General features: G+C 42.7%; 2 protein-coding genes across 8 annotated transcripts in view; both read left to right on the top strand.

Annotated features, from left to right (window-relative positions):
- Positions 1–638, top strand: part of LOC139536239 (bridging integrator 2-like) — a 13,384-nt gene extending 12,746 nt beyond the window's left edge. For 4 of the 6 annotated variants that reach the window (XM_071336588.1, XM_071336587.1, XM_071336586.1 and 1 more), the window contains one exon: positions 49–638. In XM_071336588.1, coding sequence (XP_071192689.1) covers positions 49–114 — 66 coding nt within the window. In that variant the 3' untranslated portion in view covers positions 115–638. The remainder of the gene's footprint in view (positions 1–48) is intronic. The other 2 variants (XM_071336590.1, XM_071336589.1) reach the window with 1 other exon arrangement.
- Positions 639–11,845: 11,207 nt separating this feature from the next.
- Positions 11,846–70,892, top strand: LOC139536238 (integrin alpha-5-like). Of its 2 annotated transcripts, none has more exons than XM_071336585.1 (30): positions 11,846–12,219; positions 18,684–18,814; positions 28,791–28,891; positions 29,302–29,425; positions 30,619–30,680; positions 31,279–31,324; positions 31,706–31,831; positions 32,167–32,211; positions 33,254–33,297; positions 34,056–34,112; positions 41,261–41,313; positions 42,068–42,279; positions 42,555–42,746; positions 42,842–42,887; positions 43,117–43,230; positions 44,719–44,774; positions 45,789–45,949; positions 47,049–47,186; positions 49,686–49,753; positions 55,889–56,039; positions 56,334–56,426; positions 56,715–56,794; positions 57,105–57,185; positions 57,716–57,821; positions 58,046–58,204; positions 58,413–58,523; positions 68,223–68,336; positions 68,703–68,804; positions 69,032–69,154; positions 69,585–70,892. In XM_071336585.1, the coding sequence occupies exons 1-30, from the start codon at positions 12,011–12,013 to the stop codon at positions 69,666–69,668; spliced, it is 3,189 nt and encodes a 1,062-aa protein (XP_071192686.1). In that variant the 5' UTR covers positions 11,846–12,010; the 3' UTR covers positions 69,669–70,892. The 2 variants fall into 2 exon arrangements, with proteins under 2 accessions (XP_071192686.1, XP_071192684.1); XM_071336583.1 differs by having other exon boundaries at positions 56,331–56,426.
- The last annotated feature ends 1,197 nt before the right edge of the window (positions 70,893–72,089 follow it).

Genomic DNA, 72,089 nt, shown 5'->3' with positions numbered 1-72,089 from the left:
AAAGGTGAGTAACATGGTGTGTGTTTGTTAACCTTTACTCCACTACAGCAGGAAGGCATGGCCAAGGTGGTGAGGGAGAAGACGTGTATTGAGCAGGGAGATCTGTCAGAATGAGACAATTTGTACCTGTCATTTCCTGTCTTCCCCTCGAGCTGTGGTGATCCATTCAGTGTTCATGTGCTAGTCAGAACATTTTTCCGACTTGCTAACTGGTTGTCGTTATACATGCGCCACGTTCAACCAGTTAGCAAGTCGGACATTTTCAGAGTTCTCATTAGCACAGCGGCACACACAATGGACGGAGATGGTATTGGTGTGGAGGACTACGAAGAAAAGAGAGAGGAAAAACAGGAACACAAGCCCTATTAATCACACGCTTCCATGTCTCAACTTGTTGGAAGATACCGATGAGTGTCATACTTACCGAGAGAATGTTCTTTTGTTCACACATGTTTTTGATATACAGTATTTTGGCCTTGTTTGTGTTATCATTGTGTAAGCCTCGAAACTGTGAAACTTATAGAAACCTTTTTTTTTATATCGATGCCATTGAAAGAGTTGTAGTTTAATAAAGTTATATGTGAGAGACGAGTGGTGTTGTTGAAGTAGCAAAAATAAAATAATTCTTACTGTTCTAATAGGTTGCATGGGTCTGCTTTAGCTTGGCTACTTAAGCAATAAGGCCCGAGGAGGTGTGGTATATGGACAATATACCACGGATAAGGGCTGTCCTGATGCAACGAGGAGTGCCTGGCCACAGCCCTGAGGTGTGGTATATTGGCCAAATATATGACAAACCCCCTGAGGTGCCTTATTGCTATTATAAACTGGTTACCAACGTAATTAGAGCAGTAAAAACATTTTTTGTCATACCCCTTGTATATGGTCTGCTATACCACTGCTGTAAGCCAATGAACATTCAGGGCTTGAACCACCCAGTTTCTAATATTCCATATGCCCATGAGTAGTCAAGCCCCCGTGTATCACATGTTACAACACAAGGTGGCGCTAGTGGTCTAACAAACTACAGAGATGACTCATTTTCACTTGAGGTGGTGCTTTCCCATAATTTTTTTGTTGTTGCAGTGATTGTGAATAATAGTGTCAACTTCATGGCCGACCTTGAAACTTGGTGGGATAACTTCATTTTGTACCAGATGCAACCTATGTCGAGAGAGAAAAGGACGATACACTGTCAATTCAGTTAGGATAATTCCAAAGAATCTGACAAAATAGTTACTCTAAATGGGTTATTTATTCATTAATATATAGTTTCCATTTATTTGACGATTTTTCTAAACCGGTGCATTCAATATTTTCAAATGAACAACATTTTCCTAAGTGTAATACATTGTGGAATATCAAAAAGTATTGAGACAACTGTAAAATCCAGACAAAAAAAAGTTAAAGGTTATTGTACTATTTACTTAATATACAGTATCAGTCAAAAGTTTGGACATACCTACTCATACCAGAGTTTTCATTTATTTGTACTATTTTCTACATTGTAGAATTATAGTAAAGACAACTATGAAATAACACACATGGAATCATGTAGTAACCAAAAAAGTGTTAAACAAATCAAAAGGTTTTATATTTGAGATTCTTCAAAGTAGCCAACCTTTGACAGCTTTGCACACCCTTGGCATTCTCCACCAGCTTCATGAGGTAGTCACCTGGAATGCATTTCAATTAACAGATGTGCCTTGTTTAAAAGTGAATTTGTGGAATTTCTTTCCTTAATGCGTTTGAGCTAATCAGTTGTGTTGTGTTAAGGTAGGGTGGTAGACAGAAGATAGCCCTATTTGGTGAAAGACCAAGTCCATATTATGGCAAGAACAGCTCAAATAAGTGAAGCGTCCAGCGTTACTTTAAGACATCAATCTGGAAAATTGTAAGAACTTTGAAAGTTTCTTCAAGTGCAGTCGCAAAACCATCAAGCGCTATGATGAAACTGGCTCTCATGAGGACCGCCACAGGAAAGGAAGACCCAGAGTTACCTCTGCTGCAGAGGTTAACTGCACCTCAGATTGCGGCCCAAATAAATGCTTCATCAATTGTTCAGAGGCGACTGCTTGCATCAGGCCTTTATGGGCGAATTGCTGCAAAGAAACCACTACTAAAGGACACCAATAATAAGAAGAGACTTGCTTGGGCCAAAAAACACGAGCAATGGACATTAGACTGGAAATTTGTCCTATGGCCCGAGTCCAAATTTGAGATTTTGGGTTCCAACCGCCGTGTCTTTGTGAGACGCATTGTAGGTGAACGGATGATCTCTGCATGTGTGGTTCCCACTGTGAAGCATGGAACTAAATGACTATCACCCCGTTGCACTCACTTTTGTCATCATGAAGTGCTTTGAGAGACTAGTAAAGGATCATATCACCTCCACCCTACCTGATACTCTAGACCCACTCCAATTTGCTTACCGCCCCAATAGGTTCACTGACGATGCAATCGCCATCACACTGCCTTATCCCATCTGGACAAGAGGAATAGCTATGTAAGAATGCTGTTCGCTGACTACAGCTCAGCATTTAACACCATAGTGCCCTCCGAACTCGCCATTAAGCTCGAGACCCTGGGACTCGACCCCGCCCTGTGCAACTGGGTCCTGGACTTTCTGACTGGCCACCCCTAGGTGTTGAAGGTAGGAAACAACCTCTCCACCCCACTGATCCTCAACACTGGGGCCCCACAAGGGTGCGTTCTCAGCCCTCTCCTGTACTCCCTGTTTACCCATGACTGCGTGGCCATGCATGCTTCCAACTCAATCATCAAGTTTGTAGATGACACTACGGTGGTAGGCTTGATTACCAAAAATGGCGTGACGGCCTACAGGGAGGAGGTGCGGGCCCTCGGAGTGTGGTGTCAGGAAAATAACCTCTCACTCAACATCAACAAAACACAGGAGATGATCGTGGACTTCAGGAAACAGCACGAGGGAGCACCCCCCCTCCACATCGACGGGACAGTAGTGGAGAAGGTGGGAAGTTTTAAGTTCCTCGGCGTACACATCACGGACAAACTGAAATGGTCCACCCACACAGATAGTGTGGTGAAGAAGGTGCAACAGTGCCTCTTCAACCTCAGGAGGCTGAAGAAATTTGGCTTGTCATCTAAAACACTCACAAACTTTTACAGATGCACAATCGAGAGCATCCTGTCGGGCTGTATCACCGCCTGGTACAGCAACTGCACCGCCCTCAACCGCAAGGCTCTCCAGAGGGTGGTGCGATCTGCACAATGCATCACCGGGGGCAAACTACCTACCCTCAGGACACCTACAGCACCCGATGTCACAGGAAGGCCAAAAAGATCATGAAGGACAAAAACCACCCGAGCCACTGCCTGTTCACCCCGCTATCATCCAGATGGCGAGGTCAGTACTGGTGCATCAAAGCTGGGACCGAGAGACTGAAAAACAGCTTCTATCTCAAGGCCATCCGAGTGTTATATAGCCATCACTAACATATTGAGGCTGCTGCCAACATACAGACTCAAATCTCTGGCCACTTTAATAAATGGACTTAATAAAGGTATCACTAGTCACTTTAAATATCGCCACTTTAATAATGTTTACATATCCTACATTACTCATCTTTTATGTATATGCTGTATTTGTAACGGTCGTTCTCCTCCTCTTCGTCTGAAGAGGAGGAGTAGGGATTGGACCAAAACGCAGCGGTAGATGAAGACATGATGAATTTATTAAACAAACGACGAAACACGAAATAACACTTGAATAATACAAAATAACAAAACGACGTAGACTGACCTAAAACATGAGAACTTACATATACACGAAGAACGCACGAACAGGTACAGACTACAAACAAACGCTACAGTCCCGTGTGGTACGAACATACATACAGACACGGAAGACAACCACCCACAAACAAACAGTGAGAACACCGTACCTTAATATGGTTCTCAATCAGAGGAAACGTCAAACACCTGCCTCTAATTGAGAACCATATCAGGCAACACATTAACCCCAACATAGAAACACAAAACATAGACTACCCACCCAGCTCACGTCCTGACCAACTAAACAAAGTTAAACAAAGGAAAAATAAGGTCAGGAACGTGACAGTATTCTATTCCATCTACTGCATCTTGCCTATGCCGCACGGTCATCGCTCATCCATATACTTATATGTACATATTCTTATTCATCCCTTTACGTTTCTGTGTATAAGAAAGTTGTTGTGAATTTGTTAGATTGCATTTTAGATATTACTGCGTTGTCGGAACTAGAAGCACAAGCATTTCGCTACACTCCCATTAACATCTGCTAACCTTGCGTATGTGACCAATAAATGTTGATTTGAGTTGGAGGTGTGGAGGTGCTTTGCTGGTGACACTGTCTGATTTGAAAAATTTCATAAACTGTACTGGTTAATCTAATTTCAACCAGCTTTGTAAAAATTGAAATTAGGGTAACACTTCAACTTAAATACATTGACTTAAACTGGCTAAAAGGTTGTTGTTACGTCAATCTTATTTCAGCATAATTACATTTACATTTACATTTAAGTCATTTAGCAGACGCTCTTATCCAGAGCGACTTACAAATTGGTGCATTCACCTTATGATATCCAGTGGAACAACCACTTTACAATAGTGCATCTAACTCTTTTAAGGGGGGGGGGGGGTTAGAAGGATTACTTTATCCTATCCTAGGTATTCCTTAAAGAGGTGGGGTTTCAGGTGTCTCCGGAAGGTACAGCAACAGATAATTAATTATAATTCCCATAATCAGAACTATGTACATGTTGAAATTGCATTGAAAATTCCTCTAAGAAATGTAAAAAATATTTTCCATCCTATATTTTGGGTGGTTTGAAATTGTTGAATTTCATATTTGATTAGACATATTTTATTTGAGATGATTAGATTCTATTAGTCACATGCACATGGTTGCAGATGTAAATGCAGGGTAAAGTGAAATTCTTACGCTCTGAGCTCCAACAGTGCAGGTCAAAGGGAAGCGAATGAAACAAAAATAAGAATATATAAATATTTACAACTGTAGCAATGATAAATGTCCATTGGGGTGGGGGCAGGGTAAATGTCTGTTGAGGGGAGGGGGGTGCACCGTTTTGTGTCAAGAATTGCAACGCTGCTGAGTTTTTCACACTCAACAGTTTCCCGTGTGTCTCAAGAATGGTCCACCATCCAAAGGACATCCAGCCAACTTGACAACGGGTAGATGCGTTGGAGTCAACATGGGCCAGCATCCCTGTGTAATGCTTTCGACACTTTGTAGAGTCCATGCCCAGACGAATTGAGGCTGTTCTGATGGCAAACACAATATTAGGAAGGTGTTCCTAATGTTTGGTATTCTCGGTGTATATACTGTATTTTATGAATAACTTATATCCAACGGTAATGTTTATTTACAGGTCTAATGGTGACTACTTCTAAACTTCCAAAGATCCAATCAACCTTGAATGAATGATTGTATACCTAGCTACACATTGAAAGGATGGTGTCCTTTTGTTGGGCAAATTAGTCAATCAATCAAATGTATTTATAAAGCCCTTTTTACATCAGCCGAGTCACGAAGTGCTATAGAGAAACCCAGCCTAAAAGCCCGAACAGCAAGCAATGCAGATGTAGAAGCACGGTGGCTAGGAAAAACTCCCTAGAAAGGCAGGAACCTAGGAAGAAACGTAGAGAGGAACCAGGCTTTGAGGGCTCGCCAGTATTCTTCTGGCTGTGACTTTCAACTATTCAATGATATTTAGGTAGTCTACGCAAATGAGTGTGGAAGCTGATCAGGGTCTAATTGTGTTTACATGATAGCTCATTTGAAACAAACACAGCTTTTCCAAAGCTAAGCAGGGTACATACAGTAGAGGTAGGCATCTTTTTTCTGAATTCCCAGTTGTCTTGAAAGCACCATTATGCACAGATACTGGGGCAGTTTTGCACTTGCTTTCCAGGAAGGTGACTGGGTTGTCTTCCTCAGTAGAAATCCCCCTGTGACAGCTGTTCCAAGGTAATGGTGGAAAACATTTTGCTCATCGGTTTTTTTTTGTGACGTGGTAATGACAGCCTATAAATTACAGAAGTGATTTGAAATATGGTTTGACACAGTTGGAATGCTGTGTTGAAGGAGACAACAGGAGTAGGCAACACCAGCTTTACCAGAATCCAATCTCTTCCCAAATGGTAACATTTTAGTCTCGTATTGCTAATTAAGTAGCCTACAACAACCATCAATAAATTAGTCAGTCTAAACTGCAGGAAGCCATTCGAGGCCAGAGTACATGTTGATAACAGCGACAGGCGCCTTATCAATTTCCTCGCAAATTCCGCCCTATGGTTTAAGCACATTTCCTTCAGTTAAAGAGCAACGAGGCAATCTATGTCGCTACATCTATGCAGCAGTTCCTCTTTCATAAGGGAAAAACAGGAAACATTTTGTTCAAGTAAAATCTGCTCCATTCACTGTTGCACAGGTTTTCCATTGGCTGACAAACTGGTGGAATACAGTATTTCAGACGTAGACTGGTTGAGAGTAAAGAAGTCTGAGGGCACCAAGCCTTCCCCTCCGGTCACTATCAGCCAGAAGACATTGGTTGGGAGACTTAGAATGATGTTGGTTACTAAAGGATTAAATTGGATGCTGCAACTGCAGCCTTCAAAAGGACAGTGGCAGTAGTTGTGAAGTTATTTGCTGTCAAAGTATTATTTTATTGAAATCGCATTGTGATGGTTATAGTGGACACTGCAAAAAAATAATATACACTGCTCAAAAAAATAAAGGGAACACTTAAACAACACAATGTAACTCCAAGTCAATCACACTTCTGTGAAATCAAACTGTCCACTTAGGAAGCAACACTGATCGACAATAAATTGCACATGCTGTTGTGCAAATGGAATAGACAAAAGGTGGAAATTATAGGCAGTTAGCAAGACACCCCCAATAAAGGAGCGGTTCTGCAGGTGGTGACCACAGACCACTTCTCAGTTCCTATGCTTCCTGGCTGATGTTTTGGTCACTTTTGAATGCTGGCGGTGCTCTCACTCTAGTGGTAACATGAGACGGAGTCTACAACCCACACAAGTGGCTCAGGTAGTGCAGCTCATCCAGGATGGCACATCAATGCGAGCTGTGGCAAGAAGGTTTGCTGTGTCTGTCAGCGTAGTGTCCAGAGCATGGAGGCGCTACCAGGAGACAGGCCAGTACATCAGGAGATGTGGAGGAGGGAGTAGGAGGGCAACAACCCAGCAGCAGGACCGCTACCTCCGCCTTTGTGCAAGGAGTAGCACTGCCAGAGCCCTGCAAAATGACCTCCAGCAGGCCACAGGTTTGTAGCCGATCGAATATACAGTGGGATATTGGTCATATTGCACTTCCTAAGGCTTCCACTAGATGTCAACAGTCTTTAGAACCTTGTTTGATGCTTCTACTGTGAAGGAGGGAGGAATGAGGGCTCTTTGAGTCATGGGTCTGGCAGAGTACCATGAGCTGACCACGCGCGTTCACGTGAGAGAGTTAGCTTGCGTTCCATTGCATTTCTGAAGACAAAGGAATTCTCCGGTTGGAACATTATTGAAGATTTATGTTAAAAACATCCTAAAGATTGATTCTATATTTCGATTGACATGTTTCTACGAACTGTAATATGACTTTTCGTTTGAACTTTCGCATGGATTTGCCCGCGCGTTGTGAGTTTGGATTGTGTACTGAACGCTCGAACAAAAAGGAGGTATTTGGACATAAATGATGGACTTCATGGAAGAAATCAAACATTTATTGTGGAACTGGGATTCCTGGGAGTGCATTCTGATGAAGATCATCAAAGGTAAGTGAATATTTATAATGCTATTCTGACATATGTTGACTCCACAACATGACGGATATCTTCATGGCTTGTTTGGGCTCTGAGCGCTGTACTCAGATTATAGCATGGTGTGCTTTTTCCGTAAAGTTTTTTTGAAATCTGGCACAGCGGTTGCATTAAGGAGAGGTTTATCTAAAGTTCCATGTATAATACTTGTATCTTTTATCAATGTTTATTATGAGTATTTCTGTAAATTGATGTGGCTCTGCAAAATCACCGGATGTTTTGGAGGCAAAACATTACTGAACATAACACGCCAATGTAAACTAAGATTTTTGGATATAAATATGAACTTTATCGAACAAAACATACATGTATTGTGTAACATGAAGTCCTATGAGTGTCATCTGATGAAGATCATCAAAGGTTAGTGATTCATTTTATCTCTGTCTGCTTTTTGTGACTCCTCTCTTTGGCTGGAAAAATGGCTGTGTTTTTCTGTGAATAGGTGCTGACCTAACATAATGATTTGTTGTGCTTTCGTCGTAAAGTCTTTTTGAAATCGGACACTGTGGTGAGATTAACAACAAGTTTTATCTTTAAAATGGTGTAAAATACTTGTATGTCTGAGGAATTGTAATTATGAGATTTCTGTTGTTTTGAATTTGGCGCCCTGCACTTTCACTGGCTGTTGTCATATCGATCCCGTTAATGGGATCCCAGCCATAAACCCACTGTTCCTAGGCTGTCATTGAAAATAAGAATTTGCTCTTAACTGACTTGCCTAGTTAAATAAAGGTAAAATAAAAATAAATAAAACTCTTGAGGTAGTTAGCAAACCAGGCCAAAGATCTCTCAGAGACACCAATACTCCAATAGCTGGTCCACAAGAATGGAATGGTCTACCGTATCAAAATCTTTGGCCAAGTCAATAAAAATAGCAGCACAACATTGCTTAGAATTAAGAGCAATGCCCAATGCCCATCATTGAGGACCTTTAAGGTTGCAGTGACACATCCATAACCTGAGTGTAAACCAGATTGCAAACCCAAGAGAATACTATAGCCACCAAGAAAGCCAGTCAGTTGATTATTGACAAGTTTTTCCAACACTTTTGATAAACAGGGCAAAATAGAAATAGGCCTATAACAGTTAGGATCAGCTTGATATCCCTCTTTCAATAAAGGACGAACCGTGGCTGCCTTCCAAGCAATTGGAACCTCCCCAGAGAGGAGAGACAGGTTAAAAAGGTCAGAGATAGGCTTGGCGATGATAGAGGCAGCAACCTTAAAGAAGAAAGGGTCTAAATCATCTGACCCAGATGTTTTTTGGGGGTCAAGTTTAAGGAGCTCCTTTAGCACCTCTGACTCAGTGACTGCCTGCAGGGAGAAACTTTGTAGCGGGGCAGGGGAAAAAGAGGGAGGGGCGTCGGGGCTAGTCGCATTAGAAGGGGAGGGAGATTAGGAAATGTTGGATGGGCAAGGAGACATGGCTGAGTCAAATAGAAATCCTGACATAATGAAGTGGTGATTAAAGAGCTCAGCCATGCTTCTTGTCAGTAACAACCACATCATCAACATTAAGGGACATGGGCAGCTGTGAGTTCTGTTTGCATTCATGGAATGGAGGTTTTGTTTAAGTGTGAAGAATCAGTTCTTGATAAATCTAAACCTCTGTTCTACCTCAACACCTGTGTGTCCATAGACCAGGGGCAGGCAACCCTGTTCCTGGAGTGACGCCGGTACTACAGGATTGTCTTCCAACCAGGCACCACGCCTGACCAACTGAGCTAATTGATCAGTTCAGTGATTGCCTAAATTCAACACACCTGGTCTTCCAGGTGGGTTAAGTCAAAAACATGAAGTGCCTGTGGCACTCCAAGACCAGGGTTGCCTACCCCTGCCATAGACTTTGTAGGTCCGTGCATACATCTATAAACAAATACAGCCCCATCACCTGACGTATGGTATGCAAAAGCAGATCAACACTCATTAGTTCATTATGAGCTTTTACACTATAAACACTCAGGCTGTACATTATTGTCTAGCCTATCAAACATTTTCGTGCAAAATATCTTGAGAAATCTGTAAGCCAAATGTTGATGAAAACATTTGTAATGCTAAATGAAAGTCTCATATTCAATGCCTGCCCTTCTTGGACCGATGGCCTCTCTTCTTGGTAGAGACATGCGAGGTCATCTGTACATCATTCAGCAAACTAATACAGCCCATCACCTGATGTATTGTATGCAAAATCAGAGGAAAACAGCCTCCATGACTGTTGTCATTAGTCCATTAGGAGCTTTTTAAGTTCTGTACACTAAAAAAAAAGGGTTCCAAAAGGGTTCTTTGGCTGTCCCATAGGAGAACCTGTTTGGGTTCCAGGTAGAACCCTCTGTGAAAAGAGTTTTACCTGGAACTTAAAAGGGTTCTCCAAAAGGTTGTCCTATGGGGACAGCCGAATAACCCTTTTAGATTCTAGATAGCAGATTGTTGATGTATGTATAATGCATTTGATACAACTACTAGTTTTGCCAAAACATGTAACACAATATTGGGTGGTATCTAACTAAATGTGTTTTTATTTTTCTGTACAAAGGTCTCAAAAGAAGGAATTCACCAGTTAACCTGATTCAAGATGTGATATTATTACCAGTCTGGGTGGAGGAGGACACCACCATCAACTCTAAAATATCTCTTAAAAGTTTGCCTCTACTCCAGTAATAGGGATAATTCTTTAAGTAAACATGTATGGGTGGTTTCCTGGACACAGATTAAGCCTAGTCCTGGAATAAAAAACATTTTCAATGGAGATTCTTTATTGGGCATGTTTATTAGTCTAGGACTCTGCCCAGGAAACCGTCCCGTAGTGTATTGGTGAATGGATGATGATTGTGTAATGGTAATGTACATGAAGATGTCTTAGTCTCTAGTCTCAAACAAAAGTAAACAAACTTCAATTAAACTTGCCTCCATCTTGATCTATGCAATAATCCCCTCACTTACAGGTATCTAAATAGGAGTTTTACTTTTACTGCAGAATGTTAACAAGAAAACACGTTGGGAACTGTTGTATTTTTCTTCTCCCCCAAACATCTCTAGGCAAGTCATGTCAGGATCTGTGAATACCTAGACAGTGACTTCAGCTAACAGAACAGATGTTGAAACTTGGTGTCACACGCTTGCATGTTGTTCTTTTAATAGCCCCTAATCCTGTGGTTTCCTCTGTGTGTGTGTGTGTGTGTGTGCTAGTGTGTGTGTGTGTTTGTGTGTTAGTGTGTGTGTGTTAGTGTGTGTGTGTGTGTGTGTATGTGTGGGGGCAAGTGGGTGGGGGGGCATGCCATCTTTCACTACTCACAAGGCAAGAGACAGCCATGTGTCTGTGTCATGCCTCCTATCACTTTGTTCTGATAAAACACAGACATGAGCCTGTCATGCTGGTGTGAGTATAAAACGGGGGATGCAGGAGAGCACGGATTAAGACATAACAAAGTTGGGTCATACAGCCATTTGACTGCTCAAATATCTATTTTTATTGCTGACAATGTAGACAACTTTTCAAATCCTTCTATTTGTGTGTAATCTCTGTAACAATGATTTATAAGGCATGTACTGCAGAGGAAACAAGGGGATGGTCCGAGGTGGTGTGTGTGTTAGCACTTTTGACTGTAAAAACAGGAACCAATAATATCCTCTAGGTATTTTGAGGTTCACAAAACTAGCCAGAGTAAAATAAGATCCCATATACTTAATAGGTTACATTACAAAATAATGAGTAATTGCAGTGAAAGCTCAGTTTAGATTGAATCACTGTAACCTGGGCCTATAAGTCAAAAACTACATACAAAATTAGGCTAGCCTTTTTTTCTCAATTTTTGATAGGCCTACATCTCAGTAGCACACACACACACACACACACACACACTAACACACACACACACACACATACACTAAATCTGGTTTGGAGTGCGCCCACCTCCCCAGTTTTTTATATCCAAAGCTCCACCCCAAAATAAGTTTGCCATGAACTCCCTCTATTAGTCTTACACTGCTAGTATGAGAGGGAGATGCAGAGTGAAACGGGATCCTATTCCATTCACAATTAATTCATTTATATGTTGGAATATGCATTACCAAAATATCAGGCAGGCGTTTCACACCTCATAGCAGGTTAATTATTGTCTTGCGATTCGACGCACAAAAGAGATGGGCACTGGACGGCGACTTTCAGCAATTTCAGTCAACTCAATCCTGCGTAATCCAGTTTATTGCGCCCGGTTCGTTGTAATTGCAGTTGTTTTTATCCAGCTGTGCGCAACGTTTAATTTAGAAACAGAAAACCGGATCGTCTACTCTGGACCTAAGGGATCTTTTTTCGGTTATTCCGTGGATTTTTTCTACAATAACGCATCTAGGTGAGTGCGCATTAATCTTACCACTCAGTAGTGTTTTAGGAAAATGTCACCACAATATACACTATTCCTTTTACTTCAAAAGTGATTTAAATTATTCCGTACTTTTTGATATTCTTGTCATTCAATATAGTCTAATTTCACCCATGGTCTACACGGCATTGTATCATGTTATTGGCCTATATGTTACCACTGCAGCCTAGCCTACTAATTCGATTTGAATAACGGTTAATAGGGAACCCGCAATGGACAAGCGCATGTTGATGCTTATTGTCATGAATCTTGCCCTGGAGGCAGAACTGAGCGATTTATGCTAGATAGAACATTTCTACTTTGCAGCTGGCCTATGTCGTAAAAATTTATGAAAGCAAAAATTAGATTTTTGGTCTTTAATTTAAGGTTAGGCATCAGGGTTAGCAGTGTGGTTAAGTTTACGGTTAAAGTTAGGTTTAAAATCAGATTTTATGACTTTGTGGCTGTGTCAGCTAGTGACTACTCTGCAGAGCTGCCTCCAGAGCAAAATTCATGACAATAAATGCCAACTGCTTACTCTCATGGGGTGATATCTTCTTCAATGGAAGCTCCACTCGAAAAAAGGCTCGTTTTTATTAGTCCACTCCAAAATGTTTTGCATGTCAGCAGTCAAGTTTTCAGGATATCGGACTTTCAAGAAGCAAATTGTCATCGACCACATCATCATGCTAAGTGGGCTATTTTCCATTTGATTATTTTGTGGTATATTCCAGACAGACATATTCAGCATTTTTGCAGATTTGGATCAAATAAAGTGAAAATGTAAATCATTGGATGAATAGGGATTCCATGTACTTTGAATAGCCCCCCGCCCTTTTCTAGAATTGTATTATATACAAAAATAGAAATGCAACAATTTCAAAGATTTTACTGAGTTACAGTTGGCATAAGGAAATCAGTGAATTGAAATAAATAAATTAGGCCCTAATCTATGGATTTCACATGACTGGGAATACAGATATGCACCTGTTGGTCACAGATACCTTAAAAAAAGGTAGGGGCGTGGATCAGAAAACCAGTCAATATCTGGTGTGACCAGTATTTGCCTCATGCACCACAACACATCTCCTTGGCATAGAGTTGATCAGGCTGTTGATTGTGGCCTGTGGAATGTTGTCCCACTCCTCTTCAATGGCTGTGTGAAGTTGCTGGATATGGGCGGGAACTGGAACATGCTGTTGTTCACATTGATCCAGAGCATTCCAAACATGCTCAATGGGTGACATGTCTGGTGAGTATACAGGCCATGGGAAGAACTGGGCCATTTTCAGTTTCGAGGAATTGTGTACAGATCCTTGCGACATGGAGCCGTGCGTTATCACGCTGAAACATGAGTTGATGGCAGCGGATGTATGGCAAGACAATGGGCCCCAGGATCCCGTCACAGTATCTCTATGCATTCAAATTGCCCTAGATAAAATGCAATTGTGTTCGTTGTCCGTAGCTTATGCCTGCCCATACCATAACCCCACCGCCACCATGGGGCACTCTGTTTACAACCTTGACATCAGCAAACCACTCGCCATACACGTGGTCTGCGGTTGTGAGGATGGTTGGATGTACTGCCAAATTCTCTAAAATGACATTGGAGGCGGCTTATGGTAGAGAAATGAACATTCAATTCTCTGGCAACAGCTCTGGTGGACATTCCTGCAGTCAGCATGCCAATTGAACGATCCTTAAAAAATCTGTGGCATTGTGGTGTGTGACAACACTGCACATTTTAGAGTGGCCTTTTCTTGACCCCAGCACAAGGTGCACCTGTGTAATGCACCTTTTTGTGCATATGGAAAATGTTTGGGATCCTTTTCTGAGCTCATGGGATATGGGACCAACACTTTACACTATTCACTTTTCTGAAATGTACGGATTCATGAGTGCTATTAGCCTACAGTAGAAGGGCAATTCTCATGCAGGCCTAGTTTACAATGGGATGTATCTTTGACATAATCGTTAGGCCTATAATGTCAGGGGTTAGGTCACAATGCTCATTTGGCTAATTAATAGATAATAAGGATGACCCATTTACTCAACTCTGAGGGTCACCATTGACATCCTAGAGCATTAAACACATTTTTAGAGGCTAGGCCTATATCAACTCCCGTCACAGCTTTCCTTCTACTGTCCTCAGAGGCAGAGTCGGTTTGATGCCATTGACTTAATAAATGTCCCCGTTTTCTGACACCAGCAGCAAGGAAATTGTTTTGTCTTACTCCGTTGGGGGGAGGGACAGATGTGTGTTGTGGAGTCATTACCAAGATGTTGATTTAGTCCAATTGTATGAGTCTGCTCTTTTTCCCTTGTGCTTTATTTATCTTGTCAGGACAGGACAACGGTAGCCTTTGTGCTGAAATAAACTAAATCATTGAATAGCTATCTATTTTTATTGTTTTGATTTCACTAACTTGATCATATGACTGTTGATTGCTCCTGCCTTGTTCTGGGTCATATTAGTCAAGTTGGAGTAGCTGGAAAACAGTTGATGTCACAGGGAGACAAATAGAGTGACATGCCTTTTTTTCTCACTTGCCTGAAAAGGCTCTCCTCAATTTCATGCCGCAAGTTAGATTGTGTTGTCCCATACAGGCGGTTGCCAGAGTTTGCTGTTTTTCAGCATGCCAAAGTTGTTTATGTGTCTCAGCGACATCCACAGTGTGAGTCAATGACCCTAGTTAACACAGAACCCCAGTGTTTTGGTAGAGGGTGTCTGGCAATAATATGTGATCAGCAGCAGCTTTAGAATGGTTCTGTTGAATAAGCTGCGATGTTAATACAGTGTTTCCCCTATGTTAAAGTGTGGTGTTCGTTCTCCTCATTTATTCCATTTCCACAGATTGTTGCCATTTGACCCTTAAATAGCCCAATACTCCACTGAAATGTGTTCCGTGTTTAGCCTCCTTGGTGGAATAATATCGGATTCATTAAATGTAGGACATGTAGCCTGCACTGCTTCTTTTGGATTGGGGAGAGATGTTTGAGCCCACTGGAGGTAGACCAGACCAGAATGTACCATTATATATATATATATCTCCCCTAACCATAAACCCCTTCCACCCTCTATCAGTCCAGTAGAGCTGATGAAGCCAAGAACTAGCCTTAGCTATGATCTGTTTACTGAGACAGGACAGAGCTATTGGGGAACGTTATGTCAGACTGGTGGTGATGATGAGGATGATAAGGTACCTGTAAAATGAAGGATCCTGAAGATCCTTTCAGGGCCTGTATTTATAAAGCATATCGTAGTAGGTGTGCTGATCTAGGATCAGTTTAGCCTTAAATCATAGATAGATCATAGTTAATGAAGTAATTCCATACATCAGCCGATATCACAAAGTGCTGTACAGAAACCTAGCCTAAAACCCCGAACAGCAAGCAATGTAGATGTAGAAGCACAGTGGCTAGGGAAAACTCCCTAGAAAGGCCAGAACCTAGGAAGAAACATAGAGAGTAACCAGGCTCTGAGGGGTGGCCAGTCCTCTTCTGGCTGTGCCGGGTGGAGATTATAACAGTACATGGCCAAGATGTTCAACCGTTCATAGATGACCAGCAGGGTCAGATAATAATAATCACAGTGGTTGTAGAGCAGCACCTCAGGAGTAAATGTCAGTTGCCTTTTCATAGCCGATCCCTCAGAGTTAGAGACTGGAGGTGCGGTAGAGAGAGAGTCCAAAACACCAGGTCCGGGACAAGGTAGCACATCCGGTGAACAGGTCAGGGTTCCATTGCCGCAGGCAGAACAGTTGAAACTGGGGACAGCAAGGAGTCATCAGGCCAGGTAATCCTGGGGCATGGTCCTAGGGCTTAGGTCCTCTGAGAGAAAGAGAGAAAAAGAGAGAGAGAATTAAAAGGAGCATACTTAAATTCACGCAGGACACCGGATAAGACTGACCCTAGCCCCCGACACAGACTATTGCAGCATAAATACTCGAGGTTGAGACAGGAGTGGTCGGAGACTCTGTGGCCCCGTCCGACGATACCCCCGGACAGGGCCAAACAGGCAGGATATAACCCCACCCACTTTGCCAAAGCACAGCTCCCACACCACTAGAGGGATATCTTCAACCACCAATTTACTACCGTGAGACAAGGCCGAGTATAGCCCACGAAGATCTCCCCCACGGCACGAACCCGAGGGGGGCGCCAACCCAGACAGGAAGATCACGTCAGTGAGTCAACCCACTCAAGTGACTCACCCCTCCTAGGGATGGCACGGAAGAGCACCAATAAGCCAGTAACTCAGCCCCCGTGATAGGGTTAGAGGCAGAGAATCCCAGTGGAGAGAGGGGAACCAGTCAGGCAGAGACAGCAAGGGCGGTTCGTCATTCCAGTGCCTTTCCATTCACCTTCACACCCCTGGGCCAGACTACACTCAATCATAGGACCTACTGAAGAGATGAGTCTTCAATAAAGACTTAAAGGTTGAGACCGAGTCTGCATCTCTCACACGGATAGGCAGACCATTCCAAGCCTGTGTCTTGTGACCGTAGCGTACGTGTAGGTATGTACGGCAGGACCAAATCGGAAAGATAGGTAGGAGCAAGTCCATGTAATGCTTTGTAGGTTAGCAGTAAAACCTTGAAATCAGCCCTAGCCTTAACAGGAAGCCAGTGTAGATAGGCTAGCACTGGAGAAATATGATCACATGTTTTGGTTCTAGTCAAGATTCTAGCAGCCGTGTTTAGCACTAACTGAAGTTTATTTAGTGCTTTATCCGGGTAGCTGGAAAGTAGAGCATTGCAGTAGTCTAATCTAGAAGTGATAAAAGCATGGATTAACTTTTCTGCATAATTTTTAGACAGAAAGTTTCTGATTTTTGCAATGTTACGAAAATTTAAAAAAAGCTGTCCTTGAAATATTCTTGATATGTTCGTCAAAAGAGAGATCAGGGTCCAGAGTAATGCCGAGATCCTTCACAGTTTTATTTGAGATGACTGTACAAACAACAGAAGATCTCTTTGTTTCTTGGGGCCTAGAACTAGCATCCCTGTTTTGTCCGTGTTTAAAATATAAAAAATTGACTCGATCCACTTCCTTATGTCTGAAACACAGGCTTCCAGGGAGGGCTATTTTGGGGCTTCACCATGTTTCATCGAAATGTACATCTGTGTATTGCCCGCATAGCAGTGAAAGTTAACATTATGTTTCCGAATGACATCACCAAGAGGTAAAATATATAGTGAAAACAATAGTGGTCCTAAAATTAAACCTTGAGGAACACCGAAATGTACAGTTGATTTGTCAGAGGACAAACCATCCACAGAAACAAACTGATATATCTAAGACAGGCCAGATCTTGTCCGTGTAGACCAATTTGGGTTTCCAATCTCTCCAAAAGAATGTGGTGATCGATGGTATCAAAAGCAGCACTAAGGTCTAGGAGCACGAGGACAGATGCAGAGCCTTGGTCTGACGCCATTAAAAGGTCATTTACCACTTTCACGAGTGCAGTCTCAATGCTATGATGTGGTCTAAAACCAGACTGAAGCGTTTCGTATACATTGTTTGTCTTCAGGAAGGCAGTGAGTTGCTGCGCAACAGCTTTTTCAAAATGTTTTGAGAGGAATGTGAGATTCGATACAGGCCGATTCGTTTTTTATATCTTTGTATCGGGGACATGATCCTAGATTAGCTTTCCTAAAAATAAATACTTTGTGAATGCAGCCCTGAACTGCCTTTTGAGTGAGACAAGATCACTGACCTATATGGTAAAGGATCCATGAAGGGAGTATATGTGTGGAACGCCCTGAACGTAGAGAGCTTTTTATGTCTCTATTTTGGTTTGGTCAGGGTGTGATTTGGGTGGGCATTCTATGTTCATTTTCTATGTTTTGTATTTCTTTGTGTTTTACCGGGTGTGGTTCTCAATCAGAGGTAGGAATCCAGGGATATGGAGAATAAGAAGTCCTATACGCTCTGGGTTGAATCGCGTTGTGTAGACTGGCAGGAGTTGTCTGGGCTGAAGGTTAGCTGTCTATGTTTGCCTGTCTATCGTTGTTCCACTGGATATCATAAGGTGAATGCACCAATTTGTAAGTCGCTCTGGATAAGAGCGTCTGCTAAATGACTTAAATGTAAATGTTGTCTCTGATTGAGAATCATACTTAGGCAGCTTTTTCCCACCTGTGTTTTGTGGGTAGTTGTTTTCTGTTTTGTGTCTGCACCAGACAGAACTGTTTCGTGTTTTTCCATTTTGTTATTTTGTCTCAGTGTTCAGTTTAAATAAATAATCATGAACACTTACCACGCTGCGCTTTGGTCCGATCCTTCTCATTCCGACGACGAACGTTACAATGTGGCCAAATCATTGCTCAAATCAGTTAAAAACAACAACCGAAGATGAATTGATCAAAAGTACTCATTGCTTCGTGTACTCCCACTATTTTTTGCTGACCGTGTACTAATACTGTGTTTTGTCTTCTGTTTTTATTCTACAGTTTCAGTATTCTGATTGGTGCTCCCAAAGCTAACACCAGCCAAACGAACATCATCGAAGGTGGATCTGTGTACTTGTGTCCTTGGAGCCAGGACCAATCGGATTGCAGTGTTGTCATTTTTGACAATGAAGGTAAGGTACCTGGCTGAATAACCTGGTGGAATGAGTTGGTGTGAATGTGTGGAAAAGCAGATCATCAATATTTCTTCCTGTTGTAAAGTATGATGAGTTTCCCCATTCCCCTTTTTGAAATCCAAGATGGCGCAGCAGTCAGGCGTCTTTTGTCTTCGTCTTGTCGTGTCCCGTGTATATATCTTTTAAAATATTTTTTCTTCGCATATATTACATTTTATTTAAAAAATATATATAATTCTTAACCCCAACTTCAACATACTCTCCTGCAACCCAACTCACCCAATGTAGCTATTTTCTTTACTTCAGAACAGGAACCCCCAACAGAAAGCTAGCCAGCTAACTAGCTACTTGCTAGCTGTCAGCTAGCCACTGCTAGCGGTCATCAGCTAACCTTCAGCCCAGACAACTCCTGCCAGTCTACACAACGCGATTCAACCCAGAGCGTATAGGACTTCTTATTCTCCATATCCCTGGATTCCTACTGCAAGCTCTGAACCTTTTCACCTGGATCATCGCAGCTGCTATCCGATTGGCTTCTCCTGGCTAACGTCTCTGTCCCGAAGCAAGCACCAATTAGGCTGGAGCTAGCCTATGCTAAGCCCATCTCCTGGCTAGCTGAAGAGGTCCATCAGCCACTCCTTGGGCTACTATACCTATTTTGCCAATTGACCTGGACCCTTTTACTACACGGAGCCCTGCTGATCCATCACGACTGATCTGCCGACGTAACCGCACGAAGGGGCTACAACTGACTTCTTCCGTCGCGACGTCCCTCTAAGGCCCTCCTGCTAGCCTGCTAGCCCCGGCCTGCTAGCTGTCTGAATCGCCGTGTCTCCAGCTCACCCAGCTACTCACTGGACCCAATGATCACTCGGCTACGCATGCCTCTCCCTAATGTCAATATGCCTTGTCCATTGCTGTTTTGGTTAGTAATTATTGCCTTATTTCACTGTAGAGCCTCTAGCCCTGCTCAATACGCCTTAGCTAACCCTTTAGTTCCACCTCCCACACATGCGGTAACCTCATCTGGTTTAAATTATGTTTCTAGAGACAATATCTCTTTTATCATCACTCAATGCATAGGTTTACCTCCACTGTATTCACATCCTACCATATCTTTGTCTGTACATTATGCCTTGAATCTATTATACCGTGCCCAGAAACCTGTTCCTTTTACTCGCTGTTCTGAACGTACTAGACGACCAGTTCTTATAGCCTTTAGCCGTACCCTTATCCTCCTCTTTTCCCTGGTGATGTTGAGGTTAATCCAGGCCCTGCAGTGCCTAGCTCCACTCCCATTCCCCAGGCGCTCTCATTTGTTGACTTCTGTAACCGTAAAAGCCTTGGTTTCATGCATGTTAACATAAGAAGCCTCCTCCCTAAGTTTGTTTTATTCACTGCTTTAGCACACCCTGCCAACCCGGATGTCCTAGCCGTGTCTGAATCCTGGCTTAGGAAGACCACCAAAAACCCTGAAATTTCCATCCCTAACTATAACACTTTCCGACAAGATAGAACTGCCAAAGGGGGCGGAGTTAGCCTGCAGAGTTCTGTCTTACTATCCAGGTCTGTGCCCAAACAATTTGAGCTTCTACTTTTAAAAATCTACCTTTCCAGAAACAAGTCTCTCACCGTTGACGCTTGCTATAGACCACCTTCTGCCCCCAGCTGTGCCCTGGACACCATATGTGAATTGATTGCCCCCCATCTATCTTCAGAGCTCGTGCTGTTAGGTGACCTAAACTGGGACATGCTTAACACCCCGGCCAACCTACAATCTAAACTTGATGCCCTCAATCTCACACAAATGATCAATGAACCTACCAGGTACAACCCCAAATCCGTAAACACTGGCACCCTCATAGATATCATTCTAACCAACCTGCCCTCCAAATACACCTCTGCTGTCTTCAACCTGCCTCATTGCCTGCGTCCGTAATGGGTCTGTGGTCAAACGACCACCCCTCATCACTGTCAAATGCTCCCTAAAACACTTCAGTGAGCATGCCCTTCTAATGCACCTGGTCCGGGTATCCTGGAAGGATATTGACCTCATTCCGACAGTAGAGGATGCCTGGTTATTCTTTAAAAGTGCTTTCCTCACCATCTTAAATAAGCATGCCCCATTCAAAAAATGTAGAACCAGGAACAGATATAGCCCTTGGTTCACTCCAGACCTGACTGCCCTTGACCAGCACAAAAACATCCTGCGGCATACTTCATTAGCATCGAATAGCCCCCGTGATATGCAACTTTTCAGTGAAGTTAGCTACCAATATACACAGGCAGTTAGGAAAGCAAAGGCTAGCTTTTTCAAACAGAAATTTGCATCCTGTAGCACAAACCCCCAAAAGTTCTGGGACACTATAAAGTCCATGGAGAATAAGAGCACCTCCTCCCAGCTGCCCACTGCACTGAGGCTAGGAAACACTGTCACCACCGATAAATCCATGATAATCGAGAATTTCAATAAACATTTTTCTACAGCTGGCCTTGCTTTCCACCTGGCTACCCCTACCCCGATCAACAGCCCTGTACCCCCCACAGCAACTTTCACAAGCCTCCCCCATTTCTCTTTCACCCAAATCCAGATAGCTGATGTTCTGAAAGAGCTGCAAAATCTGGATCCCTATAAATCAGCCGGGCTAGACAATCTGGACCCTCTCTTTCTAAAATTATCCGCCAAAATTGTTGCAACCCCTATCACTAGCCTGTTCAAACTCTCTTTTGTATCGTCTGAGATCTCCATAGATTGGAAAGCTGCTGTGGTCATCCCCCTTTTAAATGGGGGAAGCATTCTAGACCCAAACTGTTACAGACCTATATCTATCCTACCCTGCCTTTCTAAGGTCTTCGAAAGCCAAGTTAACAAACAGATCACCGACCATTTCAAATCCCACCGTAACTTCTCCGCTATGCAATCTGATTTCCGAGCTGGTCATGGGTGCACCTCAGCCACGCTCAAGGTCCTAAATGATATCATCACCGCCATCGATAAGAGACAATACTGTGCAGCTGTATTCCTCGACCTGGCCAAGGCTTTTGACTCTGTCAATCACCAAATTGTTATCGGCAGACTCAACATCCTTGGTTTTTCAAATGACTGCCTCGCCTGGTTCACCAACTACTTCTCAGACAGAGTTCAGTGTGTCAAATCGGAGGGCCTGTTGTCCGGACCTCTGGCAGTCTCTATGGGGGTGCCACAGGGTTCAATTCTTGGGCCAACTTTTTTCTCTGTATACATCAATGATGTCGCTCTTGCTGCTGGTGATTCTCTGATCCACCTTTACACAGATGACACCATTTTGTATACTTCTGGTCCTTCTTTGGACACTGTGTTATCTAACCTCCAGACGAGCTTCAATGCCATACAACTCTCCTTCCGTGGCCAATGCTCTTCAACCGATCACTGCCCACACCTGCCCGCCTGTCCAGCATCACTACTCTGGACGGTTGTGACTTAGAATATTTGGACAACTACAAATATCTAGGTGTCTAAGCTAGACTGTAAACTCTCCTTCCAGACTCACATTAAGCATCTCCAATCCAAAATTAAATCTAGAATCGGCTTCACCACCACTCGACCTGTATGCTCTTGTTGGCTGGCCCTCGCTTCATATTCGTCGCCAAACCCACTGGCTCCAGGTCATCAATAAGTATTTGCTAGGTAAAGCCCCGCCTTATATCAGCTCACTGGTCACCATAGCAGCACCCACCCGTAGCACGCGCTCCAGCAGGTATATTTCACTGGTCACCCCCAAAGCCAACTCCTCATTTGGCTGCCTTTCCTTCCAGTTCTCTGCTGCCAATGACTGGAACGAACTGCAAAAATCACTGAAGCTGGAGACTCATATCTCCCTCACTAACTTTAAGCACCAGCTGTCAGAGCAGCTCACAGATCACTGCACCTGTACATAGCCCATCTGTAAATAGCCCATCCAACTACCTCATCTCCCATACTGTTATTTATTTTGCTCCGTTGCACCCCAGTATCTCTACTTGCACACTCATTTTCTGCACATCTACCACTCCAGTGTTTAATTGCTATAATGTAATTATTTAGCCACTATGGCCTATTTATTGCCTTAACTCCCTTATCCTACCTGCTTTGCACACACTGTATATAGACTTTTTCTATTGTATTATTGACTGCATGTTTGTTTATTCCATGTGTAACTGTGTTGTTGTTTGTGTCGCACTACTTTGCTTTATCTTGGCCAGGTCGCAGTTGTAAATGAGAACTTGTTCTCATCTAGCCTACCTGGTTAAACAAAATAAAAACTAAAAATAGCTATGTTAACATCATGTTTCATACGTAGATTTTACAAAGACAGTGTATACCGTATTTCAAAGTATACCCCCCAGTTAAAGTTGTATTGTTTAACTATAAAAATGCCTCTTCAGCCATAAAACTATAAGGCTTCTATTAGCGAGCTCACTGACTAGGATGACTTTAAAGTTATGGGGATAAACCTCTCCGTCAAGGCTTAGGGATTCTTCACCAACAGTGCTCCATTTTTATTTAAACCATTCTTTGAAGTTTGCACTGTGTTTTGTAGTGGCCAAGTCCTCTCTCGTATTCCCCCTTTCTAAAGCCTATAGCCTTGGTTGATTTCCTGGCTGGCTGGCTTGAAGCCCAGTGTTGTAACTGTAATTAGGCCAAAGTCATTATGTGGACAAGGACCCCTGAGAACCCCTGGCTCTGCCTGCCAGTGAAGCGGTCACAAACTCCATCAGATAAAGCAGGAAGTGGCCCACCGTTTGAGGATCAGAGGGTGTGTGTTATCACATAGGTCACAAACATATTGTACATTACATAGACACATACTGTGACGGTCCTGAATTAGTCCGAACCGTCTGCGCTCCTCCTTCCAACACAGCGCTTCCCGTTTAATTCCCAACTAAATAGCCAGCATCAGCTGCACAAAAGGGGGTTGTGATGGTGGTGCCAATGAGGATGTGTTCAACCCTCAGTTCCGAAGCTTCTTTACTCCGTTTGTTTTGTTGTATTTAAAAGTGTGCTTTGTAGCCTTGTCTCAAGTTTAACCAGGATCAGATTTACTCATTTCATCCTTTGGACTACACATCTCAGTTGGTCTGTTTCTTCATGATCTTTCTCAGATTGGATTGTCTGACTGACCGACTACCTACAGCTTTTTTGCATAAGTATTTCCTTTGTTTGAGTGTGATTTATACCGTGTTGATTTGTGGTCAGTTGTAGTTGAAGACTACTGAGATTTGATACTCTTTATGGTTGTGTTGTAAAAGAGTTAGATATTTTGATTGTATGATTGAGACTGGGTTTATGCTACACTTTTATGAACGGACAAACATTGTGTGACTAAGGTCACTGGAGTTCACTGAACTCCTTTACCAGGCTGGACTCTTTTAGGCCCAAGGTACGGGACTTTTCTCGAGGAACCAGAGCTCATTGTTTGTTATATTATTATGTGTGTGATAATTTATGTTGGTAATACAACCCACGCAAAAGAACAGTTTTGAAATGATTTCCAATGTTTTAAGGGTTTATGAAAAGTGTATGTCCATCCTGACTTTTACTTGAGTCCTTTGTATTGGTGTAGACTTGACAGACCAGACGGGACTCATTCCCTCACAAACAAAAAGGAGAAATCAATATTTTCTCTGGTAGGCACGACCTACCTGGCACCCCTACAAACAATAACCCCAAGTCAAAACCGTTACAATACACATACTCAGATACACACACACGCTCACATACATACTGTACACCTGTGGAAGCTGGTGGGAGGAGCTATAGGAGGACGGGCTCATTGTAATGTCTGGAATGGAATTAATGGAACAGTGTCAAACATATAGAAAATACATGTTTGACTCCGTTCCATACTGTACTCAGGTACAGACTCAAATACACATAAACAGGATATACACACATACAATGCTTTCAGAAAGTATTCACACCCCTTGACTTTTTCCACATTCCACAGCCTGAATAAAATTGATTACATTTAGATTTTTATTGTCACTGGCCTACACACAATACCCCATAATGTCAAAGTGGAATTATGTTTTTTGAAATTGTTACAAATTAGTAAAACCTGAAAGCTGAAATGTCTTGAGTCAATAAGTATTCAACCCCTTTGTTATGACAAGCCTAAATAAGCTCATGAGTAAACATTTGCTTAACAAGTCACATAATAAGTTGCATGGACTCAGCCTGTGTGTAATAATGGTGTTTATTATTATTTATGAATGACTACCTCATCTCTGTACCCCACACATACAATTATCTGTAAGGTCCCTCAGTCGAGCAGTGAATTTCAAACACAGATTGAACCACATAGACCAGAGAGGTTTTCCAATGCCTCGCAAAGAAGAGCGTCTATTGGTAGATGGGTAAAAATACAAAAAGCAGACATTGAATATCCCTTTGAGCATGGTGAAGTTATTCATTATACTTTGGATGGTGTATCAATACACCCAGTCACTATAAAGAAACAGGTGTCCTTCCTAACTCAGTTGCCGGAGAGGAAGGAAACCGCTGAGGGATTTAACCATGAGGCCAATGGTGACTTTAAAACTGTTACAGAGTTTAATGGCTGTGATAGGTAAAACTGATGATGAATCAACACCATTGTAGTTACTCCACAATACTAACCTAATTGACAGAGTGAAAAGAAGGAAGCCTGTACAGAATAAAATATATTCCAAAACAAGCATCCTGTTTGCAACAAGACACAAAAGTAATACTGCAAAAAAAATGGAAAAGAAATAAACATTTTGTCCTGAATACAAAGTGTTATGTTTGGGACTAATCCAATACAACACATTACTGAGTATCACTCTCCATATTTTCTAGCGTATTGGTGGCTGCATCACGTTATGGGTATGATTGTAATCATTAAGGACTAGATAAAAACATTTACGGAATGGATCTAAGCACAGGCAGAATCCTAGAGGAAAACCTGGTTCAGTTTGCTTTCCACCAGACAGAGGGAGATGAATTCACATTTCTACAGGACAAAAACTGAAAGCACAAGGCCAAATCTACACTCACTGGAGTTGCTTACCAAGAAGACAGTGAATGTTCCTGAGTGGCCGAGTTACAGTTTTGAAACCGGCTTGAAAATCTATGGCAAGAGCTGAAAACAGTCATCTAGCAATGATCAAGAACTAATTTGACAGAGCTTGAAGAATTTTTAAAAGAGTAATGGGCAAATGTTGCACAATCCAGGTGTGGAAAGCTCTTAGAGACTTACCCAGAAAGACTCACAGTTGTAATCGCTGCCAAAGGTGATTCTAACATGTATTGACTCAGGAGGTTGAATACTTATCTAATCAACAAATTAGTGTTTTATTGTTCATGATTTCTCTTACAAATGTTAGACATTTTCTTCCACTTTGACATAACAGGGTATTTTGTGTAGATCGTTGACAAAAAAAATTCAATTTTATAAATTTTACTTCCATTTTGTAACACAACAAAATGTGTAAAAAGTCCAGGCGTGTGAATACTTTCTGAAGTTAATGTATGCTGTACTCAGACATGAATGCACATAAACTGGATACACACCTACTCTTGTACGTAAACTGTTTATACATACACAAATACAGACACATGCACTGCTTACAAACCTATCTGTGATCGCAAACACATACTGTAAACAAAAATGTGTGCTGTATACATCCACCGGCTTATATGCACACAAATATACACCCTTATAAGTACATTCTCGAAATTGAAGGAACAGCTGATGTGATAAATTAATTCAGGAATTAAGATGATAGCCGTTTTACACAGACATGCAGGAACACACACACACACACACACACACACACACACACACACACACACACACACACACACACACACACACACACACACACACACACACACACACACACACACACACACACACACACACACACACACACACACACACACACATACACTGCCCTGGGCCCTTCTTTTCACGTGATTGTGCATCGCAACGTTTCCCATGCAGGTCTCTGGGTTCAAAGAGTATAGTGTGTACTACAGACACAGTCCAGACCCCAGCAGCCAGACAGACATAGGGCAGACCCCAGCAGCCAGCCAGACAGACAGACAGACCGACAGTGCAGCGGTACGGGAAGGTTAATGTCACCACTCAAGTCTATGCGTCAGACAAATGCATCAAACTCATACTGCCAAGTCTACCGCGTCAAATATTTTAACTTATTAATCTTAAACTTTTTCTTACCTGGGAAGTAGTCTATTGGCCAGGAGTGACTGTCAGAAATCCAATTTTATTTTTCACATGTGCCGAATACAACACCTTACAGTGAAATGTTTACTTACCAGCCCTTAACCAACAATGCAATTTGAAGAAAAATACCAAGAAAATTAGTAAAAGTAACAAGTAATTAAAGAGCAGCAGTAAAATAACAATAGCGAGGCTATACAAGGGGTACCGGTACAGAGTCAATGTGCAGTGGCACCAGTTAGTCGAGGTAATTGAGGTAATATGTACATGTAGGTAGAGTTATTAAAGTGACTATGCATAGATAATAACAGAGAGTATCAGCAGCGTAAAAGAGGGGGGGGTACAATGCAAATAGTCTGGGTAGCCATTTGATGTTCAGGAGTCTTATGGCTTGGGGGTAAAAGCTATTTAGAAGCCTCTTGGACCTAGACTTGGTGCTCCGATACCGCTTGCCGTGCAGTAGCAGAGAGAACAGTCTATGACTAGGGTGGCTGGAGTCTCTGACAATTTTTATGGACTTGCTCTGACACCGCCTGGTATAGAGGTCCTGGATGGCAGGAAGCTTGGCCCCAGTGATGTACTGGGCCATACACACTACCCTCTGTAGTGCTGTGTGGTCGGAAGCCGAGCAGTTGCCATACTAGAGCATCCTGACGGGTTGCATCACTGCCTATCTCTCAACATGACTAAAGTTTGACCTAATCGCATAGCCTAGAACCAAGTCTCTCATGTGCTCTCCTAGCCAGCTGCTGGATGTTTTGCCTGTCACAAGAAACTGTTTTACCAGAGCCCCGCCACCCCCTTCATAAAATAGGAATCAGACTATGAAGGACAAATGTTTCTACAGTAACAATGTATTCCAAGTCCAGCGGAATGGTTTGATGCTTGCCAATAGCAAGGTGGATGGATTAAGAGATGAGACTTAGACAGAGTTATAAAAACATGTGGAACCGTGTGACATCAAACAGGGATGACATGAGGGATCATGTTGAGACAAAGTTAACTTACAATAGAAATCACCGTTTCTGAAACTTCTCTTGAGTACCACCAGCCATTCCTTCTTTTTGCAGTAGTGCCCCTTTTGTAGTTGTTGTGTTTATTGGACAGGATAGAGAGAAACAAGTATAGAAGGAGACAGAGTGCTAGAACGCAGTGGGATGGATTGGAGCTCATGCTGGCAGTGGTAATACACAGTACATGTCACCAACAGGCAGCGGCTGGAATCGATGGGCCACCCCAGCCATTGCATTTATTTGATGTATTTCAGTGCAAGGACACCTGATTCAAATGATCAACTAAATGTCATTTGTCACATGCTTAGTAAACAATAACAGTGAAATGCTTACTTACGGTTCCTTTCCCAACAATGCAGAGTTAAAAATTTAACATAAATAAAAATAACATGGCTATATACAGGAAGTAGAAAATAACATGGCTATATACAGGGAGTAGAAAATAACATGGCTATATACAGGAAGTAGAAAATAACGTAGCTATATACAGGGAGTACCAGCGCCAAGTCGATGTGCAGGGATACGATATTATAACATAGCTATATACAGGGAGTACCAGTAACAAGTTGATCACGCCCCTCATTTGTCGAATCAGGTGTGATAGTCCTGAAATACAGTAAGTGGAACAGTAGGGTTACTTGAGGAAACACTGGTGCAAGCTTCAGGCGAGCTATTACAGTGTCATACAAGTACTGCATTACGAATGTAAAGGTGCGTTTCTTTGGCATCTTCCAGGGGATCGCAGTTTCCACGTCAACGATGTCGACGTCCAGGTCGAGTTCAAGTCCCATCAGTGGTTTGGGGCTACGGTGCGTTCCCATGGCAACACTGTCCTGGTAAGATAGGCTACTACATTCTGTGGGATAGAAGGGAATAGGTCATCATATAACTGTCCTGTTAGAATTGCTCACAGAAATATATATAATTTTATTTGGATTTTGATATCGTTCACAAATTCTACACACAAGTTCTACCACAGGAGGTTTGTGGCAACTTAATTGGGGAGGACTGACTCGTGGTAATGGCTGGAGCGGAATGGTATCAAATACATCAAACACATGGTTCCATTCCTTTTGCTGCGTTCCAGCCATTATTATGAGCCGTCCTCCCCTCAGCAGCCTCCAATGAAGTCGACCGTAGCCCCAGTCATAAAAAGCTTTTCACTATGTGTCAGTGATGTGTATCAACATCTGACAGTTGTGAAGTTTGTGTGTTGTTTTGAACTCCTTTCTTGAATGTCTCCAAGGCTTGTGCCCCAAGGTATTACTGGAGAACGGAACACGATGCCCCCTTCTCGGATGCCACAGGAACCTGCTACCTCTCCGTCGACAGCCTCAAGACATTTGTGGAGTACGCCCCCTGTCGCACAGGTACAGTACTGCAACAACATCCTTATCCAAAATACTGTACCTGAAGTCAATTGAATGAAGTAGTGACGAAACATGCAGCCACAGGTTTGTCTTGTGAGGATGATGGCCAAATCCTCATTTTAGATCCAACATTCTTGTAAATTGACCACTGATGTCAATGGGAGATTTGTGTGCTCACAATGTTATGATTGTTACACGGACAAGGTGAACCCAAGAGCAGACTCAGACAAGGAGACTGGGATAAGGTAACCAAGGTATTTATTGAACTACAGGGGAAGATGGAGTGCAGGCCAGGAAAAGCTTGGGCGGGTTACAGGGAGCCAGGTGCTGAGGCTGAGGCTGGAGCGAGGGGAGTTGGGGCTGGGTAAGAAGGTCCGGAGGAATCCAAGGACACAGTGCTCAAAACACCATGCAGAGAGAACGTTCGATAAGGCCGTCATTGGAGCATGTGACGATACTGATAAGATCGAAATAAAGGGAGCGTTGCTCTCGGATCAGCTTCCTCCAATCAAATCTTACCTAAACATTATAATTATTTAACAATACTGACGACGGATCAGCTCCTAGAGAGATATTACCACCTACGGCTGCAAATATATTCTAATGCTTACCCAATAAAAATGCACTGAATCACAGAATTGGCACATCATTGCGCACATGTTAGGCTACACATCATGAAATATATTAAGACAAATTACAGACCGTAGCAAAATAGAACTCAATTGATTGAAAATTAAATGTATTTCGATATGATTGAAATAGGCCTTTAGCATACTGTTTATATTTTAATGCAGTCATCTCAGTTTTCATTTGTTTGTGTCAATGCAAAGACATTGGCAACTTTGTATTTGTAGTCAACTTCTTGTGAAGTTATCGGTGGTCACAGAGAGACGGATAAATCATGTGATTCTATGTTTAGCGGAGATCTTCTGTGAGTAAAATGACTTGGGAGGGTCAAAAAAGCATCTAACGGCGCACTTAGCTGTTCTACGAGTGGTCTGAGGCAGGCGTTAGATTACGGGGTTTTTCAAGTGCAACATAAATAATAATGGGAAACAGCTCAGAGATTTAATGATTCTCCTACGAAAGGTTCTAACGATGAACTTAATCTTAAAATGCTTTTGGGACACTAGGCCCTGGATGGGCCATTTTGGTGGTGGCCTTATCAATGTTTTCTCTTCCTTTTACCTTAGAGAGACATGGTCCTGCAGGACAGGGCTACTGTCAGGGTGGGTTCAGTGCTGACTTCACCAAGGTACGTTGAACAGGACAAGGAACAATTCCTTAACAAACAATTCAAAAGAGATTCTCTTTTAGTTTTTAATTGGGCAAACTCCTTATGTTCTGGGGGGCTGTTCCAGAAAGCAGGATCAGTAAGTTAGAGATTTTTATATGGGGCAGCAGGTAGCCCCTCTGCACCTCTCTAAAAACCTGTGTGTGTACTGTGTGTCTTTTGGAGGGGTTGGGTTAAAAGTGGAAGTACAATTTTGGTTGACCTTGTCTGCAATTGACCAATAATGTGATTTTCATCTTAGCCAGGTAACTGTCCCAGACATTCTGAATTAACTTCCAATTAACTTTCCAGAAATATAGATGTGAAATTGGCATTATATAATTCACTCAACAACAAACAACCTATATACAAGTTTTGCTTGCTGAATGATTCAGGAAATCAAGACATATTTGACTGCTTATCAAAGTAAGCTGGCTAACTGAATGATCCTGCTTTCTGGAACAGCCCACTGAATGAATACTGTATGTTTAGTCACATAACATAAGACTTACAATGGAGTTTGAAAACTTGCTTGATACCTAAGGTTCTCATCAGAGTGGTGGTTTTCTGCGTGTTTCAGGATGGGAAGGTTGTTCTCGGAGGACCAGGAAGCTTTTACTGGCAAGGTGAGTGCATTATTAGATTTATGATAAGATCCTATTGGGACCATATGTGGATTACTATGAATTGGCTCAAGTACAGGATGCAGAGATAGCATACAGTACAGCTTAGAAAACTATACTGGGAATTCCCACTCTCACATTTTTATTAGACAGGTACAGTGGAAAGAGACAGGAGAGAGAGCTTTGTATGTGTCAGTATAGGGAAAGGGCAGGTTTGGAACCTGCGCAGACAACGGCCTATTTTTCCCCAAGCGGTGAAGTTATCCCCCACACCATCCACAGGGCCAAACCTCGACAATCATTTTTAGTGCAGCTAAAAAAACATAGTTCAAAAGTCTTAACCTCTAACCTCTGACTCTTTTCCCCATCCGTTCCGGCCTACAGGTCAACTAGTCTCAGCCACCACAGAGGAAATCGTCAAGGCCTACTTCCCATCCTACTTCCTGCTCTCTGTTACTGGGCAGATCCAGACTCGGCAGGTGCAGGGGAGCTATGACGACAGCTACCTCGGTTAGTATGGTCCACTTCTTCATAGGAGCTACAGTAGCTAGAGGCTGCATCTGACACCCTATTCCCCTCACAGTGCACTGCTTTTGACCAGAGCACTAAGTGGTGGCCTTTCTTGATTTCTCATTGCTCTCTCTCTCTCTCTCACTCTTCTCTCTCTCTCTTTCTCTCTCTCTTTTCTCTCTCTCTCTTTCTTTCTTTCTCTCGTTCTCTCTCCACCTTTCTTTCTCTCTCATTATTTTTCTTTCTATCTTTCTTTCTCTCTCTCCCCTATCTCTCTCTTTCTCACTCTTGCTTGCTCTCCCTCTCGCTCTCTCGTTCTCTCACTCTCTTTCCAGGTTACTCTGTTGCTGTCGGGGAGTTCAGTGGAGATGATATTGAAGGTGAGGGTCATATTTACAGTGCCAACTTACTTGCTCGAGCATGATTGGGCTTTTGGTTTGCTTACCCCATAGCCCTGTCTAATAGTTAACCATCTAAAGACCTCCTGTGCTCTAATATACTAATGTGCTCTAGTCATTAGAGCGCTAGTCATTAGAGCGCTAGTCATTAAAGCGCTAGTCATTAGAGCGCTAGTCATTAGGGCGCTAGTCATTAGAGCGTTAGTCATTAGAGCGTTAGTCATTAGAGCGTTTGTCATTAGAGCGCTAGTCATTAGAGAGCTAGTCATTAGAGTGCTAGTCATTGGAGAGCTAGTCATTAGAGAGTTAGTCATTAGAGCGCTAGTCATTAGAGCGCTAGTCATTAGAGCGCTAGTCATTAGAGCGCTAGTCATTAGAGCGCTAGTCATTAGAGCGCTAGTCATTAGAGCGCTAGTCATTAGAACGCTAGTCATTAGAGCGCTAGTCATTAGAGAGCTAGTCATTAGAGAGCTAGTCATTAGAGCGCTAGTCATTAGAGCGCTAATCATTAGAGAGCTAGTCATTAGAGCGCTAGTCATTAGAGCGCTAGTCATTAGAGCGCTAGTCATTAGAGCATGTGAATGTATCAGAGCATAAGATAATAATGTACTTATCACATGTCTTTATAGTCTATTGCAGTAAGTACTTGACAGATAGTATTCTTGAACAGAAGACACGTTTAAAAGGAAGCGACTTGACTCTGACTAATATATTTCCCTGAAGCTTGTCCAGTTCAGTAACTCACTCAAAGCCACAACATGAATATTTCCAACACTGACTTATTTTAAAAGAAAATAAAAACTTGCGGGCTGGGCTTGCCTGTATCACTTAAGTTATTAAGCTTTTACAGTATCGTAGAATTCCCATGCACCTGCAACAAACAAGCCCCAGCTTTTCCTATTTTAAACACTGGGTTATTACCAGCAAAGTTTTGACCCTTGTGTATTTGGAAGTGCTTGGACTCAACTGCTCTCTCCAATCTCTGAAACTTATTTTCTTTCTTTCTCATTTTCTGTCTTTGCAGACTTCATCACCGGAGTCCCCAAAGGACTCATGCTGCATGGTTTAGTAAGGAGTCCTCACATATTTATACATATTTCATCATTCATTCTTGATGAAAGTTAACGAGGGTTAACATAATAAGGACATAGAACAGGAGCCGGCAATAGGCGGCTCACGGACCAAAACCGGCCTGCGAGTGATTTCTTTTGGGCCGCCCAAAGATTGCATCCAAATATATTTTTGTTTTTGGTCAAATAAGACTATCAAATCACCAGGAATTCAGCTAAAAAATGTAATTCAGGAAATCTGTTCCCAAGTATTCCTACAAATAAAAAGAGAGACACGCAGTATGTGATCATAGCTCAATGGTAATTTCAAGGTATGAAATGATTGTATTTGAAAATAACAATCTCGTTTTGAGTTTACTTGTGGTCAATGTGCAGTGTACAAATTATTATGATTATGTTCCTGCCCCCCAACCATCTGCTCGGACAAAAATTGTCCCGTGGCTGAATCTAGTTGCCTAGCCCTGACATAGATGTAACGTATGTTACTGTAAAGAGAAAAAAGGGAGTGAGAGGATGCCAAAATATAAACAGGGGGGATATCCATAGAAAGATACAGTAAAACCTTTTAATTTGGTTACATTCACATCCACTGCTGGAAGTTAATTAACAAGGAGATTTAAAGAGATACATATATTGAATGTAGATAAACAAGCATGAAATGCATACATAGTCATAAACGGACAGTCATTTTTGTTGATGGTTCTATTACAATCATGGTTGATAACTGAAGGTCTTTTACTAACTCTCTCAATGCAGGTGTCATTACTCAATGGGACAGACCTGAAATCCATGCTGAACCTAACTGGAGAACAGGTTGGTGCACATCTGCTTAACAGCAAGGGGGCTAGACTATACTGTACTTTTGGTGCCTCTGTTTTGATATGTGGGTATATATAGGGGGGCTGAAGGAATTTGCCCCCAGGAGCTGGAGCCTGATCCCTGGGTTAGAGGTGAGCCCACGTACACCTATGTGTTCCATATGTTCTGATTGAATCAGAAACAGAGGCAGAAACAGCAGAAACTCACAATCACGCGCACACACACACACACGCGCACACACACACACACACACACTTGTTTCAGTGTCAAGTAAATTGGTAGCCTGGTCAAATGCATTTTCCGAGTAGCTTCCACAACACTGGCGGACCCGCAGACACACACACACGCACACGCACACGCACACACACACACACACACACACACACACACACACACACACACACACACACACACACACACACACACACACACACACACACACACACACACACACACACACACACACACACACACACACACACACACACACACACACACACACACACACACACACACACAGTATAACGGCTACATACTGACTCAGGATTTTGTGTTGCTAACTGAGGGGGTGGGGAGCTTGTTTATACCAACACGCCATTGTGCCAAAGGGTCTGGATTCCTCATTCGCTAAGTTGGTTTTTGGATTAAGTGACATGGTTGTTATTATACTCTCGTAGTCTTCTAAATTCTCCATGGTTGATAAACGAGACCCCTACTATTGTACACCTGTATGTGTGCTTAGTGTTTGTGTGTGTGTTTTTGTTGTTCTTGATTGTGTGTGTGTGTGTCTGCGGGTGTGTGTCTGCGGGTCCGCCAGTGTTGTGGAAGCTACTCGGAAAATGCATTTGACCAGGCTACCAATTTACTTGACACTGAAACAAGTTTAAGCTACACTAAAGCTACCCTTAAGAAAAATATAATTTACTTACTTATAAAGTTCATTTGAAAAAGTAGTTCACTACATCCAAACTACTTGGTGAAGAATTATCATATCTACATCTGATGTCATAGACTACAAATTACAAGAACAGATCTGGAGTCAGATGTTAACAGAATGTGTAATTTAGCTTATTAAACTCGAAAACGAAGTTTCAAGTGAGAATTAGGCAGGTCTGATGCTGAAACAGAAAGGAAATTACTACATGTTGTTCACTGCTCCCCAACACTGGTGTCTGCACGTGCGCATGTTGACGCATAGGCTGTTACTTTCAATGGAAAGCTTTGGGTTGAGGGTTCTGGGCATAAGAAACACCACATGCTGTGTAAACTGCTAACTGACTGCTAACTGCTTATTGCATAGGGAGAATGATCTGAAATAAACTCCTGGCTGGATTTGACTTGACGGTCTCTTTAGGTTGACTGCTCTCAACATGAGTGCTTGGACTGCACCGGCAGACTCAGCTGCGGAAACAAAGAAATAAAAATAAATAGTTGTATCTGCTTACTACCTAAGAGCCCCAGGACATTTGAGTCTGTAGTTCAATGTCTTGACGGTTGTGTTAGATTTGGGTCTGAAGCTCAATGTCTTGACGGTTGTGTTAGATTTGGGTCTGAAGCTCAATGTATTGACGGTTGTGTTAGATTTGGGTCTGAAGCTCAATGTCTTGATGGTTGTGTTAGATTTGGGTCTGAAGCTCAATGTATTGACGGTTGTGTTAGATTTGGGTCTGAAGCTCAATGTCTTGACGGTTGTGTTAGATTTGGGTCTGAAGCTCAATGTCTTGATGGTTGTGTTAGATTTGGGTCTGAAGCTCAATGTCTTGATGGTTGTGTTAGATTTGGGTCTGAAGCTCAATGTCTTGACGGTTGTGTTAGATTTGAGTCTGAAGCTCAATGTCTTGACGGTTGTGTTAGATTTGAGTCTGAAGCTCAATGTCTTGACGGTTGTGTTAGATTTGAGTCTGAAGCTCAATGTCTTGATGGTTGTGTTAGATTTTGATGAGGTTTAGTGTTTTAGTTTGCGGACCCACTCCAAACAAAAGAAAAGACTGCCTGCATGGGCACTAGACTGTTTTCTGCATTACATAGTTTCCCAGCCAAGCCAATGACACGTAGGCTACAGTGGAAACAAGAAAACATCCATTAGCTGTTTAAAGAATGGCGGTAGCCAAGAGTCAAGACACATACTTCAGTGCTTTTGGCTGTTCAGTATATTATGGCACCTCAATCACTTAGTTATTGAGATGTACAGTATACAGTATGTCTCCATACCATACATTTACATGCCTCCATACAAGTAGCCATATCATGAACGTAATCTTGCTGCCTCATGTTGGTTAGAGTATACTGCAGGGATGTTGGTTAGAGTATACTGCAGGGATGTTGGTTAGAGTATACTGCCTCCTGTTGGTTAGAGTATACTGCCTCATGTTGGTTAGAGTATACTGCAGGGATGTTGGTTAGAGTATACTGCAGGGATGTTGGTTAGAGTATACTGCAGGGATGTTGGTTAGAGTATACTGCAGGGTTGTTGGTTAGAGTATACTGCAGCGATGTTGGTTAGAGTATACTGCCTCCTGTTGGTTAGAGTATACTGCAGGGATGTTGGTTAGAGTATACTGCCTCCTGTTGGTTAGAGTATACTGCAGGGATGTTGGTTAGAGTATACTGCAGGGATGTTGGTTAGAGTATACTGCAGGGATGTTGGTTAGAGTATACTACAGCGATGTTGGTTAGAGTATACTGCCTCATGTTGGTTAGAGTACACTGCAGGGATGTTGGTTAGAGTATACTGCTGGGATGTTGGTTAGAGTATACTGCAGGGATGTTGGTTAGAGTATACTGCTGGGATGTTGGTTAGAGTATACTGCTGGGATGTTGGTTAGAGTATACTGCCTCATGTTGGTTAGAGTATACTGCAGGGATGTTGGTTAGAGTATACTGCCTCATGTTGGTTAGAGTATACTGCCTCATGTTGGTTAGAGTATACTGCAGGGATGTTGGTTAGAGTATACTGCTGGGATGTTGGTTAAAGTATACTGCAGGGATGTTGGTTAGAGTATACTGCAGGGTTGTTGGTTAGAGTATACTGTAGGGATGTTGGTTAGAGTATACTGCCTCATGTTGGTTAGAGTATACTGCAGGGATGTTGGTTAGAGTATACTGCAGGGATGTTGGTTAGAGTATACTGCAGGGTTGTTGGTTAGAGTTTACTGCAGGGATGTTGGTTAGAGTATACTGCAGGGATGTTGGTTAGAGTACACTGCCTCATGTTGGTTAGAGTATACTACAGCGATGTTGGTTAGAGTATACTGCCTCATGTTGGTTAGAGTATACTGCATGGATGTTGGTTAGAGTATACTGCATGGATTTTGGTTAGAGTATACTGCAGGGATGTTGGTTAGAGTATACTGCAGGGATGTTGGTTAGAGTATACTGCAGGGATGTTGGTTAGAGTATACTGCAGGGATGTTGGTTAGAGTATACTGCAGGGATGTTGGTTAGAGTATACTGCAGGGATGTTGGTTAGAGTATATTGCAGGGATGTTGGTTAGAGTATACTGCAGGGATGTTGGTTAGAGTATACTGCAGGGATGTTGGTTAGAGTATACTGCAGGGTTGTTGGTTAGAGTATACTGCAGGGATGTTGGTTAGAGTATACTGCAGGGTTGTTGGTTAGAGTATACTGCTGGGATGTTGGTTAGAGTATACTGCCTCATGTTGGTTAGAGTACACTGCAGGGATGTTGGTTAGAGTATACTGCTGGGATGTTGGTTAGAGTATACTGCAGGGATGTTGGTTAGAGTATACTGCAGGGATGTTGGTTAGAGTATACTGCAGGGATGTTGGTTAGAGTATACTGCTGGGATGTTGGTTAGAGTATACTGCTGGGATGTTGGTTAGAGTATACTGCCTCATGTTGGTTAGAGTATACTGCAGGGATGTTGGTTAGAGTATACTGCCTCATGTTGGTTAGAGTATACTGCAGGGATGTTGGTTAGAGTATACTGCAGGGATGTTGGTTAGAGTATACTGCTGGGATGTTGGTTAAAGTATACTGCAGGGATGTTGGTTAGAGTATACTGCAGGGTTGTTGGTTAGAGTATACTGTAGGGATGTTGGTTAGAGTATACTGCCTCATGTTGGTTAGAGTATACTGCAGGGATGTTGGTTAGAGTATACTGCAGGGATGTTGGTTAGAGTATACTGCAGGGTTGTTGGTTAGAGTTTACTGCAGGGATGTTGGTTAGAGTATACTGCAGGGATGTTGGTTAGAGTATACTGCCTCATGTTGGTTAGAGTATACTACAGTGATGTTGGTTAGAGTATACTGCCTCATGTTGGTTAGAGTATACTGCATGGATGTTGGTTAGAGTATACTGCATGGATTTTGGTTAGAGTATACTGCAGGGATGTTGGTTAGAGTATACTGCAGGGATGTTGGTTAGAGTATACTGCAGGGATGTTGGTTAGAGTATACTGCAGGGATGTTGGTTAGAGTATACTGCAGGGATGTTGGTTAGAGTATACTGCAGGGATGTTGGTTAGAGTATATTGCAGGGATGTTGGTTAGAGTATACTGCAGGGATGTTGGTTAGAGTATACTGCAGGGATGTTGGTTAGAGTATACTGCAGGGTTGTTGGTTAGAGTATACTGCAGGGATGTTGGTTAGAGTATACTGCAGGGTTGTTGGTTAGAGTATACTGCTGGGATGTTGGTTAGAGTATACTGCAGGGATGTTGGTTAGAGTATATTGCAGGGTTGTTGGTTAGAGTATACTGCTGGGATGTTGGTTAGAGTATACTGCAGAGATGTTGGTTAGAGTATACTGCTGGGATGTTGGTTAGAGTATACTGCATGGATTTTGGTTAGAGTATACTGCCTCATGTTGGTTAGAGTATACTGCAGGGATGTTGGTTAGAGTATACTGCCTCATGTTGGTTAGAGTATACTGCAGGGATGTTGGTTAGAGTATACTGCAGGGATGTTGGTTAGAGTATACTGCAGGGATGTTGGTTAGAGCATACTGCAGGGATGTTGGTTAGAGTATACTGCAGGGATGTTGGTTAGAGTATACTGCAGGGTTGTTGGTTAGAGTATACTGCCTCATGTTGGTTAGAGTATACTGCAGGGATGTTGGTTAGAGTATACTGCCTCATGTTGGTTAGAGTATACTGCATGGATGTTGGTTAGAGTATACTGCAGGGATGTTGGTTAGAGTATACTGCAGGGATGTTGGTTAGAGTATACTGCAGGGATGTTGGTTAGAGTATACTGCAGGGATGTTGGTTAGAGTATACTGCCTCATGTTGGTTAGAGTATACTGCAGGGATGTTGGTTAGAGTATACTGCAGGGATGTTGGTTAGAGTATACTGCAGGGATGTTGGTTAGAGTATACTGCAGGGATGTTGGTTAGAGTATACTGTAGGGATGTTGGTTAGAGTATACTGCAGGGATGTTGGTTAGAGTATACTGCAGGGATGTTGGTTAGAGTATACTGCGGGGATGTTGGTTAGAGTATACTGCGGGGATGTTGGTTAGAGTATACTGCAGGGATGTTGGTTAGAGTATACTGCAGGGATGTTGGTTAGAGTATACTGCAGGGATGTTGGTTAGAGTATACTGCAGGGATGTTGGTTAGAGTATACTGCAGGGATGTTGGTTAGAGTATACTGCAGGGATGTTGGTTAGAGTATACTGCCTCATGTTGGTTAGAGTATACTGCAGGGATGTTGGTTAGAGTATACTGCAGGGATGTTGGTTAGAGTATACTGCAGGGATGTTGGTTAGAGTATACTGTAGGGATGTTGGTTAGAGTATACTGCAGGGATGTTGGTTAGAGTATACTGCGGGGATGTTGGTTAGAGTATACTGCGGGGATGTTGGTTAGAGTATACTGCGGGGATGTTGGTTAGAGTATACTGCAGGGATGTTGGTTAGAGTATACTGCAGGGATGTTGGTTAGAGTATACTGCAGGGATGTTGGTTAGAGTATACTGCAGGGATGTTGGTTAGAGTATACTGCAGGGATGTTGGTTAGAGTATACTGCAGGGATGTTGGTTAGAGTATACTGCAGGGATGTTGGTTAGAGTATACTGCAGGGATGTTGGTTAGAGTATACTGCAGGGATGTTGGTTAGAGTATACTGCAGGGATGTTGGTTAGAGTATACTGCAGGGATGTTGGTTAGAGTATACTGCAGGGATGTTGGTTAGAGTATACTGCAGGGATGTTGGTTAGAGTATACTGCAGGGATGTTGGTTAGAGTATACTGCAGGGATGTTGGTTAGAGTATACTGCAGGGATGTTGGTTAGAGTATACTGCAGGGATGTTGGTTAGAGTATACTGCAGGGATGTTGGTTAGAGTATACTGCAGGGATGTTGGTTAGAGTATACTGCAGGGATGTTGGTTAGAGTATACTGCAGGGATGTTGGTTAGAGTATACTGCAGGGATGTTGGTTAGAGTATACTGCAGGGATGTTGGTTAGAGTATACTGCAGGGATGTTGGTTAGAGTATACTGCAGGGATGTTGGTTAGAGTATACTGCCTCATGTTGGTTAGAGTATACTGCAGGGATGTTGGTTAGAGTATACTGCAGGGATGTTGGTTAGAGTATACTGCAGGGAATTCTCGGGGTAGCTGCACTACTGTAGTTCTAACATCACTAACTCTGAAGGACATAGAAGAACCCATCCTGCACGTTGTCTATCAGTGTAGGGAAGTCATTCACCAGAGGAAAATAGCTGTAATATTAAACTATTGACAATAGTCCGTCATTTACGGCATAATATAAAATCGTCAAGGATAACAACGCTGAGTGACCCATCCTCTCTCTCTCTCTCTCTCTCTCTCTCTCTCTTTCTCTCTCGCTGAGATACCTATAGCAGCTTGAGTTCCCCACCTCCTACAAACGCTTAGCTATCCTCTTCTACCTCTCATGTAGCTTACAGAAGCTCTGGTACTGAGCTTAGAGAAAACAGAGAGGAGAGAGGAAGGCTTCTGGGGCGAGGGGATATGAGAGAAGGGGGAGGGAGAGAGAGACAAATCAAAATAGAGACGAATAGAGAGAGGAAAGCTTCTTGGTAGAAAGGATATTTGAGAGAAAATGATCAAAAGAGAGAATGAATGAGAAAGAAAGAGATACTATGCCCCACGGTGTGATGACAGGCTAACTCTGTCTGCTCTAATGTCTTCCAGATGGGTTCCTATTTCGGCTACGCAGTGGCAGCCACCGACATCAACAACGATGGGTAAGTGAGTTAGCGGATGGAGAGAAGGAGAGAAAGATGAAGAGAAGGAAGGAAAGAGAGAGCTGAAGAGAGAGAGCGATGCAGAGAGAAAGAGAGACTAAGTGAGCATAGAGAAGGCAGGTATGACAAGACTTGGACAGACAGCTTATGCTAGCAAGTGAGAAAGGCGAGAGAGAGAGAGAGAGCGATGCAGGGTTGGAAAGAGAGGTGAAATACAGTATTTCAGAAGTTCTCATGGTCATGCATTTCCTCAATCTCTCATGAGTCATAAAAATTCCCTGTCATACAGTAGCTACTCCTACACTTCAGGTTCTCCATTGGCCACTCTCACATCCACTCTCCAATTAGAATGATAGTCGGGAGACTCAGGAAGACTCACCAGAGAGGGATAGGACACTCCTATTAGAATGATAGTCAGGAGACTCAGGAAGACTCACCAGAAAGGGATAGGACACTCTCCTATTAGAATGATAGTCAGGAGACTCAGGAAGACTCTCCAGAGAGGGATAGGACACTCTCCTATTAGAATGATAGTCAGGAGACTCAGGAAGACTCACCATAGAGGGATAGGACACTCTCCTATTAGAATGATAGTCAGGAGACTCAGGAAGACTCTCCATAGAGGGATACAATGTAAATCTCCAACATCATCCTTCACACCTACTACACTAATAAACATCAACTTAAGAGGCCTTGGATTGGAACTAAAGTAATCTTATCCCCCCACCCCCCGCCCCCCTCTCCCCGGCCTTAGTCTGGATGACCTGGTGGTGGGCGCTCCCATGTTCATGAGGAGGGGGTCTGACGGACTGCGTTGGGAGGAGGTGGGCCGTGTCTATGTGTACCTACAGCGGCGTCCCTTGTTGTTTGAGCCCAGCCTGCCCCCCTTGGGGGGTAGCCAGGCCTTCGGGAGGTTCGGCAGCTCCCTGGCCCCGCTGGGAGACCTCAACCAGGATGGCTTCAACGGTGAGCACTCTGGAAAAGCTTGGGTCATATTCATTAAGGAACACTGTAGCAAAACGTTTTGCAAAGGAAAACAAAAAGTATAATTTGTTATTAGACAATAGATCATTTGTTATTAAGGTAGTCCCTCCCTTTTTTTGGGTCAGTTTTTCCCCCGTTTGGTGCCTACGGGGTTATTATCTTTCATGCAAGAACATACCTAAACTCAGGCCAGAGGGAGTGGGGATTAGCCATTATGAGGTGGCATAACTTTGTTGATTATCTGTTGATTATCTTAGATATTGCAATTGGCTGTCCCTTTGGAGGAGACGACCAACAAGGATTGGTCCTCATCTATAACGGGCATGCCAGTGGGCTGAAGGACACGCCCACTCAGGCTCTAGCTGGCCAATGGGCCACTGGCACCTTTCCTGCCAGTTTTGGCTATGCCCTCCGCGGAGAGAAAGATCTGGACCAGAATGGGTACCCAGGTAAAAATTTTTTTCAATTTGTTCAGTTAAAAAAAAAATGTTTTTCCTTTTACAATGTCTTATTAGTGTTTAATATTGGTGTCATCTTTGTACAGATCTCATCGTAGGTGCTTTTGGGGCTGACAAGGCTGTTCTGTACAGGTATGTGCTCTCACCAGAACTTGATTGGCTCATTGTGCTTGCAAATAAGTTGGCTGACCAATTACAGCCCTATATTTGTATTTTATTTGTTCAATTAAATATGTACCTCAATCTGAAAAGATTGTTTTATATGTGACCTTTATGTAATTTGAATTATAATTTTGTATTGGAATCAAAGCTTTTAATCGAGGTAATCACGTCTTCCAATTGGTTGGTATTTTTCTATCAGGGCTCGGCCTATTGTCAACGCCAGTGCTTCTCTTACTGTGCAACCTACCATGATCAACTCAGAGGAGAAGAGTTGTATGGTGTCCAATGGGAACGAGACTATCTCTGTGTCTTGGTACGTTGATACATATTTTTTCCTTTTCAAAAGAATCTGATTGGTTGAAACACTGCTGATATTCCATCAGTTAACTGAGGCAGCTAGATCTTTGTGATGTATTAGAAAGGCAGACAGACAGACATCAGCAGAGAGACTGTATAGATTGTGGCAGACAGACAGACATCAACAGGGAGAGTGTATTTGTATTTATTATGGATCCCCATTAGTTCCTGCCAAGGCAGCAGCTACTCTTCCTAGGATCCAGCAAAATTAAGGCAGTTATACAATTTTAAAAACATTACAATACATTCACAGATTTCACAACACACATGTCAAATGTACTGTAGTCTCAAGCTGTCATGTTTCTGGCCACCAGGTTTATTGAGTAGGAGGTCTCTATAGCCTCATTCAGACCAACCTTGCTAAGAGGGATACTGTCTTCAGCAACAATATCAATTCAAATAGATGTGACTGTGTTCGCGCATTGACCCAACACTGAGTGCAAGACATATTATATAGTACATTTTCCACTCTTAAACCATGTCAATGGACAAAATGTCTGGCATTCACCACTTGGGAATGTCAAATGACACCATGTTTGACAAGCTTGTCCAGTCTCCGGTCCAGTATGAGTGTTTGAGGACAGTCTATATTCTGAGCCCAAGCAAAGGGAACACTTCACCACTTTTAGTCTCACTGAAATTCCAGCCTAGTGGCTGTTAGTACAGCACACGTTGCTTGTTGTTTGTTTCTTCTTGATTACCGCTTAGGTTGCTGGGAGCCTTGGGAAGGCTGAGGGAGAAGTAGAGGTGGGGTGCGGTAGACAGTGGAAAGGGTGGAGCGGGTTGCCATTCACTTTGAATGACATGTTATTTGGAACATCAGCCTAGGACACAGCATGCATGAGATGACACACCCACACACACATGCACATTTACCATTGCGCAGGCAGATGACCATTGACCACACACATACACACACGTGCACACACATACACACACATACACACACATACACACACATACACACACGTGCACAGATTTTAGCACATGGATTCTGTGTATGCATACACTCACTCTAAAATAATCAAACGCACAAACATTTTTTTACCTCCCCTTGTAAAGTTTGAGCAATTTGTTTTTAAAGGGGGATAGGTTGAATTGGGCTTCAGTTCTGTGCAAAGACTGAATGCATTTACATTCAGTGGGTTAGCATGTAGCCTGTTCCCAGATCTGTTTGTGCTCTTCCCCACTCCATTGTCATTGTCATGCCAAACATGATCATTCCACAAGGATTTGGCAAGAGACACAGAAACAGACCGGCTATTTAGCACCAGACTTCTTACATAACACATTTTTGTGACCAAATGTTTGTTTATTTATTTGATTTTTTCGTTGGCAGAGGTAGGGCTATTATATACTGTTATATACCACAGAATGTTTTAGAGCTCTACATGGATCTACTTAATACATGTAAATACTGTCTCTCTGTCTTCACTCTCTCCAGTGTCAACCTCAGTTTCTGCCTCTCGGCCAATGGGAAGCACCTCCCTGCTGATCTAGGTGAGCCCAGTGTTTTCCGTTTTGTCCACAAGGGATACAGCTTTTGTCAAAATTGACTTTTTGTAGCAGGTTTGGGGGAACTTACAGAGCAGGTTAGGATAATTAGCTTAGCAGGTTAGGAGAATTAGGTTAAGGTTAGGAAAAAGGTTAGGGTTAGCTAAAATGTAAAGAAATGAACTTTTGACGTCAATTTGACAAAAGCTGTATCCCATCTAGACATGACTAGTGTTTTCTTTTGTAAGGACTCCACACAGCTGTTCCCTATTAACTTCCTTGGTGTGGCCGCAAATATGCCTGAACTCACTGTGGTCAATTTAGCAGTTAAGATTAAGATGAAAGGACAATCGAGTAAGTACAGGGGAAACATTGCGAGGTTTGTGTGAATGTGTGTGTGTTTATGTGTGTGGGTGTGTGATTGTGTTTGTGTCTGCACTTAGGAATGGGTATTTTCAATTGTGTGTGTGTGTGTGTATTGTGTTAGTGTATGCACAGTAACAGTGTATGTAATTGCTTTAGTTAGCCAGCAGCATACCACCCTGCATCCCACTGCTGGCTTGGCTCTGATGCTAAGCAAGGTTGGTCCTGGTCAGTCCCTGGATGGGAAACCAGACGCTGCTGGAAGTGGTGTTGGAGGGCCAGTAGGAGGCACTCTTTTCTCTGTATATCCCAGAGCATTGCCCTGTGTAGGGTGCTGTCTTTCGGATGGGATGTTAAATGGGTGTCCTGACTCTCTGTGATCACTAAAGATCCCATGGCACTTATTGTAAGAGTAGGGGTGCTAACCCTGGTGTCCTGGCTAAATTCCCAATCTGTCCTTCATACCATCATGGTCACCTAATCATCCCCAGCTTCCAATTAGCTCAGTCATCCCCCTCCTCTTCCCTGCAACTATTCCCGAGGTTGTTGCTGTAAATGAGAATGTGTTCTCACTCAACTTACCTGGTTAAATAAACAGTCTGTTTTAAGGTGTTTGTTTTTGTGACATGTTCTATTGTGTGTGTATGTGTTGTGCAGTTTTTATGGTGGAGGTGCAGTTGGACCATCTGGAGCAGAAACAGAGAGAGTCATCAGTGAGGAGAACTCTGTTCCTAGATAGCCAACAGCCCAGCCTGCTGGAGACCATCACCATGGCCAACGGAGGACCAACGTGTCACGACACCCGCATCTATCTGCGTGTTAGTCACTTCAAACTTCAAACACTCAGAGAGATGTTGCTGTTAAACTGCATGAGCTTATAATGCATGCTTGTCATGAGCATGTTTGACCCCTTTTTATAATGTCTAATAATCATCTCATAATGATAGACTAAATAGCAATCATTTGAAATGCTGATTGATACATAAAGAGACTTATAAGCCTTGTTATAATTTTAAAGGCTCAGACATGCTTATAACAAGTTATAAAGCATTATACCTGCAGGCTTTAAGTAAAGTGTTACCGAGTTATTCAAAGACATGTTGAGAAAATCACCGATTATTAAAACAACAGTGATCCAATGAACTGTGGGTCTTCCCGACCAATCTCTCTGGACCTAAAGTTTGCACAAAAATGTTGCCTAGTTTCTTCGAATCCAGCCTTCAAAACACCAGTAACTTGAAACAAGCTGAAACATTTAATGCTACATTTTACAGTTAATCTGTTTTTGATTATAGTTTCAATAGGACTGAAAGTGAAAATGTTCCCTTCCGCTGTACATTTAGACAGATCTATAACATTATATTTACTACAATGTATATTTAGACAGATCTATAACATTACATTTACTACAATGTACATTTAGACAGATCTATAACATTATATTTACTACAATGTATATTTACACAGATCTATAACATATTTACTACAATGTATATTTAGACAGATCTATAACATTATATTTACTACAATGTATATTTAGACAGATCTAAAACATTACATTTACTACAATGTACATTTAGACAGATCTATAACATTATATTTACTACAACGTACATTTAGAAGATCTATAACATATTTACTACAATGTATATTTAGACAGATCTATAACATATTTACTACAATGTATATTTAGACAGATCTATAACATTATATTTACTACAACGTACATTTAGAAGATCTATAACATTATATTTATTACAATGTACATTTAAATCTAGAGGTCCACAGAGTCTCAACCAGTTGACAATAAGTAAAGTAAAATTCAAGTTCAACAAGAAAGGTCAGTGTAACATCGATTCACTTCCTCTTGAGTGTGTCGGTGATGCCTTTGACCTTCTTTCCTCATGTGTGTTGTAGAGTGAAGGGGAGTTTCGGGATAAACTGTCCCCCATTTACATCAGCCTCAACTTTAGCCTGGATCCTCTCGCTCCACTGGACCTCCACGGCCTAAGACCCATTCTAAACTACCAGACAACACATAGTATAAAGCAGAAGGTATGTACTAACTACGTTATTCAACTTGACCCCAACCATGCTAGACATCACACCTTGTAGAGCAGAGTACAATATCTGGTCACATTTACCAGACCACATAACTAAGTTTAGAGCAGGTGCACTACGTATATCCATACTGAAACTCTAGAATACACAACCTACAGGGCTCGTGGTCTATTTGCAATGTACAAATTATTATCATTCTTTTCCGGCATTTACCCCGACAAAAATCAGCACGAGGCTGAATCTAGTTGCCTAACCCCGCTATAGAGGGTAGCCTATGAACATAGTGCATACACAATTTAGTTAATCTACCAGACTTCATGACCACAAACACACAATGTGCACCTTATCTACTTCCCCCGGTATTTACATTTTGTACCAGGAAGTTGAAAGGGATAAGGTCAGAAGTGTCCATTTTGAAATAGATTTCATATGGAGGACCCCTCAGTAGTGCTGGTCTCCATATGGCTAAAGGTTGGGGGTTAGTCCTTATATACTAGGCACTGAATTACAATATGTTATAGCCATAGAGTTAGATAGATGGCACACTTGCTACAAAGCCTTTTTACTCTACTTTAGAATAGATGAAAGCCTTCAATGGCACTGCCCATGCTGTCACATAAGCAATAATGACAAATAACGGGGGGTAGCTTTTCTGAATTGAGAGTAGAATCCTCAGGGGTGTGAGGGTGGGGAGTCACGGCTATGCGAAAAAAAAACAGAGGGAGAACTGACGGCTCTTTCTGGGTGGGGCGCTGAGGCTAGCCATCTGGTTGTGGTTTGTTTATGTATGTTGCCAGTGGTCTCTGCCATGTCGAGAGCCCAGCAAGGCAGACTTGGAGCACGTGTGTGTATTTATATGTGTGTGTGTTTATATGTGTGTGTTTTTATATATATATGTGTGTGCTCCAAGCCTTTCACTATTGGCAGAGAAACCAATACAACTTAGAGTAGATAGAACAGCTTTTGGGAACAACTTGAACTTTCCATGCTCATGTTGTTACACTGAAACATTTAGCAATCTCTCTCTCTCTTCCTCTTCTACTTCTCAACTTGTCAAAACATGAATAAAGTTTCTTCCTCTTCTTAACGCCCTTTTTGTCCCATGGAGAGTGGGTGATGGGAAGATGGAGGATGAAAGAGAGTGAGTGAGTGGGGGAGGAGAGCCCTTGGTGATTGTGTGACCATTACCAGACCCGTGCTCTCCTCTGTCTTGTGATGTTGTGTTGACTGACCGATTACCACATGGACTTGCGTGAACGATAACATTGGAGGCTTTAAATTAGTAATCTCCATGGAGACGGAGTGAGTGATCGCCATGCCGACCCCACACTGTCGTAGCATTCTTTTGGGATTCTAATGTTTGCCACATGTTGCTGTTGGGATGGATGGGCTGGTAGAGTAACAATGGGTTCACAGTACACAGTTGCAATGTTGTAGGAGACTGAGAAAAATAGGACTAGGAGAGAGAGAGAGAGAGAGAGAGAGAGAGAGAGAGAGCTTAGGAGTCCAATTCCTCTCCACTTTAAGCCGTGCAAGTCTTTCCTTTTTCCTGCTATTCCTTCCTTTCTTCATGTTGGAGTATGTCTACCTTTCTTGAACATCGTTGCTCACCTCATCCCCACGAAAACAAAACACTCCTTCCGTTCATTCTCACCTTCTCCCCTTCTCTCATTTGCTTTCCCTTTTTCCGGCCTTCACTTATTCCCTCACTTCTTCCCTTAATTCCCTCATTTAGGGGGTTATTCATATATCTTCATTGCCGTGGTAAGTGTACCAGCAGTTGTTCACAACAAAAGTAAATGTACCAGCAGTTGTTCAAAACAAATGTAAATGTACCAGCAGTTGTTCAAAACAAATGGAAATGCTTCTTATGTCCGCCAATTTAAACTCAACAGAAGTTGGGTGATGCAACAGGACAATGACCCAAAACACAGAAGTAAATCAACAACAGAATGGCTTCAACAGAAGAAAATACGCCTTCTGGAGTGGCCCAGTCAGAGTCCTGACCTCAACCCGATTGAGATGCTGTGGCTAGACCTCAAGAGAGCGGTTCACAGACATCCCAAGAATATTTCTGAACTGAAACAGTTTTGTAAAGAGGAATGGTCCTAAATTCCTCCTGACCGTTGTGCAAGTCTGATCCGCAACTACAGAAAACGTTTGATTGAGGTTATTGCTGCCAGAGGGTCAACCAGTTATTAAATCCAAGGGTTCACATACCTTTCCCACCCTGCACTGTGAATGTTTATACGGTGTGTTCAATAAAGACATGAAAATGTATAATTGTTTGTGTGTTATTAGTTTAAGCAGACTGTGTTTGTCTATTGTTGTGACTTAGATGACGATCAGATCAAATTTTCTGACCAATTTATTCAGAAGTCCAAGTAATTCCAAAGGGTTCACATACTTTTCCTTGCCACTGTACATTAGCTGAATTGCGGCAATAATTTTCTGAGAAAAATCTAAATCTCTCTCCATCCCTCTGTTCTGCAGGCCCAAATTCAGCTGGACTGTGGGGAGGACAACATCTGTGTTCCTGACCTCAAACTGGCCGTTTATGGGTGAGCTGAAGTCCCCTCTCCGTTACCTGAGACCAGGGCATTACACCGGAATGGCCTCCTTTGCTATTCTCCCTTCTCCCTCGTGACCCATCGATAAGAGAAAGGACTCAGCAGGTCTCCAGCACATTGCTTTCACCTGTCACATCCTTTCAGATCTGGAAAGAAGAGGAGGAAAATAAACAATTGCATACAGACTAGTGAGAGGTCTATAATAGTGGGTCTTTTGTGATAAAAGGTCAACTCCAGTGCAGAAAGTATTTTTTTCATGCCACATAAATGACTAGCATATTACATGGTCAAATGATACACAGTAGTACCCTATGATATACTTGTTTGTTTATCTGAAATTCATTTAAAGTAGCACCACTGGGCACCATGTGGTACCAGGTTGTTCTCATTTCTTTTGTATTCTTCTAAAGCAAGTATCATATGAGTTTGTAACTTTGAACACATAGCCACAGGAACATATACAAAGGTATGTGGATACCTTTCAAATGAGTGGATTTGGCTATTTCAGACACACCTGTTGCTGACAGGTGTATAAAACAGAGCACACAGCCATGCAATCTCCATAGACCAACACTGGCAGTAGAATGGCCTTACTGAAGAGATCAGTGACTTTCAACGTGGCACCGTCATAGGATGTCACCTTTCCAACAAGTCAGTTGGTCAAATTTCTGCCCTGCTAGAGCTGCCCCGGTCAACTGTAAGTGCTGTTATTGTGAAGTGGAAACATCTAGGAGCAACAGCGGCTCAGCCGCGAAGTGGTAGGCCACACAAGCTCACAGAACGAGACTGCAGAATGCTGAAGCACGTTGAGCGTTCCACACTGCCTCTGGAAGCAACGTCATCACAGTAACTGTTTGTTGGGAGCTTCATGAAATGGGTTTCTATAGCTGAGCAGCCACACACAAGCCTAAGGTCCCCAATGTGCAATGCCAACCGTCGTCTGGAGTGGGGTAAAGCTTGCCTCTATTGGATTCTGGAGCAGTGGAAACGCATTCTCTGGAGAGATGAATCTCGCTTCACCATCTGGGAAGTCCGACAGACGAATCTGGGTTTGGCGAATGCCAGGAGAACACTACCTGCCCGAATGCATAGTGCCAACTTTAATGTTTGGTGGAGGAGGATTAATGGTCTGGGGCTGTTTTTCATGGTTCGGGCTACGCCCCTTAGTTCCAATAAAGAGAAATCTTAGCGCTACAGAATACAATGACATTCCAGACGATTCTGTGCTTCCAACTTTGTGGTAACCGTTTGGGAAAAGCCCTTTCCTGTTTCAGCATGACAATGCCACCATGCACAAAGTGAGGTCCATGCAGAAATGGTTTGTTGAGATAGGTGTGGAAGAACTTGACTGGCCTGCACAAAGCCCTGACCTCAACACCATCGAACACCTTTGGGATGAATTGTAACGCCGACTGCGACCCAGGTCTAATCATCGAACATCAATGCCCAACATCACTAATGCTCTTGAGGCTGAATGGAAGCATGTCACCGCAGCAATGTTCCATCATCTAGTAGAAAGCCTTCCCAGAAGAGTGGAGGCTATAGCAGCAAATGGGGGACCAACTCCATATTAATGCCCATGATTTTGGAATGAGATGTTTGACGAGCAGGTGTCCACATACTTTTGGTCATGTAGTGTAGTTATTCACATGAAATAAATTGAGGTCCAAAGATGAAAATATGATCATAAACCAGGAGTATATTGATGAATCTAGATTCTTAGAATATCCCCATGCTCTAGTCAGACACCATAATCCTATCCAAAAGTCAGTCTAAGCTCCCTGATACATGTACTGTAAAAACAATAATCATTCAACTATTAACATAGATAATATCATTTTTTGAAGGGACTTCCATAACATATACTTTTGGTCATGTAGCTTATGTGTTTACACACCTTGATTGCAGAAACGCTTTTCTATTCCCAGGAGAGTAACAAAATGGTTTGTGTCCTCTTGGTCATGGTTATTAATGGTTGATCATTGTTGTTTGAATGTTGGACAACAGCAGAATATGTTGCATTTTAGGCTGATTGGAACAACTGGGACCATTCACAAAACAAGTTCAAGCTTTTTCTTTGCTCTTTCTTGTAGTAGTTTGTTTCACGACTTCATCATGTGATTTTTATTACCGGCACAATTCAATCATGTTAAGAGTTTCCCATGAAAAACTGGAATGTTTGTTTTCAGTTTCCACAAGACCAAATCACTCAGTCACTCAGAAAATAATCTATGATTCAGCACTTTCACTCTGCAGCTTCGACGACCTCGTTGAAATGTAATACACAGCTTGTTTTTTAGGCGTTAAATTGTTTACTTCCTGAGAATTCCCATGCGGAAGGATGTTTTGTGTTCACAAACTTGAGGCCCGTCACGGAGATAAAAGTACCAATTAAACATTGAACTATTTGATTGTACACATGATTATATTTCATGTACATGTTTTCCTATATAACATCTTAAAATCTTTGAATCAAATCAAATGCAACTTACAACCCCATCTCTCCCCAGCATCTCAAAGCTCCCTTCCTCACTCGGAGTCGGCACTACGGTGTTTGTGATAGACTATCGATGGTGTCGCTTTCTCTGCGCTTCATTAAACTGGCCTGGCCATAATTGGAATCATCTGTGTGGTCCTGGTGCAGAGCATGGTGTCATTGTGTCTGGACCTCGAGTGGACAGAGGGTGGGGGATGAGAGGAAGGGTCAAGCCAAGGGACCGACCCTCAACATCTGTACTTGGCTCTCGCTCTTTCTGCTCAATAGACAGCATGAATGTATTACTACATTTGGAAGTATGAGGGGGGGGGGAGTGGTGTGGAGTGGATTTATCACTACACAGGAAGTGCTTTACACAGGGGTGTCAGTGTGAGGTCATATGGTGTTGGTGGGGGCTGGTTTTTATTTAACCTTTTTTTAACTAGGCAAGTCAGTTAAGAACAAGTTCTTATTTATAGTGATGGCCTACATTTTTATTTAACTTTTTTATTTCACCTTTATTTAACCTGGTAGGTCAGTTGAGAACAAGTTCTCATTTACAGCTGCGACCTGACCAAGATAAAGCAAAGCAGTGCGACGAAAACAACACAGAGTTACACATGGGATTAACAAACGTACAGTCAATAACAAAATAGAAAAATCTGTATACAGTGTGTGCAAATGAAGGAGGTAAGGCAATAAATATGCCAATAGTGGCGAAGTAATTACAATTTAGCAATTTACTCTCGAGTGATATATGTGCAGATGAGGATGTGCAAGTAGAAATACTGGTGTGCAAAACAAAAACAAAAACAAATATGGGGATGAGGTAGGTAGTTGGTTGGACTATTTACAGATGGGCTGTGTACAGCTGCAGCGATCGGTAAGCTGCCCTGACAGCTGATGCTTAAAGTTAGTGAGCGAGATATAAGTCTCCAACTTCAGTGATTTTTGCAGTTCGTTCCAGTCATTGGCAGCAGAGAACTGGAAGGAAAGGTGGCCAAAGGAGGTGTTGGCTTTGGGGATGACCAGTGAAATATACCTGCTGGAGCGCGTACTACGGGTGGGTGTTGCTATGGTGACCAGTGAGCTGAGATATGGCGGGGCTTTACCTAGCAAAGACTTATAGATCACCTGGAGCCAGTGGGTTTGGCGACGAATATGTAGCGAGGACCAGCCAACGAGATTATACACGGAGCAGTGGTGGGTAGTATATGGGGCTTTGGTGACAAAACGGATAGCACTGTGATAGACTGCATCCAATTTGCTGAGTAGAGTGTTGGAGGCTATTTTGTAAATGACTTCGCCAAAGTCAAGGATCGGTAGGATAGTCAGTTTTCCGAGGGAATGTTTGGCAACATGAGTGAAGGAGGCTTTGATGCGATATAGGAAGCCGGTTCTAGATTTAACTTTGGATTGGAGATGCTTAATGTGAGTCTGGAAGAAGAGTTTACAGTCTAACCAGACACCTAGGTATTTATAGTTGTCCACATATTCTAAGTCAGAACCGTCCAGAGTAGTGATGCTAGTCGGGCGGGCAGGTGCCGGCAGCGATCGGTTGAAGAGCATGCATTTCGTTTTACTAGCATTTAAGAGCAGTTGGAGGCCACGGAAGGAGTGTTGTATGGCGTTGAAGCTCGTTTGGAGGTTTGTTAACACAGTGTCCAAAGAAGGGCCAGATGTATACAGAATGGTGTCGTCTGCGTAGAGGTGGATCAAAGAATCACCAGCAGCAAGAGCAACATCATTGATGTATACAGAGAAAAGAGTCGGCCTGAGAATTGAACCCTGTGGCACCCCCATAGAGACTGCCAGAGGTCCGGACAACAGGCCCTCCAACTTAACACACTGAACTCTATCTGAGAAGTAGTTAGTGAACCAGGCGAGGCAGTCATTAGAGAAACCAAGGCTGTTTAGTCTGCCGTTAAGAATACAGTGATTGACAGAGTCGAAAGCCTTGGCCAGGTCGATGAAGACGGAACTACTGTCTTTTGTTTCAATTCAACCCAGGGTTCAACTAAAAATAAACAATACATATAGGCCAGGGGTTTCAAGCTCTGGTTGTTTTGAAATGTAATCTTCAAGTTAATCATTAAAATGTTGGATTCATGTCTCCATCTCAACCAAAAATCTAAGTTAAAGAATAGGACTAAATCAAATCAAACTTTAAATGCACTTTAAATATTGTTTGATTTGATTTAATCCTATTGTTGGACTTTGATTATTGGTTGAGATGGAGATGTGAATTCAATATACCAATTATTAATTTGTAGACAAAATGGAATTAAAGCCAGACTAAGTCAGTGGCACAAAATATGTTGATATTTAGTTGTGTTGACAACCAAACATAATTCAATGTAACTTCTGCAACACAGTAAATAGCCTATTAACTTGTAGACAAGTTAACAAATTATATGTTGGATTCACGTCTCCAACTAAAGTAAAAATAAAAGTTAAAGAATAGGATTAAGTCAGTTGCTCAGATGAAACTATCAAAGCATTAGATATTTGGTTGCGTTGTCAACCAAACACAATTCAATATTACTTTTGTAATACAGTAAATAGCCTAAATTTATCTTAAAAAACAATTGTAACAGTATTTATTCAACCTTAAAATGAGTAACACACCCATGGCCACATTTTGAAGATAGGCTACTGTAACTATACATGTCTTCTTATGTAATCATAGAATGCATGCATGTTAAAGATGGCATAGAAAGGTTGCAGGTCTGTGGAGATCTTCACAATTGCTATAATAATCTGTGCAGAATCTCTAACAGCATTGATCATTTGCACTATGTAGTTTTAATATAATCTCAACAGCAATCCAGGTCCTTTGGTTCTGTTATTAGATGAAGAACAGTGATAACACATTAAGTTGTTGTATAAATACAAAATATCTGATATTGTACTCCTATTTGAACTTTTCTATGCTTTTAAATGGTTGAAAGCGCAGTGACAACACATTGGGAATTCAACAAACGTCTGGCTGTCTTTTTGAGTGGGTGAATAAAGGTTGAAATCTCATTGATTAACATCTCAATCAAATATTACACACATTTCCACGTTGAAATGACCTAGTGTGCCCAGTGGGAACACACTTATGAAGATAATGACCATTGACTGTAGGATACACGTATGGTTACCACCACCATTTGGAAAACGTAGGATGCTTGGAGTCAAGTTTGAGACAACGTTGTGTGTGTGTTTGCGGGTTAATGCTTTCCCCCCCCACTGATATTGTGACAGACAATGTCCAGCAGCTCCCTGGCAAACCTTTAATTGCTCTTCAAAGATGAAAGGAGATTATTTACTAATGTATGTTCATCATATGTAAACAATGCAACAAAAAAAACAATGCAGATTTTTTCTATTGTGTTATTGACTGTACGTTTGTTTATGTGTAACTCTGTGTTGTTTGATTTTGTCGCACTGCTTTGCTTTATCTTGGCCAGGTCGCAGTTGTAAATGAGAACTTGTTCTCAACTGGCCTACCTGGTTAAATAAAGGTGAAATAAATGTTTTAAAATAAAATGTAAATTCCATGAGAGACAAAACATCTGCAACAGGTCTCGTCATGTTTGCGGAAATGTCTGGGAAAAAAAGAACTTGTGTTACGTTGTTGTTGTATTTTCTTGTGGTTTCCTTAGCGATAGGACAGAGGTGTATCTTGGCGACGAGAACTCCCTGACCCTGACCTTCAATGCCAGGAACGAGGGAGAGGGCGGGGCCTACGAGGCAGAGCTTTACGTGGTGCTGCCCGCGGAGGCTGACTACAGTGGTATAGCCCGCAACAACGCGGTGAGGGAGCAACCATCTGTCCTGTCCCTCTTATGTTACGGCTAAAGTTCATAATATGTTTCTATGGAAACGACAGTGCTAAAATAACAGGGCTAAAATAATAAAGATACATATGCTAATCCACATAACAATAATTTAACTAATACCAATATAGTGTTGATACTAATGATAGCCTGATGACTAAAACAATGGTTATGATATAAATGTTTTGAGAAAACGTGGAAATGCTGTGAAGTAAATCTCCGTCTTTGTCTCTCTTGCCATAATTCTGCTCGTACTGTATCTCATAAGCAGAGTCTGACTCAGCTGACCTGTAGCTACGAGGCAGAGAATCAGACCCGCTATCTGGTCTGTGACCTGGGCAACCCTATGAAGTCTGGAACAAGTGTAAGTGGATCTTCATGGACTAACTGTTTCTTAAATTCAAATTGAGCTTTATTGTCACAAAAGGAACAATCCAATGTTGCCACAGCAGTATGGTACTTCTGTCCCTCTGATTGTGAGTTTCTGTATGTCTTTGCAATTCTGGGTCTTTACGACTGATACTGCGTGGTCCAGATTGATCCAGGGTCTGTTAATGACTGTTTGTGTGTTTGACGGACTGCCTTGCTGACAGATCTGAGGTAGCTTTATCTCTAGTGTCTGATCGCCTGTCTTTTCTATGGATCTTCACAGTTGTGGGCAGGCCTCCGCTTCACTGTGCCTCGACTGAAGGACACTCACAATACAGTGCAGTTTGAGCTCCAGATACGCAGGTAAGTCACAGTTGCAGCTTCAGCACAGAAAGTGTATAAATTACTTTGTATTTATTGAATGTATTCATATTTAGTTGAATGTGAGTGATTAAATGTTTTTTTCCCCTTTTAAATGTGTTTTGTTAAAAAAGTACCTACATTCTTCTAAATACTTCCATACTTATTACCTTGTCCTGACTGAGCTAAGGTTAGGGTTAGTGGATAGTTAGTTCAAGTGTTGTCGACAGTTAGGCGAACGTCTACAAACCATCTACAGTATTTGGCACAATCCAAATGAAGTGTTGCACTTGTCTGTTCTTTCTCCGCTCAGTAAAAATGAGAATAAATCCCAGAGTGATGATGAGCTCTTTCATCTGGAAGTGGCTGTGGTTGCTGATGTTATCCTACAGGGGTGAGTCATCATGGCTGGATGGACGAACGAACAAACAAACTAATTACTGAATGCTCTCCATCACCATCACTAATAAACATACTCCCTGTTTAGCTACACTCAAATTGACTGGGTACCAATATATTGCAACTCAACAGCCCCAGCGACATTGTAAAATATCTTTCTTTATAAACTGGGCGGTTCGAGCCCTAAGTGCTGATTGGCTGACAGGCGTGGTATATCAGACTGTATACCACGGCTATGACAAAACATTTATTTCTACTGCTCAAATTCCGTTGGTAACCAGTTTATAATAGCAATAAGGCACCTCGGGGGTTTGTGGTATATGGCCAACATACAACGGCTAAGGGCTGTATCCAGGCACTCCGCGTTGCGTCGTGCTTATATAACCGTGGTATATTGGCCATATACCACACTCCCTCGGGCCTTATTGCTGGAGTACCACATTCTGTTGGGTATGTCTACTGCATCCACTCCTACTCGTTTATCCTCTTTTCCAACGTGTATCTTTCTCCTATTCTCAATTTAAGCGTTTCTCATCCGGACAAGCTCCTCTTCCCTCCTCCGAACTGGAGGATGAGCCACAGCCTACAAGAGGAGCAGGATGTTGGGCCTGAGATCCAGCATGTGTACGAGGTACTCAGCGTGTGCCACGAGTTACTCAGTGTGTGCCACGAGAGTTTATTTTGTGTTGTGTTTATTTTTATTAAGTGGAGTCAAATAGGGTTGGGTTGTTGAACAAATGCTTATCTTCTTAGCTTCCTGGTACAGTATGCTGACTTGGGTTCTCTCTCGCTCTCTCTTCCTCACTCTCTCCTCCTCTGTCTCTTCCTCTTTCTCTCTGTCTCTCTCTCTTTCAGTTGGTGAACAACGGGCCCAGTATGATCAGTCAGTCAGTGCTGGAGCTGCGCTGCCCTCTGAAATCTCAGGGTCACGACCTGTTGTACCCTCTGGAGGTCATCACTCAGGGACCACTCGACTGCAGCTCCAACCACACACTCAATGCACTGAAGCTCAAGGTGAGGGACAGACTTACACACATACATACAAAAGGACCTGCTGATATTATACTTCCACAGGCACTCATCCCAGATACTGTATACATTCACGCCCACCCCTGATACCTTGTCTTTTACTTTGTGTAGTGTCATATCATTCACACTATTTATGCCAAGGATATGCAGTGGTCCAGTGGTACCCAGATAACTATTCTGTGTGTGTTGCCAGCTCCAGCCTCCTACAACAGAGCAGCCACCCTCACCACTGACAGCCAGCCCTGAACACCACATCCAGAGGAGAGAGGTCTACAGGGATACTCTGGATGAACAAGGCAACCTGGTGAGATAACCTGGTGTGTGTCTGTGTTTTGGGGAAGAGGGTTGGTGGGGTTCTACAGTCACCTCTGGTACGTGCAGTTAGTGTGATGTTGTTGGCATGTACGGTGAGAACAATTATTGCTGAAAGAAAACCCCCAGACCGATAAAAAAACAGAACTCATTGTAGCTACAGATTCTTCAAATGGAAACATGACTATGCACGCACGCACGCACGCACACACACAGCCATCCACTGACAGGACTAACCCCACTCTCAGTCCCTACAGTGTTATAAAGCCAGCCGAGGTCTATTGACTCTGAAAACAGTAAAACAACAGATAGCTGCTGTTAAATGAAGTCAGTTGGCACTTGGTCCGGGAGCAGAGAAGCTAGAGAGTATAGTGGTGATAATGAGGTGTCTTATGGGAGTTTATTGGCCTGCCTAATCTCTTCTCTTCCTGAAGTCATTGTCTATTATTCTTTTGTATTTATGTTCGTAGTTTTTCATCGTAAATGAAGTCTCCCTCTTTGGGTCAAGGCTTTCGTTTCATGTCCTAACAATAACCTCATGAGCTGAATTACAACAGAAAGAAAACATGAAAAGCCATCCATGGTTTCCCCTAATACCGCAAAACACAAACTGAAGGGAAATTATTTTATTGTGAAAGGAGATGAGGATATCTATCATAATAAGCTCTGATCATAATTATACGTTGTAGAGAATTCATTTTATGTGAAATAAATGTCTCCCGCTCTTTGTTTTTGTCCTCTTACATTCTCCACCACAGAACAATTAACCATGGCTCCTCATTTTACACCAAGGACACAAAACTACAAACTAGTGTCATTCCCTTTCATTAAAAGCAATGGGAATCTCTCTCTACCAAAACCTAAAAGTAAACTATCCAGTGTTTCCAGATTTCTATGAAACATTACCTATAATTAATTACAATTATGAGTTATATACTTTTACTTCATATTTTTTATATTTTAGGTATGTTAAAAAGCAGCTTTTCTGTGTTGTAATGGTGTGGCAGTACCCCAACAACAGAATGGTGCGGGCGTATAACGGTTATTAAAAATATTCAGGACACTGATTGACCAGCTCAGCCAATGAGGCAGAACGACATCATTCTCCATGAGGAAATAGCAAGCATTTTTTAAATGGTCTGTTTGCAAAACAGGTTTAAAACTTCTTATGGCTGGGGGCAGTATTGAGTAGCTTGGATGAATAAGCTGCCCAGAGTAAACTGCCTGCTACTCAGTCCCAGAAGCTAAGATATGCATATTATTAGTAGAGTTGGATAAAAAACACTCTGAAGTTTCTAAAACTGTTTGAATGATGTCTGTGAGTATAACAGAACTCATATGGCAGACAAAAAATCCAACCAGGAAGTGGGAAATCTGAGGTTTGTAGGTTTGCCTATCCAATATAGAGTGTCTTTGGAGTCATATTGCACTTCCTACGGCTTTCACTAGATGTCAACAGTCTTTAGAACCTTGTTTGATGCTTCTACTGTGAAGAATGAGGGAAGGAGAGCTCTTTGAGTCAGGTGTCTGGCATGAGTTGACCACGTGAGAGCGAGCTGCGTGAGACCGACCTGCGTTCCATCGCATTTCTGAAGGCAAAGAAATTCTCCGGTTGAAACATTATTGAAGATTTATGTTAAAAACATCCTAAAGATTGATTCTATACATCGTTTGACATGTTTCTACGAACTGTAATGGAATTTTTTGACTTTGTCTAGACCTAGTGCCTGCGCATTTGGATTACTGTACTAAACGCGCGAACAAAAAGGAGGTATTTGGACATAAATTATGGACGTTATCGAACAAAACAAACATTTATTGTGGTACTGGGATTCCTGGGAGTGCATTCTGATGAAGATCATCAAAGGTAAGTGAATATTTATAATACTATTTCTGGCTTCTGTTGACTCCACAACATGGCGGATATCTGTATGGCTTGTTTGGGCTCTGAGCGCTGTACTCAGATTATAGCATGGTGTGCTTTTTCCGTAATTTTTTTTGGAAATCTGACACAGCGGTTGCATTAAGGAGAAGTTTATCTAAAGTTCCATGTTTAATACTTGTATCTTTTATCAATGTTTATTATGAGTATTTCTGTAAATTCATGTGGCTGTCTGCAAAATCACAGGATGTTTTGGAGGCAAAACATTACTGAACATAACGCGCAAATGTAAACTAAGATTTTTGGATATAAATTTGAACTTTATCGAACAAAACATACATGCATTGTGTAACATGAAGTCCTATGAGTGTCATCTGATGAAGATCATCAAAGGTTAGTAATTCATTTTATCTCTATTTCTGCTTTTTGTGACTCCTCTCTTTGGCTGGAAAAATGGCTGTGTTTTTCTGTGACTAGGTACTGACCCAACATAATCGTTTTGTGTGCTTTCGTCGTAAAGCCTTTTTGAAATCAGACACTGTGGCTGGATTTACAACAAGTTTATCTTTAATTATGAGATTTCTGTTGTTTGTATTTGGCGCACTGCACTTTCACTGGCTGTTGTCAAGTCGATCCCGTTAACGGGATAAGAAGTTTAAGGTGGGTTTTTTAAAGTGTTTTTTTCCCTCCAATTTATACTTTGGCCACAAATACGAGTATAAGACGAGTCAACATTATTTGGGTATGGGTTAACAGAATATTAACTTTTAAAAGTACAATTTTCCCTGGACAGTTACTTTAAAGATACATTATCAGGGGCAAAAATCTGATATCAACTTTGGAAGGGACAAGTACATGGAATTTTCTCAAGAGCTATTCTTGAGGGGGACACCAAAAGTAGTGCTGTAACACATAGCCTACATTGTAATATGTTAAATGTATATTGAGGAACCATAATTACTACTACTGGATAATTGATAGGTAGTTAACTAAAGGGTTGTCCCAACTTGTTCAAATGTTTACATCGTTATAATACTACTAATAATAATAGTTATAGCAGTGTTCCTTATCATTCCAGTATGTATTTACAACCAGCAATACCAAGAAAGGCCAGTATGTGGCAATGGTACTGTACACTGTGTATGGGTCCAGTTTTCGTAAATACAATGAACTTGGTGCGATCTCATCTAAAAGAATCTCCATTGAGAACCCTCACAAAGTTGGTCTCAGTATTGAATTGACCTTTTAAATAGACTTTTTCTGATACATTTATATAGTCATTAAATAAAAAAAAGTATGTCACACAAAGTACGCAATTTTAAATAAAATAACATAAAATAAATCATTAGTAGGTGTACTGTCATGTACTAAAAACTGAAAACTACTAAACAAAAGAACAAATATCATACTATACACCAGGGGTTCCGTGGAGCCCCAGGGGTCCCTGGTGTAATTGCAAGATGTCCGTGAAATAAAAAAGTGTAATGAACATATTCAGCACAAGGATTCCAGTAACTTTACATATAATATAGAGGGGTGGAGGTCCCTGAGGACCACTCAAAACCTTGCCCGCTTTGCTCAAAATATGCAGGGGTTCCAATACCCAAAAAGGGTTGAGAACCACTGCTATACACACTACTGAACAAAAGAACCGAACATATGTTTGCTGGTTTCAATGGATCTAACAAATTGCTGGCAGATATTTTCCCTCTTGAGACTGTCTAGCCTGTCTTTATGTACATTACAGACAACTACGCCTGTCACGTTCCTGACCTGTTTTCTCTTGTTTTGTATGTCTTTATTGGTCAGGGCGTGAGTGTTGGGTGGGTAGTCTATGTTTTGTATTTCTATGTTGGGTTTTGTGTTCGGCCTGGTATGATTCTCAATTAGAGACAGGTGTGTATCGTTTGTCTCTGATTGAGAGTCATACTAAGGCAGCCAGGGTTTCACTGGGGTTTTGTGGGTGTTTGTTCCTGTGTCAGTGTTTGGGCCACACAGGACGGTTGAAGGTTAGTCACGTTTGTTGTTTTGTAGTTTTGTAGTGTCTTGTTTGCTGTTTTCATTAAAAGTATGATTAATCACCAATCCGCATCTTGGTCCGATCCATGCTCCTCCTCGTCTGAGGAGGAGAACAACAATGACTGCCTTTACAGAAACACCCACCACAACAGGACCAAGCGGAATGGAGCCGGAGGAAAGGAACTAAAGCAATGGAGAGAAGAGGAATGGAGTTGGGAACAAATATTCAACGGAGAAGGACCCTGGGCTAAGGTTGGTGTGAATCGCCGCTCGCGGGAGGAGAAGAAGGCAGCCACAGCCCAGGAGCGGTGGATTGAGGAGGCAGCACGTATGAGAGGCTGGAAGCCCGAGAGGCTCACCCAAAAATTTCTTGGGGGGGGGATAAAGGGGAGTGTGGCGAAGCCGGGTTGGATACCTGAGCCAACTCCCCGGGCTTGCCGTGGAGTAAGAGGGCGTCGTACTGGTCAGACACCGTGTTATGCGGTAAAGCGCACGGTGTCCCCAGTACGCGTGCTTAGCCCAGTGCGGGCTATTCCACCTTGCCGCACTGGGAGGGCTAGGTTGGGCATCGAGCCGAGTGCCATGAAGCCGGCCCAACGTATCTGGTCTCCAGTACGTCTCCTCGGGCCGGCGTACATGGCACCAGCCTTACAGGTGGTGTCCCCGGTTCGCCTGCATAGCCCAGTGCGGGCTATTCCACCTCGCCGCACTGGCAGGGCTACGGGGACCATTCAACCTGGTAAGGTTGGGGAGGCTCGGTGCTCAAGAGCACGTGTCCTCCTTCACGGTCCGGTATATCCGGCGCCACCTTCCCACCCCAGCTCAGTACCACCAGTGCCTACACCACGCACCAGGCTTCCAGTGCATCTCCAGAGCCCTGTTCCTCTTCCACGCACTCTCCCTATGGTGCGTGTCTCCAGCCCAGTGCCTCCAGTTCCGGCACCACGCACCAAGCCTCCTGTGCGTCTCCAGAGCCCTGGACGCACTGTTCCTTCTCCCCGCACTCGCCCTGAGGTGCGTGCCCTCAGCCCGGTACCTCCAGTTCCGGTACCACGCACCAGGCCTAGAGTGCGCCACGAGAGTCCAGTGTGCCCTGTTCCTGTTCCCCGCACTCGCCCTGAGGTGCGTGCCCTCAGCCCGGTACCTCCAGTTCCGGTACCACGCACCAGGCCTATAGTGCGTCTCAGCCGGCCAGAGTCTGCCGTCTGCCCAGCGGTGCCTGAACGGCCCGTCTGCCCAGCGGTGCCTGAACTGCCCGTCTGCCCAGCGGCGCCTGAACTGCCCGTCTGCCAAGCGCCATCCGTCTCCATAGCGCCATCTGAGCCATCCGTCTCCCCAGCGCCATCTGAGCCATCCGTCTGCCCAGTGCCGTCTGAGCCATCCGTCTGTCCCGAGCCATTAGAGCCGCCCGTCTGTCCCGAGCCGTCAGAGCCGATAGTCAGTCAGGAGCCGCTAGAGCCAGTCGTCAGACAGGATCTGCCAGAGACGCCAACCAGACAGGATCTGCCAGAGACGCCAACCAGACAGGATCTGCCAGAGACGCCAACCAGACAGGATCTGCCAGAGACGCCAACCAGACAGGATCTGCCGGAGCCGTCAGACAGTCATGAGCTGCCCTACAGTCATGAGCTGCCCTACAGTCATGAGCTGCCCTACAGTCATGAGCTGCCCTACAGTCATGAGCTGCCCTACAGTCAGGAGCTGCCAGTCAGTCCGGAGCTGCTGCCCCTTATCCCGGAGCTGCTGCCCCTTATCCCGGAGCTGCTGCCCCTTATCCCGGAGCTGCTGCCCCTTATCCCGGAGCTGCTGCCCCTTATCCCGGAGCTGCTGCCCCTTATCCCGATGCTGCCCCTTTATTTAGGTGGGTTGAGTTGGAGGGTGGTCATTGGGAGGGGGATACGGAAGCGGGGAGTGACTATGGTGGGGTGGGGACCTCGTCCACCGCCAGAGCCGCCACCGTGGACAGACGCCCACCCAGACCCTCCCCTAGACTTTGTGCTGGTGCGCCCGGAGTTCGCACCTTAAGGGGGGGGTTCTGTCACGTTCCTGACCTGTTTTCTCTTGTTTTGTATGTCTTTATTGGTCAGGGCGTGAGTGTTGGGTGGGTAGTCTATGTTTTGTATTTCTATGTTGGGTTTTGTGTTCGGCCTGGTATGATTCTCAATTAGAGACAGGTGTGTATCGTTTGTCTCTGATTGAGAGTCATACTAAGGCAGCCAGGGTTTCACTGGGGTTTTGTGGGTGTTTGTTCCTGTGTCAGTGTTTGGGCCACACAGGACGGTTGAAGGTTAGTCACGTTTGTTGTTTTGTAGTTTTGTAGTGTCTTGTTTGCTGTTTTCATTAAAAGTATGATTAATCACCAATCCGCATCTTGGTCCGATCCATGCTCCTCCTCGTCTGAGGAGGAGAACAACAATGACTTCCTTTACAACGCCGTTCAGTCTCTCTTGGCCCATGCTGGTCCGTAACCAAGTCTTCAACCTGCGGAGTGCACTGAAACTTCTCTCAGCCTCACATAAAGACACTGGCACCACAAACAAAATTCTGATCAGCACCTCAACTTGGTCAACCCCCACACCTCCACTGGAAGCCTCCTGAGGACCTCTGCTGCCTCTCCACTGCCCGTACCGGGTTATTTGTTGCGAAAGAGAGGCAACTGCACTGAAAGAGAATCTATGTTCAGCTCAGGGTACTGATCCAGAGACTCATCCAACTCCCCTGTGAGAAGCGCTCTTTCCAACGTTTGCAGGATGTTTAGACTGTCCTGGTCCAAACGGTCGCCAAACTGAACCTCCACACCATCCAACACTTTAAAAAATTCTGCCCTATAGTGATCCACTGCTTTGCCAGCAAATCGTCTTGAGTGTGACTCAATGGATTCAATGGAGTCAATCAATGTTGTTGCTTTCTCATACAGTGCAAGGTAGCTTTTGTCATTTCTCTTGCCCCTAAGAGAAGACCACACATAGTCGACTGCAGCCTGCATACCAGAGACAGTCTGAGTTTTCTTCTGCAGGGAAATGTTTAGACATTGAAGCTCTCCAAGAACAGCAGAGGCAAATGTGAGGCCCAACACAGTCTTGCCTTTGCTGAAGTGCTCGTATAAGCCACTGGCAGTTGAAGCTGTCTTGGATGCAGTTTTTGCCATCTCCTCTAGGCTGCTTAGTACTTGCTCATGCTGCCCTAGCACAGCTCTAATAACAGTATTCCGCACAGTCCACCTTGTTGGACATAGGGGTTTCAGGGTGGTCAGATTTGTATCTTTGGAAAATGGGATCATCCTCTTCTGCCCTAAGTTTCAAAAGCTGGTATAAATTTCCACTGTCATCTGTGTGGCCTCTAAAGGCTTGTCCCTGTCTTACTACATGCTGCACTGAACTAACCATTTTCATCAAGCAATGCCTTGCGTCCTCCTGCTCTTTACACCATGCGCTGGATAACTGGACACTGATTGGATTTAGTTGGTGTGCTGTTACAGTTACAAAGTGGTGGTGGGTTTGGCAGTTTTGATGTGCTGTGAATTTTTCAATGGCTTTTCTCCAGTTCCTAAATCCTGTACTAATGAAGGCAGCATCCGCTCTTTGGCCAAAAGATGGCTGGCTTGAAAACCTGTCACGACTTCCCCCGAAGTCGGTCCCTCTCCTTGTTCGGGAGATGTTCGGCGGTCGGCGTCGCCGGTCTTCTAGCTATCACCGATCCACCTTTCATTTTCCATTTGTTTTGTCTTGTCTTCCCACACACCTGGTTCCAATTCCATAATTACATGTTGTGTATTTAACCCTCTGTTTCCCCCATGTCCTTGTCCGGAATTGTTGATTGCAAGTTTGTGCACGTTGTGTCTGGCGTGCAAAGTTTTTTTTTCCCCATTGTATATATTTATTGTTTTTGTTCACGTGATTTTTATTATTAAACTGCGCCGTTGTAACAGTCTTTGCTCTCCTGCGCCTGACTTCTCTGCCGCCAGTACGCACTCATTACAAAACCCTTGGCTACAGTGAAAACACAACACTCCTTTTATTGATGGATTATAATGTAGCCAGGAGAAATCGCGAAACCATTTCTCTTGAAATGTCAACACTCTGTTGGCAAGAGTTTGCGGTTCTATAAATTCTAGGTGTGGCTGATATGGTTTTGTGCCATCACTGAGGTAACTGGACAATGCTGTGCCACTGTCCCCTATACTGGTGCTGCTGGCAACAAGGTTGACACCTGGTCCTGCTGTGGCTGTGACACTGTCCTCTGAAGTCTCTCTCCCTGGCTCTTTCCCTTTCACCACCCTCACTGACTCAGTCTGTCTCAGTCTGTCTAAAATAAGGTGTTTGCCATACTCCTAACTACCGGTACCCAAAACTACACAATTAATCACAACATCAATACCATTGCCTTAAAAAATCTTAGTTCAGTCACCAGTTTAAGTTGAGAGTGGGGGTATCCATGGCATTGTCCAATTATGTCCCTATTTTACGAGTCCAAAAAAGAGAGAACCTTTCATAATGTTGCCAAACAGACTCAACAAACTTACCTGAGACTCCCTGTCTCTGCCAGTCTGTCCCTGCCTATCTGTCCCCAGCTCTGCTGTCTGTGTGCCATCTGATGCCAGCTCTGCTGTCTGTGTGCCATCTGATGCCAGCTCTGCTGTTTGTGTGCCATCTGATGCCTGCTCTGCCTAATGACACATTTGAAACATATTTCCATTAGTATTTCACTTCTTTCTTATGAACATTTTATCAACTAGTATATGAGATATTAGGCTACTAGGGTTCTTACTTAGTGTTTTGGTGTACTGAAAAATATTCTGATGTCCATCTTTTTTTTTTTTTCTGCCATTTTTCTATCTGGCTGGCTGGCTACACACACACAGTGTGCAAGTTATTTACAGTAGGAGATGTCTATCATCTATTATCATTCTATAATGGGCTTCGATCTACAAGGTAGCTAGCGAGTCAGCTAGCAAATGTGAAACGGATTGCAGTGACAAGGGTTGACAGCTGTATGAGTTCACCATTTACACAACGTATGCTGCAACCTTTTGTAATTTTAATATAGTTTATGCTTTCATTTTATATTGGCTGGCTTTCCACAATAGCTGAATTTGTTGAGCTAGCAAGCACCAATTCCGTTTCTGTGGTGTTTGCTATAATCTTTGCTATCGTCAGTTTACTCCAAGATCGGCACACAGGTGCTTCAAAGTCCCGTAGCGACAATTTAGCTTTTGCAACGAGACCATTAAATATATTTAAGACAATGGTAGAAGAGTGTAGTTCTGTTCAGTTTGGAGTTCAGTTTATCGCTAACCTTATCACAGGGACTTCGAAGTACTACAGCTGCATGCTGATCTTGGAATAAACTGATGATAGCAAAGGGGGGGGGGGGGGGGGGCAGTGGATCAAACCATTGTGAGGCAAAGGGCGGGCGGTCGCAATCTTTTGAAACTTAAAAACGAGCTATAAAGTGTCTATAATCAGCACAAGTGCTTTCATTGCGTATTATTAATATTATTGAAATTACATAGTTATGTTTACAGTGATATATTGGGAGGGACAAATCATATTTTTTCCCAGGATGGGGGGGTCGCGTCCCCCCTGGGATTTTCGCCTATGTACATTATAGAAGTTGAGTTACTAATTGTTTACCTCCAATTTGGTCTTGAATGATACCCCAGAATCAAAAGTTCTGTATAGCCTCTTGTACTGCTCACAATCACCGGCTGTTAGCTGTAACTGTTTGTGAGACTGATTAAATGTAATGCACTGGTGGTCTGTATTGATGACTGTGTTCCTTCCTCCATAGTCGTGTTCTACCGCTGAGTGCTGGAGGCTGCGCTGTCATGTGGGGTTACTGGAGAGAGGAAGCAGTGTCATTCTGACCGTCCGCTCACGCATCTGGCCTGAGACCTTCCTTGAGGTGAGAGAGCGTGACTGTAGTTTGTACTGCTATCATGTCCTGTATTCTCCTTCTCCTCATATTAAATGGTCATTTGAATAGCACATGTACTGTATATTCTGTTTTGTAGATCAAATTTGATTGAATTTGGTATTAAACCTTATGATGATGTAGTATTAGTACTATAATACTACTGCTATTATTAGTAGTACAAAAAAAAAGATGAAAGAGATACAGATAAATGTAGGTCGCAAGTCTGTGGTACAATGCCGCCCTCTCCTGGTAGTGAACTTTTACAGCGAAAGGTATTTGGTTTTTGGTACACACTTTGGCAATATATTTAAAATTATTTATTCAACTCATCCTTTCTTTGGACAAATGCTGCAGAGGGCATACAAGCGGTATGTGCTGGAGTGTTCTGTGGAGTACAGAGTCGAGAAGATGCCCTATTCCATCGCTCCCAAACTCAAACCCAGTGGATCCAAGAAGGCAAGCGCTGTTTTATTTTCCCCTTTATTTAATCATCTGTTCATTTACCTTTATGGTATGGATGCTTTAGGCCTGTCCTGTCTGTGTGATTTGGGATATTGTTTGAAAATGTGCACACAAAAACTAAAAAAACCTTTATGAGTAATGTCATGTTTAGATTTTAAATCAACTATTCTTTCAAGTGACTTCTCATTTCCCCATGGTAACAACATGTTTTTGTGTTGCAGGTCCTGACTCCAGTGATGTGGAACAAGCCAGACAGCCAGTACATGGTACCACTGTGGATCATCATTCTGGCCATACTGGCTGGATTGCTGCTGCTAGCTCTGGTCATATATGTACTCTACAAGGTAAAGGTGGCCACGTAAAGGACAAACTTAGCATACTAAATTACAAGCATGTAATGTCATAATGCTTGTTAACTGTTTATGATTGAGAATCTGTCATATAACCAGATGATGTCTTGGGTTATCACATTTTGGTTGTTATATGGTCAGGCAACCACATTACAATCTATCTTTTTTTACTTCCTTTTACAACCAGTATACGACCTGACCATGATACCACCAGTTGTTTTCAGCCAGGAAGTAGCATAAAATTGTATCTAAAAACTATTAGATAAGATCAAGTGTTTCAAATTTGACAGTCTTGAAAGTGGATGTTGATAGCAAATAACGATGAACTGCAAACTAACTAAACTGTCTGGTGCTATGAGGACTATTCATGTAAATATTACCTTTGAAATTGTTCTAAGTCTCCTTTCTCTTTCAATCTTTCCAGTTGGGCTTCTTCAAACGATCCAATCCTTATGGTACAGCCATGGAGAAAGCTCAACTCAAACCACAGGCTTCTTCTGAGGCCTAAACGATGGACCATCCCAGACTTCGTTTGGAAAACTGGAAAGGCATTGCGTTGGACTTAACTTATAACTCTAAACAAACCACAGAATACTCATGTATGAAAGGAAGTCCATCCATAGGATGAGTACCACTGGGACCTCACTGGCATTCAGCCTTCTACTGCACTGAAATGCTGAAGCAGGCAAACCCACAATGAGATGTCTGGCCTGCATTATAATAGAGCTATCCTGAAAACGGGCATATTTTGCATACGGTTGCATAGACAATAATGTCTTTAAAATCCAGCTTTTTGCTTTGATGTGGGGAAATATCCATCAAAGTAGCAGCCCTGGCTGAGGCAATGGAGCATTTATTCAATTGTTTGAGTCACCAAGTACGTCTTTACCTATGAGGTGAGAATGTTGGGGAAGGTGTGCTATTGAACGATAACAGCCAAAGTCATCCGAATGCTAGGAGCAGAAATAGACTCATAAAGTGTATCAGTCAATTTAAAATGTGTTTTCTCAATGTCACAAAAACACATTGATGGAGTTTGCTACTCCAAATTGCCTTACTTTGTCCCGAAATAGACCATCCCTGACCCTGATGGCAAGTTAACATTGCCCACCATCTGCAAACAGGTGTTACTACTACTAATAGGTGCTTGTCGATCATCAGTTAGTCAGGGTTATTGCGCTGTTGGACAGCTGGCAGTATATCACCATATCTGCCAATACGAGTGCGATTTCAGATTTTCTACAGTGTAGTGCTGCCTCATAGCCACCAGTTTTACGATAAGGGCTTGCTAGCTGGAGAGAGGTCAGAGATTCTTTTAGAGGAAACGCACCTGGCCTTTTTGCTTAAACATATTATCTGTCATGTTCTTTCTGATGCATTTTGTTACTATGCAACTTGACCACATTTGTAAATACAGTGCTAGAAGTTTTTAGATAATTGTTACAGTTGAAGGATATAACCTCACATCCCCTAATCACTATTTATAACACGTTTTTGTGCATTCAACAAAATGAATTTGATCATACTTAAGGATATTTTTTCTTTGTTTTGAGCGGATGTATATTTCAAAGTAGTACATTTATAATTTTGTGAAGAGTATATCAAACTGCATTGGAAATATGTTTTTCTGTGAAATAATTCCCTCCCATGTTGGGAGCTGCCATGGCTTTTTTATGTTGTTTTGCTGTTGACGACTAAAATTAAATTACTATTTTATTTTACCCTATCCAAATACAGATGCCATATTTAATTTGTTGCAGTAATTTTCCTGCACAGCAGGAAATGCAAAAGGCTTCTAAAGTTTGTAATTTCCACTTTTAAAAACGTAATTTGCCCTAACTGAAAATGTATCAACCCCTACAAAAAAAATGCCATTAATTATAATCCACATAATTATAATTGATTTCCTGTTGCTGGAATTGGAATAGTTGTTGATGACTTTGCAAATTCTACAGTATATAGGCCTAAATAGCATCATTGATAATATATGAGTGACAACATATAGTCACATTTCATTTACTCCATTAAACCTAACCTTTGGAATGACTTTGCTAGCAACAGTGAATCTATTTAGCTTTAAAGTGGAGAACTTTCAACAATCATTCTCATGGTAATGTCATGCCTGCTCCCGCTCTTCCCCCCGAGGGCGCCAGGCTGCCCTGCATTACGCACTCCTGCCACCATCACTACGCACACCTGCCTTCCCTTGTCACGCGCATCAGCGAATTATTGGACTCCCCTGGACTCAATCACCTGTTTATTACCTCCCATATATTTGTCAGTTCCCTAGCTCTGTTCCCCGCTGCTGCATTGATTGTCTTAAGTCTGTATTTTACCCGGTTCTGACGCTGTTCCTGTCCTGTTTTCATGTCTGTTCCAATTAAATGTTGACTCCTCGTACCTGCTTCTCTTCTCCAGCGTCATTCCTAACAGGTAGCATATTGGTAATAGTCAGTGAGAAATATCTTAGCTAAACAGTGCTGGGCTTGGTTAAAACCCTGGATGGGAGACCAAAGGGTAGCTGTAGATGATCAATTCTCAAGTAGGAAGTAATGCCCATGTAAGGGAGTGCGTAACTGGCGGAAGGGAAGTCAGGCGCAGTAGAGCAAAACTGGGTAATCAACGGAGCAGTTTTATTCATAAAACCACCGGAAACCAGAACAACAAACAAATGGGTACAAAACCCTTCGCGCACCAGAGAAAACGTGCACATGCACTTACAATAAACAATTCCGCACAGACATGGGGGGAACAGAGGGTTAAATACACAACATGTAATGAGGGAAATGAGACCAGGTGTGTGGGAAGACAAGACAAAACAAAAGGAAAATGAAAAGTGGATCGATGATGGCTAGAAGACCGGCGACGTCGACCGCCGCCCGAACAAGGAGAGGAACCGACTTCGGCGGAAGTCGTGACAGCCCAGACT

The sequence above is a fragment of the Salvelinus alpinus genome, chromosome 12, assembly GCF_045679555.1.
Source record: "Salvelinus alpinus chromosome 12, SLU_Salpinus.1, whole genome shotgun sequence".
NCBI classification, from domain to species: domain Eukaryota; kingdom Metazoa; phylum Chordata; class Actinopteri; order Salmoniformes; family Salmonidae; genus Salvelinus; species Salvelinus alpinus.
Note: the sequence above shows the minus strand (reverse complement) of the source record. Positions and strands in the feature narration are given on the sequence as shown.

Bases quoted from the DNA above. Each gene is read 5' to 3' on its own strand.
- LOC139536238 (XM_071336583.1), top strand. From the start codon at position 12,011: ATGGGCACTGGACGGCGACTTTCAGCAATTTCAGTCAACTCAATCCTG. The intron at 57,186-57,715 runs GTGAGTCATCAT...TCTCAATTTAAG, and splicing joins GCTGATGTTATCCTACAGGG to CGTTTCTCATCCGGACAAGC. The intron at 68,337-68,702 runs GTGAGAGAGCGT...CAAATGCTGCAG, and splicing joins GGCCTGAGACCTTCCTTGAG to AGGGCATACAAGCGGTATGT.